General features: G+C 45.6%; 1 long non-coding RNA gene across 1 annotated transcript; it reads left to right on the top strand.

Moving 5' to 3' along the window:
• Positions 1 to 22,440: 22,440 nt before the first annotated feature.
• On the top strand, positions 22,441 to 41,268 carry LOC147000949 (uncharacterized). Its single transcript, XR_015045322.1, has 2 exons — positions 22,441 to 22,526; positions 40,931 to 41,268. It is a non-coding gene; the product is annotated as an uncharacterized LOC147000949 (long non-coding RNA).
• The last annotated feature ends 30,821 nt before the right edge of the window (positions 41,269 to 72,089 follow it).

Here is a 72,089-nt window from a genome sequence, read left to right as displayed (position 1 = left end):
GCTGTGTTCCACTCACCAGCAGTCCCAAAATCCTGCAGCGGGGGTCGTGGGTAGCTGGCGGGTGTCAGGCAACCCTGCGCTCCCGCTACCCCGGCGCTGATCCAGCCGGATGAGGCCTGTGGTCCTACTCAGGCCGGTTTCTGCTTCCCTAACTAATGCAGTCTCAGGTCCCGCGCAATTGGATTGGAGCAGAAGCTGTGCTCCACTCACCAGAAGTCTTAAGATCCTGTGGCGGGTGTTGTGGGTAGCTGGCGAGTGTCCTGATTCCGATTTATGAATGAAGTGAAATAACAGCACATAACCCTTTCTACCCAAGGAGGCAGTCATTCCAAAAAAGTAACTCCAGGGCTGTGTAAAGTACCTCTCTCCTGCTAATGCCATGTATAGTTTTTCCCTTTTGTTTTTAAAGATTTATTTGCTTTGCGTATGTGTGTGTGTGTGTGTGTGTGTGTGTGTGTGTGTATGCCACATATGTCCATAGCAGAGAGGAGACAGCATTGAATCCCATGTGGCCTCTAGAAGAGCAGGCAGCACTCTTTCTCTGCAGAGCCAGATCCCTAGTTCTCTGTTGTCTTTTGAGACAAGGTTTCACTATGTAGCCCCGGCTGCACATGAACTCATGATTCCTTCCCTACCCCTGTCTTAGCCTTTGGAGGTCTAGAATTACAGACGTCATGTAGCATCACCCTTAGGTGAGAGAGGACTTGTGTATGTGAGCATATGGGTGCATGTATGTGTACACATGTATACATGCGTGTACATGTATATACATACATGTAGACCTCAGATAACCACATTCAATGTCATCTTTAAATGCTACCTTGCCTACTTTTCTTTTTTAAATTGAGGCAAAGTGTCCCTCTAGCTAAGAACTCACCCAGCTAAAAACTACGAGGTCAGGCTGGTTGGCCAGAGAGAAGGTCTGCATGGTATGCCCCGCAAGGACTGGGATTACAAGACCACAACACCTCACCTGACATTTTTGTTTTTGCTTTTCTTTTATGTAGGCTCTGGGGTCAAATGCAGATCCTTAGGCTCTATCACTGAGTTCTACTTCAACCCTATGCTTTCTCCATTAAATCAGTCTCTCTTGCGTGTCACCTCAGAGGCCACTCCTAACCTTAGTTAGCACCAAGATCATCTACAAACCTTTTCAGGAGTGAAGGACAAGCCTGGGTCTTTGGAGAGTCTGACTGAATGGATCTCAGGAGCATCCCACAGATCGGTCCACCTACAGGGACCTAGAGGAGGTTTCAAAGCAAGTAAGCAAACAAGCTCCTGTGCAGACTTTAACTGTGACTGTTTCTCATTTCCCCCATCCTAAAATTCCCAGGAAATCCACAACTCTTCCAGGGCACTGAAGGGGAGACACCCTTCTTCCAGTCATCTGCTGCCCCCAGTGAGGAAAAAGAAAATGTGTTTTCTGAAGCAGCGAGCGACCAACCATCACAGACATCTGGCAGCTTCTTTCAGCCACTCTCATTTTCAGGCCAGCGTGTCGAGGCAGCTGTGCACAAGGTTGTGCGCTCTTCCAGGAGGCAGGAAGCTAGGAGTGTCCTCCCTTGGGGGCTGCAGTTTGCGTTTCACAGACGCAAATGCTCGCAGACTGGGACATAGTGACTGGAAGTGTGCACCGAGGGCCAAATTCCCAAATATTCCAGGGCTGTGGAGCAGAGGAAATGAGAACAGCATGTGCATCTAAGCCTGCTCCTCCTTCTCGGAGACAGAGATGGGCAAACCTTACAGATGGATTCTCAGGGAAATCGGCCCTCTGTCCATTCATACAGAGACACTGTGAGGTTCAAACAAGCAGCCAGGGCAGGGCCACTCACTGACAGGGAAACACAAGCTCTTGTCAATATTTCCTGCCTTCTTTCCAACTGTAAAAAATCCTGTGTGCTTATTTTTAAGCAGTTGGAAGGAAAGGGCGAGCAGAAGCTCCTTCTCAGGGACAATAGATATCAGTATTTTAGATTGTTACCTCCAGCTCCGTCTTCCCTAGTCAGCTTCGATGCTCAGGGACCTTCCGTGGTCCGCTGTTGGTCATCAGGTCCTCACTTGGTATGTCTTAAAACTTCCTCTGAGTTGTTAAATCTTTGAGCATTGGTGTTTTTAGCTTTTTTTTTGGTTTTAGCTGCAGTGGAAAGAGACTTGTGAAACATCTGACACTGAGTGTGTCTCCTTGTAGATAATTGCTGCTCTTCTAAGTCACTTTAACTAGAAATCCCCATTTAACCCCACTGTCCCAGCTTCATTTCTGCTTTTGTGATAAAATGTCCCAACAAAAAGCAGCTTGTGAGAGGGAGGAATTTCTTTCAGTTCACAGATGCAGGCTACAGTCCACCCTGGTGGGGAAATCACAAAGATGGGAGCCCGAGACACCTGGCCATGTGATATCCACAGCTGGGAGCATAGAAAATGCATCCATGCATGCTCTCTTGATTGTTCGCGTGTGCTCGGGGCAATTTCTCCACTCTTAGATAGTTCAGAATCTCTGCCTAGGGAATAGTGCTACCTGCAGTGGACTGGGCCTTCCTAAAGTCATTAAGTTAAGATAATCCAGCCTCCACCCCCAAAATGCCCACAGACCAACAACAATCTCTCGTTCATACTCTCCTCCGAGATGGCTAGGCTTGCCAATTAAAGGTAACTATCATTGCAGTGATTCATCCAACAGGCCTTAGTGTGAATTGCCAATTAGAACCTGGTACCTTAGCAGCCATGGCAGCCATAGCTGAGCTATACCTCAAGGGGGCCCTGCCCTTGGATTAGAAACCATCTCATGCTCACATGGATGCCCCAAGACCTAGTGAACTCCCTACAAGGGCTAAGGATTCGCTAACCCATGCCTGCCTCTGATTGTGGTTGCTTCTTGTGATGCATTTTAATAGCAGAAGCTGAGAATTCTGGGAATTGGAGAGTGTGGCTGGGAGCCCACAGCATTCCTTTTGAACATGTCTACATATTAACCCACTGTGGATCAAAATAATGAAAGAGGAGCATAGCTGTTGTATGAGGGCAGATGTTCAAATTTCATTCTTCTCTTGCGCACAGAGTACCTGGTAACCGCTGGGATGGCATTTGCACAACGCAGAACTCTGCATTATCTAGAGATCACTTAAAGTGTGTGCACATGTGTGTAGCATAGCCATAAATACTACGTACTTCCGATATAGGGACTCGAGGGTATGGGGATTGGGTATTCCCAAGGAAGGGTGAAGTGTCCTGGAATCAGTCTCCTGCAGGTCCTACAGGATAGGAATCTCTTGCTGCTTTGATCTATGCTCCTGTCCTGTCCTGTCAGCAGCAGCCCCTTCTACCTCTTCCTGCTTGGTGTGTGCTTGTGTTTATCCCCGCTACTGTCTCTCCACAGCAATCTTTTCTCCGCCAGGATCACTGTCCTTACTGATGTCCTGTCCCCACTTCTTCAGAGGAGTCTATTTGCTCTCTGGGTGTCAGCATAAGCAAGGGTAAAATAAAAACAATCGAATGTTTGTTAACTGAGCCTTGGACGGGCAGCAGAGAGACCAGGCCCTCACGGTGCAACAAACCCGTCGGACAGAAAAAGGAAACTGTTTCTCATTTATTAAGGCTATGAGCATTGGTCTGAGGTGTGAAGTAGAGATTAAATACTTCTGGGGAGCAGGCTGTCTCTTCTCTAGGGAAGTGTTCTCAGAAAGGGACACAGTAGATATACAAAGAATTGGTTCCAAGTGTCCTGCAGAGAAGTAGCTGGGATTGCTAACACTCTGTGAGGAGGAAGAGGACATTTCATGAAGGGAGAAGGGAAACTGTGGGCACTTATTTTATGATTGAGGCTCGGGTCTGCAAAGATGTGTACGCCTCACCTTTATTATGTGCTAGCTCAGAGCTTCCTTTGTTAGAGAGGAGAGACAAGAAACTGAGAGACTGTTGACTTTGGTTCTTCTTATTTTTAGAACATCAGCCCATGCATTGTAGACTGGCCTTGCACTCACTGTATGATAGGGACAACTGTGAACTTCTGATCCTGCTTCCACTTCCCAAACAGCTTGGGGCCAAACTGGGTTCTCTGCAAGAAGCAGAACTCATACTTCACTGACGGGCCTTCTCAGTACTCTCACTGATGGGCTATCTCAGTACTCACTCTCACTGATGGGTCATCTCAGTACTCAGTCTCACTGATGAGCCATCTCAGTACTCTCACTGATGGGCCATGTCAGTACTCACTCTCACTGATGGGCCATCTCACTACTCAGTCTCACTGATGGGCCATCTCAGTACTCAGTCTCACTGATGGGCCATCTCAGTACTCACTCTCACTGATAGGCCATCTCAGTACTCAGTCTCATTGATGGGCCATTTCAGTACTCTCATTGATGGGCCATCTCAGTACTCATTCTCACTAATGGGACATCTCAGTACTCACTCTCACTGAGGGCCATCTCAGTACTGGGCCATCTCAGTACTCTCACTGATGAGCCACCTCTCCAGCCCTTCTTTCATTTTTTGGTAATTGAACTTTTAATTTCCATTTTATGTCTTTTCTCAATGAAAAAAAAAGCCAATGACATGTGTAAATTTGATGGGATATTTAAAATACAGTTGATCTGAGCAGCAATGGGGATGACGGCCTTGACAGTAGACAGGAGAGAGGCCAGAGCAGAGACAGATGGCCCAGAGGCAGGACTCCTGGTTGAGGATGCACAGATGCTTAGAGGCTGGACAGACAGACACTGAAAGGTTGGACAGACAAACATTGAGAGGTTGGGCAGACAGACACTGAGAGGTGGACAGACAGACACTGAGTGGCTAGACAGACAGGCACTGAGAGGCTGTACAGACGTGGAGAGCCACTGTTCCAGCAGAGCAGAGATAGTGTGAAGAATAGTGATGTGTGTGTGTGTGTGTATGTGTGTGTGTGTGTGTGTGTGTGTGAATTTGACAAGGAAGACAGAAACAACAAAAGTAGATGTCCATCACACGCTTGCACATGGACACACACGTGGATGTATTCACACACACACACACACATGCATGCATGTATATCAGTGGCCATATTGAGAGACTAGTGATACATTAAATTAAAAGAAAACAGCATAACGGTGGCCCACTTCCTGATGAAGCTTCATGACATAGTTTGTCAGGATCAGGGAATCATTTTTAGCAGGCAATAAAATCTTTCTCTATAAATCAAATGGGTAGTAGGAAATATTTTCATTAAAATTTCCAGTAGTGATCTTGAAGATGGCTCTGCCATTAAGAGCGCTGACTGCCCTTGAGGAGACTTGGGTTCTACTCCCACATGACGCCTCACAGCTATCTGTAACTCCAGTTCCAGAAGACCTGAAACCCTCTTCTGGACTCCGAGGGCACCAGGCACACATGTGGTGTGCATACACACATGCAGGCAAGCACTCAGACACCACATGAAAATAAATCTTTAAGAGTGTCTACTATACAAATGCTTATTGTTGGGGACTTGAGAGAAATCGTTATTTGTACTTTTCTGTACCCCGGATAGCCCCCTGGCCAGCACATGAGCAATGCTCTTCTGGCTTTGAGAGTGTAAGAGTATGGTCTCAGCTGGGGGTCTGTGCCATGACAGAAAACAGTGCCTGTAGCCACACTGACATTGCCAGCACTTTCCCTCCACAGAGCAGGCCGTGAGTTACACCATTGGAAGCTCACTCCCTCCTGTTCCTGCCTCCGCCTCTCTGCCAGAGGCACTCCCGGCTTCTGCTGGCACGATGTCTGCCTGGTGCCTGGTCCAGCCTTCCTGGGGACATTTTACTACAATCCCCTATAGGAGTAGAGGTAGAGGTCTGAATGAGCACAGTTCTCAGGCTTGGCTGGTGACCCCAGTCCTGTGGACAGTTAAGAGCGGCACAGACGGAATCGCAGATGACTTCACAGTCCACAGGGATGCCCTGCATTCTAGCAACATGAGGCCTGGCTCTGAGCACCCTCTTCTATTTAGCTTACTTCCCATGACACTGGATACTGTCCCCACAGGCCTGGCCACTCACCCAGCTTCACATCCTGTTCCTTGTTGCTGTGACTTTGTGTATGTGTGAAAGGGAAGAGAGGGGCTTATGTGTTTGATGGGGGAAATGGGATCAGAGTCCTGTTGTCAATTATGGCTCCATATCTGGGGCTGGGGGCTCCTTTCCATCCAGGTCTTCTCTCTCCCTCCCTCCCTCCCTCCCTCCCTCTCCCCTCTCTCCCTCTCTGATAGCTAACTCCTTTACTTAACCATTTTTCAGTATGCATATCCAACAATACACCCGTAGTAACAAGAGACAACTCCCTGGTTCAGGTTAGCTCCGGAAACATGAAATGATAGCAGTCGGGAGCGTGTATATCAGATCTTCAGGTTACACAAAGGCCTCGGGTGTACTTAGCTTGTGTGGCCTTTGTTCGCAGTAAGATGCTGCCTCGTCTTTAATGTGCTCCGGGAGGTGGTGGCACGCCTTCCTCCTGTGGCTGGCATCTCCTATGAGCAGATGTATGGTCTGTTTTCCTAGAAGAGGTTGGGACCATCCCAGAGAAGGTTCTGATTTTACTAGCTAGGGCTACAGGTTTATTCCCTGACTACTGAGAGGGGTCAGAGAGGTGGCAGAGGTTGTCCCCAAAAGCTGCAGGCTTGAGCTATCTTAAGTGGCAGAGCGGCAGGCAGAGATGCTGCCAATGCCCACTCTACAATCTGAGCATACTCTCAACTCATGTCTCTTAGAAGGAACAGAGCCCCTGTGGTGTCAGAATCCTGGTTTGTCCATCTCCCCTCTTTAAACACATCTTGGAGAATCAGGGTGACCTAATCGCTAACATGCAACTTTGCTTAGCACAGTTTTAGCATAGGCGGAACACCCTATGAAAGAATGAGTGAGTGAGCACTGTATGAGGAAGCAGAGGCTCACTGTGGTGCAAGAATAAAATAAAATAAAATAAAATAAAATAAAAAAGTACTCACTCTCAGGTATGCTGTAGGGTCCAGCAGAGAGCAGAGCCCATGAGATTTATGCTTCTGGCCTGAAAGTCCCACCCCTCGCTGGGCAGTGATGGCTCATGACTTTAATCCCAGCACTTGGGAGGCAGAGGCAGGCGGATTTCTGAGTTCGAGGCCAGCCTGGTTTACAAAGTGAGTTCCAGGACAGCCAGGGCTACACAGGGAAACCCTGTCTTGAAAAACAAACAAACAAACAAACAAACAAACAAACAAAGTCCTACCTCTCTGCTGCTGAAAGTCCCACTCTGCTCTCTGCAATCCTACCTTCAGTGTTTTTTTCTAGAGCGTTCCTCTCTCACCTTGCAGAGTCTGGAACATTCTACTTTTCCAGAGAACACCAAAGGTTCCCCACATCATGAGTGGCTTAAATGAGAGAATATTTTCCACCAAAGCCTTCCTCCCCAAGCTACCCCACAGCGGCAAGGCTGTCAGAAATCACGTGCGTTTAACTGCTCTGCTTTGCAAATTAAAAATTAGGTGGACTGACTTCCTCCCCAGTCTTGTTTACTCTGCACTCTGCCCTTGGGGGAATATTTTGAATCTGAGCAAATTAAGCACTCTCTGAACGTGGTGTTTAAAATAATAAAGAACTCTCTGGAACATTTAAGCAGGACTGGAGTTCTTCCCTGGCTAACACCTGTGGCTCGCCAGCTGTTGCCATGGAATCTGGCTGCCAAGTTTGCTTGCTTTTTCTAATGTTCTCTGGGCAGATGTCATTCCATGAAGTCACATAAAGTCCCGGAGAGATCTACTGTTCTTGGGCTTATCATTTTTGGGGTGGGAAACTAAGCTGTTTCCGTGTCTCCTACGGACAAGTCTTAGCAGTCAACAAAACTCAGTGAGACCCCTTAAATTACAGGCCATCTGTTTGCTGGTGAAGCTCTGGGATTCAGAGATGTGGAAGAAGTAGCGCTGCAAGGAAAGCAGCACAGATTTCACAGGGTTTGGAATTTAGAAGGGTGGTATGGCTTGCTGTAGAGCCGCTTACTGAAAATGGGGCTGTTTTAGGAGCGTGAAGGTTTTCTGGGGCCCTGTGTCACATGGACTAGTCATGGAAACCCTGTTGCTCTCTGCTGGCCATGTGACTTAGTCCTGTGACAAAGAGTCGATTTAGATACAGGGGAGGCACATGTGGAGCACATGGAGGACATACCAAGGGCACACTGGGGGCACATGGGGGGCACACGGGGGCACACTGGGGCCTTACAGGAGTATACCGGGGCATGGGGGGCACATGGAGGACATATCAAGGGCACACTGGGGGCACACGGGGACACACGGGGGCACATGGGGGCACATGAGAGACACAGGCTCACAAGGACACACAGGCAGGACACTGGAGACACAGGGCAACAGTTAAGTTGCTTCTGTGAACTTTTCTAAGTACATATATATTAAATATAATGTACTCTTATTTTCTCTTAAAGAGTGAGAGATAGGGCTGGAGGGATGGCTCAGTGGTTAAGAGCACTGACTGCTCTTCCGGAGGTCCTGAGTTCAATTCCCAGCAACCACATGGTGGCTCACAACCATTTGTAATGGAATCCAATGCCCTCTTCTGGTGTGTCTGTAGACAGCTATGGTGTACTCATATACATAGAATAAATAAATAAATATTTTTTTAATGAGGGATACTTATTTGCAATCTCATCTTTAATGAACTTAAGGATTTATAATAGTAAAACTGTCAAATTCTGTTTCATGGTTTTATATTAAATACAGTTCCAAGAAAGGCTCCAGAGGTTTCATTCTTTTGAACTTGGAAAGTTAATAAAAATATTAACCCAGAGGACAAACCCATGGAAGCAGTTAAGACTGGCTTCAGGAATAAAGACAGCCAGAGATGCTGACTGGCCAGCTGTCCACAGCACATATTCACTCATAGTGGGTATTTACTTATGCATTCATATTATTTCGTTGGTGGTTTTGGTTTGGTTTTTAGAGAGCACCTCACCTCACCATGTAGGCTGGGCTGGCCTGGAACTCCCAGTCAGAAGATCTTGCCTCCTGAGTGCTGAGATTCAAGGCATGCACCTCTGAGCCAGGCTGACAAGACTGTCTTGACCCAGACACTCATCTAACCATGACTGAAGAAGCTGAAAGTTAGGGAGGCATGGAGCTTATTTTACCCCCAGGGTGGAGAAACATGGCTAAAGACTGAGAACAGACACAAGCCACTTCACACTATAAACAGACCTCTGCCCTAGTGTGTCAGAGATTGGGATATTAGAAAGAAAGATGCAGATGAGAGAAGCCAAGGACTCTGGGTTCCTGACCAGGGCACATATATGTGCCTAGAGAGAAGAGGAGGCCCACAAGTGGTTCCCATCATGGCCGCCATAGGATGGTGAAGATGATCTGCGGCTAGTAGACAGGTGTTGTGGCTTGCTGGCAGTCCTGTTGTGGAGACATGACACCTCCCTTTCTGGAATCACGTGTGCAGCTAACTCTTCCTGTAGTCACCACTTGTCATTTTGCTATGGCCCTCCACCCTTCAGCTGTGCCAGAGTCTCAGGTTTTGAATGAACAGCTGCCTCTTTTGTCTCAGTGCCCTGTCCACAGAATCCTTCTCCCCTGGGATGCTTTCTTTCCTCCTTCAGTTGACTATCACATGTCTTTCCTGGCTTTTTTGTTTGTTTTGTTTTTAACCTGGATCTCAAGTAGCCTAGGCTGGCCTGAAACTCACCATGTAGCCAAAGATGACCTTAAACTTTCTGATCCCCCTGCCTCTGCTTTCCAAGTGCCGGAATTACAAGTGTGTGTGCCACCATGCACTGTTTATGCTGTGCTTCGGATAAACCCAGGGCCACACATGGTAGGCAAGCACTCTGTCCACAGAGCCCCACACCAACACTCCTACATGCTGTTTTGGGGTGAGGGCCAGGGGCTCCTTTAGTTAGCCTGGGCAAGCGAAGGCTCACTTCTGTGAGAGGGCAGAATCCAGAACCAACCACTTTGTAACACTGACTTTCAAAAGCTGTGCTAAAGAGATAGTAAACGGTTCTCATGGGAGAAAAATGAAATAGGACAAAGGGCATGAAGTACTGGATAAAAATCCCCTTCTTCACTATCCCAGATATGTCATCTGTCAACAGCATCTGTGTCTCTTTTCAGAGATGACCCAGGGGCAGCTTGGATTCTCCCTTCTCACATTCTCTCCTTGTGAAGTCAGGATCATAGATTATTTACTGTCCAACATCTTGCTCTTTACGGTGTGTGTGTGTGTGTGTGTGTGTGTGTGTGTGTGCGTGCGTGTGTGCATGTGTGTGTGTGCATGTGTGTGTGTGTGATTGTGTGTGTGTATTGTGACTTGTTTGTTTCCCTAAGCTGTTACATTGATGACATTGTGTTGGGTAACATTATCTTCACACAGTGTGAAGGTGTGCCTCTGTACTTTTCAACTCTTAATTCTGTATCAGCAAAGAGCTAAGTTCTGGCAGAATTCTCCTATTGTCATTTCTACTGTCCATCATCGGGTTTTCTAGTTTGTAAATATCTGTCCTTCCTCACCTCTCTGGCTACTGACTGGTTGTAATAAAGATCCAATGACCAACAGACAGGCAGGAAATAGGAAACATAACTTCCGGGCAGAGAGGATGATGTGAGGGAAGAAATTGTGGGAGAATCAGGTGCTGACACGGGAGAATAGATGGACCAGAGCAGAGCAGAGAAAGGTATGCAGCTAGCCACATGGTGGGTCATGGGCAAGATAGTTGGGTTAACTTAGATGAGGTAGATTCATGACTGTTCTATCGAAAGGCTTAAGCTTTGAACGATATAGAAGACTCCACTCCGTGTCATTGTTTAATAGCTGGCTGGTCTGCAAAGTCCTTTCCTAACATTGCGTGAAAGACTATCTCAAAGTTGTTCAGCGGACACCTTGTGGAACCATTCCCAGAAATCCAAACATTGGTGTTGCCAGAGTGGGAGCCCCTTAAAGACAAAGGTGATGTTGACCTCTTGTTTCCTTGGCCTGGCTACTTGCTACAGTTCTTTGAGTGTGGGAATCACTGAGAGGTTTACGTGCAGATCATTGGGAGTCTCTAACTTTAACACTTTATATTCTCCGGGACACTCGCATCCATGGGTACCGCAACTCTTTAGTTTTGCAGCAGCGACACAGCTGTGGAGTATCCTGGAAGGGGGAGGCTTTATCGAGCCACACATCAAACTACAGTGATTATTAAAACTAGTCTTAGCTTCAGTGATATGCCTGGTCAGTTGGAAAGGCGGTGGGGGTAACTCAGATATTTCATCTGCATCATCTTCCCAGGGACAGCACAGATGCTCGGAGAAGGACCATGCTCCTCTAAGCCACGGATGCTACTGAGTTCTCAGTAATCTCATCCTGGGGCCTGATGCCCTGGGCTGTGCCCTGCACTGTGGGTTCTCTGTTGACAGTGAAATGACCAGTGCTGGTGCAGGCGCACACCTATACCCTGACAAGCCAGGGAAAGAGAGAATGCTTTTCTCTGTCCCAGCAAGGGTTTTGAAGGTCACCTTGACGTGTCTGTTGGGTGACACGCCCACCCTGAGCTGATGGCCATGGCCAGGAATCTAGATCATGGGGACAGGCATTTCTTGAGCCTTCATCACAGCAGAGACAACATGAGCTGGGGAGATGGTAGATGCTGTATGAAACAGCAGTGTCGGGGGTGAGAAGGAGGGAGGGATGACAGCAGGCAGCACTGGGCCTGCTTACTAAGCTTCCTGCTGTTTTTTTTTTTTTTTCTGTTTTCCTATAAGGCACAACCTGATGAAGCCTGTATCACTGTGACATAATACCTGAGATAGTTAACGAATGAGGGGTAAAAGATTACTCTGGCCTATGGTTTCATATTGCTTCAGTCCATGGCCACTTGGTCTCGTCACTGGAGGCCTGGAGCAGGACAGAGCATTAGGACAAGGAAGCATGTGATTGCAGAGAGGCAAGGCTTCTATAATCCCTTCTAGATCACGACACTAATGACTCAACTTCCTCTGGGCACTTGAAGGACCATCAACAGGTAAGGGAGGGGGGAGAAGGCTTCACTTAATTAGTCCTGCATCCTCAGGGACAGTGTCCTCCAGGCCCCTTCTCTGTCCAGTGGACACCATTACCAGAAGCCTTGTGACACAGGTTTAGAGCTGCACATAACACAGGCCTTCACAGTGCCCTTCATTCTGCAAGCCCTGCCCCTCCCAGATTAGCTCCTTCCTCTTCCGTGACTGGATATTGGGCAAAAAATATTCAGTGCCCCAGTTTTCTGGTGCTTGAAAAAATTTTTCAGGGGGGTGTATTCTTGAAACCTCCCATTAAAATGAGCATTGCACCACACATACCCCAGTTTTCCTCTGTTAATGACTAATCAGAAAAAAAAAAAGTACTAAATGGAAGTCTGAATGTTTGATTATCTAGGCAAGACGGTGGCATAAAGAGTCCCAACTTTTTGCTTTTTCTTCCTGTTGGCAGTGGTGCTGGATATTAAACCTAGGACCGTGGACCTCTTATTTAGTAATCTCCCCTTATCTCTTATTTGGTAATTCCCCAGCCCCCTTTGCTGCTGTGTTTCAGATTTTTGAGGCCTGTTCCTAAAACCTCCCTGCCTCTCTCTGTGCACGGGCTTTTCCACTGTGCCTTAAAGAGAGTTTCAGAGTTCAAATAAGGAAAAAAAAAATCACCGCGTCTACATGTCCAAATGCTTATCGCTGCTGCCAGCGGCACTTCTGTGTAACAATTCAGGCCAGTCCTCTGTTCCGACCTCGAACCATTTATAAAGGCAGGTCTCTCCCTGGCGACGCAGGAGAGAATGGGCTGCCAGCGTGGGTGGTCTGGGGCTTGGGAGCCCAAACTCAGGGGGAGGATGACATCATGGATTCACAGGCTGGCTGATGAAGCTGAGGCAGGGCCCTCCATGTGGCTGGAGCTGCCTGTACCATTCCTGCCTGAGTCTTCAATGTGGGCACAGTGGAGGGATTCTTGGAAATGATATTTTAGAGCTCCAGATTCAGAAAAGATTTCCGGGATTACAAGTGTTCATAGGATAGTTCTGAAATTCTGTACATCCTAAGGGGAGGTGGTATCTCCTTTAAACGGCCAGCCTGACCCCTCTGTGTAACTGAATTGACTGTTCTGGTTTGACACCCCCCACCTTGCCCCCAACAGCAGGTTGTTTTTTTTTTTTCTTTTTTAAATTTGTTTTGTTTTTTGCTTGTTTTTCTCAAGCGTCCCTTAGGCATTCTGGGTTGGCACAAAGGAACCAGGTTCCACTTCCAGTGGCCCTGCAGGAATTCCTGTCTAGATTGAGGCTTGTATAAGCTGTGAAAAGAGATGTATTTGGAATTTTCAACAGATTTCAAGGTGATGGCGGAATGCCTCGTTTTCATGGGGGAAAGTTCCAGAATGCTTGGCCTAAGACCTGGTGTGCCTTTTGCTTATGGTAAAGACAGCCCTAGGTTAGTTGTATCTGGCTGGGTCTCTGTCCCTGTCTGCAGACACTGGGTGCCATGTATTGATTCCTTCCCTCCCAGTTAGGATCTGACCTCGATAGCAGAAGAGCTGGACCTTCCCTCCCCAGCTGTGAAGTGTCACTATACAGGCCAATATACTAATTATTGATTATTTATTAATTATTTAGATATTGCCTCTGACTATATCTTGGACTCCCCTCCTAGATGCACCGGAATAATTATAGCTTTAAAAAATTATTTCCTTATGTTACATTTATTTTGTGTGCATGTGTGTGTGTGTGTTGGTGAGTGTGGTACATCCATGGCGAGGTCTGAGGATGGTGTAACTTTCTCCTCCACCCTAGGGGGCCTCAGGATAGAAGTCTAGTGGACTGGCTTGCCAAGCATCTCAGCATGCTAATGACGGCTTCATGGTTTAAGAATGCTCTAGCGTCTGAAGATATAGTGGCTCTAAGGATCCTGCCTCCCAAAGCCTGGAAGACATTTCAGATCGCATAACCTGCTGTTTCTCCGTTTCCACACCTGGAGAAACAGAATCACAGGAGTTAGTACACAAGTCAGGGTCATCTTCTGGCCTGGCGATACCATGAGGTACTTGTCGAGGAACTTGGTTGTGCACTCAGCTAATGTCGCCACGCCACATGGGTGCTTCTTCGTGGTCCCAACTCCCATCAGCCTTTACTTTCTTGCGACTCATTCCTCCCAAACCCACTTTCTCTCACCCAAAGCAACCCTTGCTCATCAATAAAGAAACCTGAGTACAAAAATCTGAAACTCAATACGACTTTCACCCCAACTGAAACGGTACACTGTCCCCAAATTCAGGGCGGGAGAGAGACTTCTAGGATTATGATGGTTTAAATGTGAGTGAGGAGAGGGTCACCAGAAAGAGAAATCTTGTGTTTTCTGTTTTGATGGACCCATCGCATCACTGAGGAAGCCATAATGGGGTGTGGCAGGGCAGTGCTGTTGCCAGGAGGCCACTCGAGGACATCCTGCAGACAGCCAAGCCGAGCCACAGATGTGTCTGAGCCACCTCCTCTGCAGTCACAAACACTCTGCGGCCCAATGGGAGGCATCTGCTTCACCCAGGCAAGTAGCCAGGAACAGTTGGTCGGTCGTTGGATTTTGCTTTCTCTAAACTTTGGCTCCTAGACTGTTCCTTCCGACAGCCTTTGAAATGGCTTTTTCACCGGAATCGAGAAGCAAAAGAAAACAGAACAGGGTAGAGTCTAGGAGAGAGGCTCAGCTCTGTGAACCCACGGACCCCACAGCCTAGCTTTCCACCCCAACCACCTGCCCGCACCTGGGGCTCCTTACCTCAACCTCAGTTCTATCAGCCAAGGAGGACGAGAAACATTTGCCTTGAGTTACAGCTCTGAGACATTAAATAAGACAATACAGGAGCGAGCGGAGGGTTGTAATTTTTTTGGGGGGGGGTTCCTTATTGCTTTGTATTTGGTTTTCACATGTTATAAGACAATAAGTAGTAAGAACGGAGACTACAAATGCTTCTTGACTTAAGATAGGAGAGCACACTGCTACACTTGATCTTAGCCAAAGGCCGAGAAGCGATGGGAGAGCACACTGCTAAACTCAGCTCAAGTTGCCGCCATCTTCCCAAAGCCAAGTATGCACTTTGCTGACTAGCCTAACTTAGCCCCGCCTCCTCAAACATTTTCATTAGCCGGGACAGAGCACCTGGACAGAGCCCAAACCCTAGTTTATAACTAAAGGTATCTCATGGAATTATTGAAATATTGGATATTTTTTTCCAGACTGCTGGGAAGACCAGACCTGTAGAGTGTGAGTTACTTCCTTGCACGGCTACACAGCTGTCTGAGGTCCTATGCTTTATGCTGCTACCCAGCATCTTCAGACAGCTCCTGAGCAGAAGAGTGAAGTCAAGATTAGCATTCAGTTCTGACGAGTGTGTTTCACTTTTACACCAGCATAAAGTCCTAATGTTAAGTGAGATCATTAAGAGTTGGAGACTGGGGGGAACCCTGGGCCTCTGAAGGACAGTGGGAAGAAATGGGATCAGGATGCAGAGAGGGTACCTGAGAACTTGTGCCTGAGAGCTGATGATGTGGAGGAGGGATTGGGGGAAACCTGTGGGGATCCAGCACCTGGCCATGTCTATGCCGTCCTTATTCTAGGTATGAGTGCCAAGGGGCAATCTCATGTTATACCAACAGTCTAACTTGTTGGCAGAGTGATACTCCAGTGGGCAAAAATGCCCAGCCAAGGTTAAAGAACAGATCTGCCCTAGCTAGGCATTGGGCTTTGTTTGAACTCCGAGGGGTGTATATATGTGATGGTTTGTATATGCTCAGCCCAGGGAGTGGCACTATTAGAAGATATGGCCTTGTTGGAGTAGGTGTGGCCTTGTTGGAGTGGGTGTGGCCTTGATGGAGTAGATGTGTTTCACTGTGGGTATGAGCTTAAGACCCACATCCTAGCAGCCTTCAGATGTAGAACTCTCAAGCTCCTCCTGCACCATGCCTGCCTGGATGCTGCCATGCTCCTGCCTTGACAATGGACTGAACCTCTGAACCTGTAAGCCAGCCCCAATTAAATGTTGTCCTTTATAAGTCTTGCCTTGATCATGGTGTCTGTTCACAGCAGTCAAACCCTAGGACATAATGGAGCAATGGAAGACCAGAGAAGGCCACAGCAATTGAAGCCAGTGCTGGTGGGGCCAAACTGCTAATAGGCTGAGTGTCTGTGTCTCCAAAGTTGTCTTTACTCAGCTGTTATGACTAGTGACAATGGTCAAGTTGAACAATCTAGAATCACCTGAGAGGTGGGTCTGAGTATGCCTGTCAGGGATTGTCTGGATCAGATTCATGGTGTGGAAAGAGACCATCCCCTGGTGTGGGAAAACTGAAGTGGAAGCAATGTGAGCAACTGCTTCAGGTTCCTGCCGTCCTCGAGTCCCTCAGTGGTCGCTCCCTCCACCCTCTGTGTGAGTCAGAAGAAGCCCTCTCTCCCTTAAGTCACTCTAGTCACAGATACTGGAAGAGAACCTACGACACTCTAACCTGCAAGTGACCACGTTAGGAGCTGTAGCCTTCAAAGGTCCTTGGGTGGGCATGGGGGTGGTCAGGAGAACTCACATAGGGGATAAATTCTCTTAGGAGAGGAGACCCCACAGATCTGCCCTGACTTTACCTTCAACACCTTGTAGGAACCAAGTGTCTTCAACAGATACCAAGTCAGCCAGCAGCCAGCTTGGTGACGTGGGAAATGGCTGTCTTCTGTTTACCTGCTCTCTGAGTCATGGGGTGCAGGACAGCAGCTTACATGGGCTGAGACACAGCTGAATCCTGTCTTCCCAATGCTGTCTGCCTGCTGACACCCGGGACCCCTATACCTCTGAAATGAAGAACCCCCACTGTCAATGTGCTTTCCTCAGCAGGGACAAGCCAAAGGTCACTCCAGAAACCACCCACGCTGGCAGGTAGAGCCAAGGAAAGGGCAGGAGGAGGGTTTTTAAAGAAAATGGAGTCAGAATGTTGCATACGAAGTGAAACAAGCAGGTTGCATTAAGTTGTTTCCTGTGGTATAGCCCCGAGCACTTGGCATTGTGAGAGATGGCTGAGGGCTAAATGTGTAGAGAGACAATTGTCTGTGTGTCTGATTCTAAGCCTTAAAAAAATGTCATTTAGCCCCCAAATCTTTCAAAAACGAGAGACAGTTGGAGAAAATGGCCTCATATTATGGAGGTGTGGGAACTTCAAGGGACACCACACATTCCTCTCCCTTGCATGAAGCAGTTTGGATGACCCTGCAGACAGTATCTCTCCCTTTGTTTTGTCTGCAGCCCCTTTTTACAGGCATCCTTGTCAGATGGTCATTTTAGCAGAAAGGGTGTCCTCTGAGAGCTGGCTGTGTGCAGTTTCACATGGGAGCTATAGATCATACCATCCACATGATCACGCCATCCATATGATCTTGCCATCTACATGATCACACCATCCACATGGTCACACCATCCACATGGTCACACCATCCACATGATCACACCATCCACATGATCACACCATCCACATGGTCACACCATCCACATGATCACACCATCCACATGATCACACCATCCACATGATCAGGACATTCATATGATCACAACATCTACATGATCAGGCCATCCACATGATCACGCCATCCACATGATCATGCCATCCACATGGTCACACCATCCACATGATCACACCATCCACATGGTCACGCCATCCACATGATCACACCATCCACATGATCACGCCATCCACATGATCATGCCATCCACATGGTCACACTATCCACATGATCACACCATCCACATGGTCACATCATCCACATGGTCACACCATCCACATGGTCACGCCATCCACATGATCACAACATCCACATGATCATGCCATCCACATGATCATGCCATCCACATGGTCATACCATTCACATGATCAGGACATCCACATGATCACAACATCCACATGATCATGCCATCCACATGATCATGCCATCCACATGATCACACCATCCACATGATCACGCCATCCACATGGTCACACCATCCACATGGTCACACCATCCACATGATCATGCCATCCACATGGTCACACCATCCACATGATCACACCATCCATATGGTCATATCATCCACATGATCACACCATCCACATGATCATGCCATCCACATGGTCACACCATCCACATGGTCACACCATCCACATGATCACAACATCCACATGATCACGCCATCCACATGATCATGCCATCCACATGATCATGCCATCCACATGATCACACCATCCACATGATCATGCCATCCACATGGTCACACCATCCACATGATCACACCATCCACATGGTCACATCATCCACATGATCATACCATCCACATGATCATGCCATCCACATGGTCACACCATCCACATGATCACACCATCCACATGGTCACATCATCCACATGGTCACACCATCCACATGATCACAACATCCACATGATCACGCCATCCACATGATCATGCCATCCACATGATCATGCCATCCACATGATCACACCATCCACATGATCATGCCATCCACATGGTCACACCATCCACATGATCACACCATCCACATGGTCACATCATCCACAGGTCACATCATCCACATGATCACACCATCCACATGGTCACACCATCCACATGATCATACCATCCACATGGTCACATCATCCACATGATCATACCATCCACATGGTCACACCATCCACATGATCACACCATCCACATGGTCACACCATCCACAGGGTTACACCATTCACATGATCATGCCATCCACATGAGCCAGGGAGCACACCGCATCCACACAAGCTGTCTCACTGTTAGTTGCTGCCCTGATTTTCTGCTTACAACACTGTATTGTCTTCGGCTAAATAAAAGAACAGTTCCTGCTAAGAGTTGGATGTCAGCATTGGAAAGATCCAAGAAACCAATGTTTGTGAACACGGAAATCCAAAGGTAGGCACACATGAAAGTGCTGAAGTCTTGGGAACGCAGGGACCACCTGGTGGATTCTGGCTGACTGGTAAGATGAACATGGCTGTGCCTGTTTATGAGTCCATTCCCTCTGTTCCTAATCTTGGGAGACTAAATGTAACTAAATGTAGTCATCAGAAGCCAGGAAAGACTGAGGATGGTTCCCAGTTCACAATGCTCCAGCCTACACCTGCACAGCCTCACCACGGAGTTCATTGGAAAGTATGCTTTGGCTTTGTGCCTCTTCTGGGGTCAGTGCTGTATGGTCCAGCCTTATTGCATGGTGCTGTGCTGGCCAGTTAGCAAGGAGTTGCAGCACCCAGTCAGCTATGAGAGAGCATAGCTCTCAGACCCTTAGCTGAGCAGGTGCTCAGAACGTGTTTCGCATTCTCGGTCCCACAGTGTTTGCAACCTTCAGTGCCTTTTCCTGAGCAGAGGGACAGGTGAAATTGAGGTACCCTTCAGCAGCAACAGCACTACCTAACCTCCAATGCTCGGTGCCTGGGCATGCTGCCCTAAGCACTACTGTCTGTCTCTGAAGCTTTGTGATGAAGGTTTTATTGCTGAACATGGGTACGGAGTTGGAAACAGAAGCTTTGCAACACTGCAAACCTGCTCAGGGTCATATACTTAGGACATGACTGGGGCTCGCACTCAGCACCTGCAGTTTTGTTTGTTTGTTTGTTTGTTTTTGAGACAGGGTTTCTCTGTGTAGCCCAGACTGTCCTGGAACTCACTCTGTAGACCAGGCTGGCCTCGAACTCAGAAATCCGCCTGCCTCTGCCTCCCGAGTGCTGGGATTAAAGGTGTGCACTACTAACGCCTGGCAGCATCTGTATTCTTAAGACTCTATAGAAGCTTAAACACTGTAGGTTTTAACTACTCACATTCTGAATTTTCACCTAGTGACTTGCACTTGTATGACATTTTAATGTACTAATTTTTGTTTGTGTGTGTGTGTGTGTGTGTCCAATACAGAATACATATGGTGATTTGGATATGCTTGGCCCAGGGAGTGGCACTATAAGGAGATATGGCCTTGTTAGAGGAAGTGTGTCACTATGGGGGTGGGACTTAGACACCCTCCTCCTTGCTTCCTGGAAGTCAATTTTCTCCTGGTGGCCTTCAGATCAAGATGCAGAAGTCTCAGCTCCTTCTCCAGCATTGTGTCTGCCTGGACACTGCCATTCTCTTGCTGTGATGATAATGGACTGAACCTCTGAACCTGTAAGCTAGTCCCAATTAAATATTGTCTCTTATAAGAGTTGCCTTGGTCATGGTGTCTCTTTACAGCAATGGAAACCCTATCTAAAACAGAAGTTAGTACCAGGGACTGGAATATTGCTGTGATAGGCCTGACCATGCTTTTGCTTGGAGTAATGTAGATTTGGGGACTTTGGATTTGGAAAGCAGTGGAATGCTTTAAGTGGTGCTTAGTGGGCCATCCTAGAAGGATTAGAAGGCAGTGGGGCTGAGGGTGTTTGAACTGTGGAAGCCTGGCTGTAGAGGTTTCAGCACAGAAGATGCTGTACATAGTACATAGCCTAGAGGTTGTCCTTGTAATATTTTGGTGAAAATGTGGCTGCTTTTTCTTTTCTCTTCTCTTCTCTTCTCTTCTCTTCTCTTCTCTTCTCTTCTCTTCTCTTCTCTTCTCTTCTCTTTTCTTTCTTTCTTTCTTTTTTTTTTTCCCCTTGTCTGAGATTTCAATTAATTGCATTGACAAAGGAAGTCTCAGAAAAGCCCAGTGTAGACTTTGTCCTCTGGTTTACTCTTATGAAGAGCGTTCTGATCAAGTGTAACAAGCTTAAAAAGGATAACATACAAACTGTATGGTTCAAGTAGTAAAAGGGGCACCGGGAAGTGAAATGGAGCTGAATCCTGTGTTCAAGGAGATGAACAAATTAAGGGAGTGGTGTCGTGGGGAAAGATCCCACCCAGCTAAGCGTATTGTTATGTGCCTGCCACTAAACAAGGGTTAGTTATGTCACGTTAGGGATTATTATTACTCGGCCATTGTTTTCACTTGGACTTTTACTCTGGAGTGAACTGCAATCCAGAAATGGAAGACACTCACTTTTGATCCAAATCTTGAGGAATAGTGGTCATGAAAGGCTTAGGCCCAGGCAAGGTGGTACAAGCTTTTAATTCCAGACAAGCAGTTCCTTGAGTTCAAGGCCAGCCAAGTACAGAGCAAGTTCCAAGTAGAGAAAAGCTTAGGTCCAGGCCTGGCGATAGGCACCTTTAATCCCAAAGGCAAGCTGCTAACAGGGAGTGGAACCAGCCCAGGAGAAAGAAGTTTGTTGCAGTCAACAAAGATGAAAGGAGTTGGAGATATGAAGAGCCCTTTTACATCAGACATGGAGATGTAGAGTTTGGAGTTTGCCCAGCTGGTTTTTGCTCTTGCTTTGGTCCAGTATTTCCCCATTATGACATTTTGGAATGGTAATGTATATCCTGTGATGTCGGAGATATGTGATTTGCCTTTTGATTTTGATTTTTATAGGGGATTACAGTTAAGTGACTGGATGAATCTCAGAAAAGACTTTGAACTTTGGACTTTTAATGTTGAGACTTCTGTAGACTTTTGAAGTTGGACTAATGTATTTTGCATTATGGCTAGGTATGGCTCCATAGACACATATGTTTGAATAAGCTTATGGGAGCCAGGGAGTAGAATGTAGTAGTGTGACTAGGCTTGGCCTAGGAAGTGGCATTATTAGAAGGCTTTGTTGGAGTGGGTGTGGCCTTGTTGGAATGGGTGTGGCTTTGTTGGAGTGGGTGTGGCCTTGTTGGAATGGGTGTGGCCTTGTTGGAGTGGGTGTGGCCTTGTTGGAGTGGGTGTGGCCTTGTTGGAGTGGGTGTGGCCTTGTTGGAGGAAGTGTATCACTGTAGGGGTGGGCTTGGAGACCCTTCTCCTAGCTGTCTTCCCCTAGTGGCCTTCACATCAAGATGCAGAACTTTCAGCTTCTCCTCCAGCACAGTGTCTGCCTGGATGCTGCCTTGCTTCCTACCATGTTGTTAATGGACTGAACCTCTGAACCTGTAAGCCAGCCTCAATTAAACATTGTCCTTTGTAAGAGTTGCCTTGGTCATGGTGTCTGTTAACAGCATTGAAAACCCCAACTAAGACAAAGGGGAGAGCACCATCATGCAATTTTAGGGTGTATTCCAACCATGCCTGTTCTCGAGAGCTGTGGACTGCTCTCCACCACCACAAAAGTATAAAATTCTGCACAGATGGAATCACAGTGGACATGCTGTTTGTGGTCTGGGTCTTTCCCTCATTGTTGTGTGGGTGTGATTTGCTCCTGTGGGCTGCTGAGTAGAATCCTAACCATTGCTCCAACCTCCCTGGTTTGTGCATCAACTTCCTGTGAACTGGTGCCTCCCCTCCTGGAGAGAGGTGACCCAGGAAGTAAACAGAAGTCACAGGTACGGCTGAATGGAACAGGCCTCACGGAACCCCTGCCAAGGTCACCGAAGAGGGCTGCTGTACAGAGCTCCAGGGAGCAATGTCCATGTGTCACTCATGCTGAGCTGAGCTTTTGGGGATCTGGCTGTCCTTGAGTTTCCCTGCTCCTGTAAGTAATTCTTGTAGGTGACTCTGGTAAGCACATTGCTTTGATTTGTCGAATCATTGCTTGATCTGCCTTCGGTTTTCTTTGGGGGTGAATAGATGTCTGTTTGCTTCCCTGGAGAAGCCTCACACAGCATCCTGACGGATTCTCTTGGCTGTGGGTGGTCATTTAGGCTGATTTTAGTTTCTGGCTAGTCTGAGGAAAGTTTTAATCAATGATCTGGACAAGTCTTTGTATAGAAGTGTCTTCGTGGTCCTGGAATAAATATTTAGGAACAGGGTAGCTAGATCACACAGCGAGTGTGTACTGAGCACATAATTCTTTCTAAGATTAGCTACAAAGGGTGCTAGTGCCCACTGCAGTGTGGGGTTCTCAGTTTCTCTGCTCTGTGCCAGCATACACATTCACCCTAGCCATTTCCTGTGAGGTGCTTTCCCAAGTCTTAAAAAATATGATCTAGGATCTTTTAAAATTAGTCAGAAGGCAACATGCAAGGATAGGTTTTCTCTTTTCACCATGCTGGTTTCAAGATTGAACCCAGGTCATCAGGCTTGGCAGTGGGTGCCTTTGCTTGCTGGTCAATCTTGCTGGTCCAGCATTTTTATTTTTATTTTTAACAATGACCTATAAAAAGCAGAGATTTTGAAGATTTTGATGAAATTTGCCTAGCACATTTATTAATGGGTTCCTGGTCTTTCTGTCACTCCTGTAAGGTTGAAACGCTACATCCTTATGCTTACATCTGGGAACTTCATGACTTTCTGTTTCTCAGGCATCGATTCTGAAGTTAGTTCTCATATTTGACAGAAGGGGTGCTGGGTGCTCAGTTCCGTCGCACATGGAATGTTCTGTTGCCATTTGCTGAAGATAGGAAGTGCATCTCTATACTGAGTGACCTTGGCACCCTTTCATGAGCCTGCCTGTGGGCCCTCTTCCCAGGTTCATCCACTTGTCTGACTGGATTGCCAAGTGTGATTACCATGAACCAATCATTCTGTTGCTCACAAAATGCCTTTTGCAGGTAGCGGGGAGCAACTCAGCTTTTCAGTGTTTCAAAGCATAGTCATGTTAAGTGTTACAGGCCACATAAATAGATGATGGTGGAGCCAGAAACGGTGGCTGAGGTCTGTACCCTCCACAGATCTTCAGTGGTAGGACCAGAGGTGAAGAATCCCATAGCAAGCCTGCAGGGCTCCTGTAAACTCCTGCAGCCTAAAGTCTGGCGTTCTGGTTATCAATGTCTCTAGAACTCTAGTTAGCACTAAAGTGGAGATCGGGCACCAACTGGAGTTCAGTAATGTGGATGACATGGGATGGAGTCGCTGCTGGGAAGCTCCCCAGAACCCAGGCTCTCCCTCACCAGTTCAGCACTAGCAGCCCAGCTCAGCACAGACAAGGACAGAAGTGGAACAACACATTTTGTGCCTACACACGATTCTCCATCTTTAAGCTGAGATTGAAAATTCCAGACCACTGCAGAATGAATCCTGAGCAGTCTTAGTTGTCACTAAACCATGACTTCTTCTCTGGAGAAGGGGACAGAAGCCACCACTAATCAGTATCCAGAATGCACGGGCAGCATTGGTAAGAAAGGATATGCCATCGCTCTGCCCCTTCCCATGGGCTCACGAGTTAACAAGGTGAGCTTGTTTTGATGTTGACACTGCTTCATAAACAATACGAGCAACTGAGGCAGAGCCCATGTTTCTTCCGGTGTTTGAGGTGACTCATTCCTGAAGTGGTAGAGATAGACTGACACCACTCTGGGAAAAAAATGTCTTCACATCGCAGTTCCAGAGGAGGATTTTATGTGTGCAGCTGTTAGCTTCCAGATCTCGCTATTAGTCTTGCCTTCAGGTAAGTAATCCTTTTTCACCTGTCAATGCAAATATATGAAAAATTGTTCAATCCTTTTTTTTTCCCCTACACGTAAAATACATGAGCCCGTGAGAGACATTTCTCATTCATAATACCCACTGCTCATATCCCATGGGCTCCACTGGTCTCAGGCAGGGCTCTCTTCTTGTCCTCCACAAAAGAGGAATCATAAACCCTCAGTATAATTCATTTTCCCTATTTTCCAGTTATGTTCGATTGATTCATATCAGAGGCAGTGAGTTCTAGGAAATCACAATGAACTGAATGACTGCAGAAAAGGAGTCACCGTGATAATATCACAAGCTAGTGTGCAGCTACGCAGGGACAGTGTCCAGGCTGGGTCTGGAGAGCAAGGAACTTAGCTGAAGACGTGTTTGTGTCATATGGTGCAATCAGGGGCACAAACCCACCGAGAGGCCTAGCCTACTAGATGGCTTTTAGATCAGCGCGAAGGGGATTAGGGAGATACACTCTCTCCCTCTTTTCGTTTTCTCCTCTCCTAGCCACAGGTGAGCTGTTGCTCTCCACCACACTTACCCTGCTATGACATACACCTCAGCTCAGGCCCAGAAGCAGTGGAGACAACAAACTGTAACTGCAAACCCACCCCTAACTCGTTGCCTGCAGTCTTCAGTGCTGTGAAGACCACAGCACAGCACAGCACAGCACAGCACAGCACAGCACAGCAGAGAACACATTTTTAGTTTTATTTATTGTATTGGTGTTCATAAAGGGAATGACGTAGTTAAGTTTTGGGAAGTTCTCCCTTAACCATTTCAGGGGTAAAATTGCTCATTTACAAGACCTCTCCCTGCCGGGAAGCCACATACATAACCAGGGCTTAATGAAAGAAGTGTGAGTATTCAATCAGCAAGGAGGGCCGAATGTGGAAGCCGTAAGTCACTCCTTGGTCGTCATCCCACAGGGGTGATTGCTTCCATGCATTTAGGTCAGGGGTTGGCATAGCACACTTTTCCTGTACAGAGAAGAGAGAGACTGAGATTTTAGGCCTTGCTGCTGTGTAGACTATACTTCAACCGCTTGACTCCTGAGGCCAGAAGGAACTGTCGCTTCATTATAAACAACAGGGCATGGTGGTGTGCCAGGACACTGGTGCTCACCAGACCAAATGGCAGCCAGTGTGGCCCATGTCTACATTTTGTCACTCCCCTGGTTTAGATAATAGACACAAGAGGTCTTCTGGCATGACATTTGGCTCCATTTTAAAAAATGGTTTCTTAGGATTTAATGTTTGTTGATGTGTTTGTGCATGTGTATGTATGAATGTATAACTACGTGTGTGCCCATCTAGGTCAGGACAGAGGGTCAGATGCCGTGGACCTGGAGTAATGGATGTGGTCACTGAACCACCGACCTTTGATGCTGGGCATCAAATCTGGATCCTTTCGCTCTTTAAGTTTAGAAGAATGGGGGCTCTTAACCTCTGAGTCATCTCTTCAGCCATTTTAAAAAAGGTTTTTGTTCTTTCATTTTTCAAAGCGCTCAACATCTTTCTGAGCCAGCATTCTAAAGACTGAGTTTGTGGAACACTTTGGAGTTTAATGTCCTTTATGGCTGGAATGTAAAATGTCCCTTGCAGGCTCATGTGTTGAACACATGTTCCCCAATTAGTGGTGCTATTTAGGGCAGGTGTGGGCCTTTGGGGTAGGCGTGGCTGGTCAGAATGAGTCACTGGGGGCAACCTTTGAGAGTCATAGCACAGCCCACTCCTGCTCTAAACTCTGTTCCCTGTCTGCTGCCTCAGTGTGACCCAGAGTGTCACACAGTCTCAGGCAGGCATAGCGGTGCACGTCTATAATCCTGTCACTCCAGAGGCTGAATGAAGTAGGAGGATCTCAAAATTCAGGCCTGTCACTGCCAGAATACATGCTGAGATCCTATTTTAATAATAACAATAACAACAACAAAAACAACAGAAACAACAACAACAGAAACAACCAAACACCCTGTAGCATTTGAGAATAGCTGCCTGGATGTAAGTCATCTGTCTTATACTTGGCTTGTCTACATCAATCAAAACATCTACACTTCCAGTTTCCCAGCTGTAGCATGGGAATGTCTACGTCACAACCATGAATTTAATGAATTTTGTTGGATGTGCTCAGGACAGTTCTGAGGGGCATTGCTGCCTGCACTACACTCTAGTGTCAGTTTCATGCCGTGGTATCTCAGAGCTTACCAAATCATCTCCATTCAACGGAACTAAGGTCACGACAAAATGCCTTTCCTTTCTGCATTGACCAGATAATGGCATATGACTCTCTAAAGTGATGGTACTGACAACTTGGTTCATTTTGGTGACCATGAAATAGAATGTTGAGAATTTAGTTGGCATTCCTCTTACTGAATATCTTTTTATTATTATTATTGGTTATTTTATTTATTTTCATTTCAAATGTTGTCCCCCTCCCTGGTTTCCACTCTGCAAACCACCTATCCCATCTCCTTCTCCTTTGCCTCTATGAGGGTGCTCCTCCGCTCACCTACCCACTCCGACCTCACCTCCCTAACATGCTCCTATGCTGGGGCATCAAGCCTCCACAGGACCAAGGGCCTCCTTTTCTATTGATGCCAGATAAGGCCATCCTCTGCTACATATGCAGCTGAAGCCATGGGTCCCTTCATGTGTACTCTTTGACCCTGAATATCTATTTTAAAAAGACTTGTTTACTTACCTGATGTGTTTTGCCAGCCTTGTGTATGTATATACCACATGCATGCAGTACCCATATACACCAGAAGGGGGTGTGGGATCTCCCGGAATTGGAGTCACAGATGGGTGTGAGCCGCCATGTGGGTGCTGGGAATTGATCTGGATCTGCTAGAGGAGCATCCGTGATCTCAGCTATCTCTTGTAGCCCCCTCTTGTAGCCAGTTAAACTTGGGTTGTCTCTGGAAGCATCCCATCTCCTCCCCACGCTGGCTAGAGACCTACTGGAGCTAGTAAATTAAGACTTCTACTTTTGACGTTTGGGCCGGGAGAGAGAGCGAAAACCGATCTAATAATAATTAGTTATGGTTTAACATGCGAGATCGGAATGTTCTCGTTTTTCACTCTGGGGCCTGGTGAGAAGGAGTTGAGGGAGAGAGGCAAGATTGATGGCAAACAGAGACTTTCACTGTTCCCATGCCAAGAGAAGCAAATGATCCTCAGGCGCCTCCTTATATCATGTTAAGAGCCCGTGACAGCCCTAAAAGAAATGGAGAAAACCGGCAAAGGTGGGGGATAAAAGAGATTCCCTTTATTGTTCTCTGAGGCCAGGCACCTTGGCACACGCATCACTGCTTGCTCACTTTGTAAAGACCACAGTTTCCTCACCCCCCCCCCAACTCTGACAGCCTCCTCCAGGCCCCCGCTCCCCCCCCCCCCCGACAGCCTACCTCTCCAGGCTCCAAGAAGGAGGGTCTGGGCTCAGATAACCGGCTCTGTTAAAGAACAGCTTGTTTTTGTAACTCTGGCAATACAGTTCCTTTCCACTTAATGAAGTGGGGTGATGTTGTGGACAAGACATGACCCGACACAAACTCTAAATACCGAGTCCAAACGTTATGGGATCAACCCTTCCCAGAAATGTCCAATGTCCAATGTAAAAATCTGTGTCCCTGGGGCTAGCCGCTATGGGAGAATTTCATTAACATTTCCAAGGGAAAATACTGGGGAAGGAGAGCCTGTGTGTGTGTGTGTATGTGTGTACCTGTCACATAGCTGTTACAGGACACAATGTAGGGAGATCTGCTCATTTCCTTCTGGTGAGAAATTTGGAGGGAGAAATCTGAGCTGGTCAAGAAGAAAAGTATAAAACAACTCACGAGTGTCACTCTGTTCAAGAAGGTACTGGAGTAGAGCAACAGATGGTGTCTTTCAAAGAGTGGCCCCGCGGTTTTAATTTACCTTCTAATATGGCTGCAGAGATGAGTCTGAGCACTGATCCAAGAACACACCGAGGGCAGGCCACTGAGGGCCAGATGATCTGGGCCTCCTCAAATCCAAGTCTGAAGCCCAGTGGTGCCCTGGGGGAAGATTCAACAGTTATGGCCCAGATGGGGACATGTGACAGGTGCCAGCAGGCACAAGGAGCCAAGTGTCTGGCTTCACTCATCGTGGGGGAGATTGTGTGAATCCATGGATGAGAATTTGGGCAGAGTGCTATCTGCAAAGAACAGGGATGTGGTAGCCCAGGGTAAATGGGGCTTCGCAGGGTGTGAAGGAACAGTACAGATGAAAGATCTTACAAGGCCTTCAGCTTTCTCCTCGCTTAGCAGTCAGATCCCTATTTAATTTATCACTGTGCCCCTTCAAAATTTCTGCCTGCTCTTCCCAGTCCCTCATCAGCCCACACAGATGACTGAAACTGGGGACCAGGCCAGGAAAGGAAAGCTTCATCAGGCCCTTTAGTGCACTCCGCCTTCTTCAAGGAGTTGCCGTAGATTTGAGGGTCATTTTGCATGCAATCCAAGTTTTCTGATGATAGCATTGAAAACAGAGGGAGAAGAGATTAGATCATGACATCCAAAAGGAGTAATGTTTCCCTACCGGCCGACTTTGGCAGGTAACCACCAAGGGCAGGTGAAGGGCTGCTGCTAAGGGAGGACGCCGAAACTGCAGAGTGAGTGTCCCTTGAGAGGGTCTTGGGTTGGGGGAGTGTATGTTCATAGGAATTGGCAGAAGCGTATACTTTGAAACTGAGTCAGGCATGAGCATCATTTAGGAGCCTAGCTCCACCCTTAGAATGTCTGACTTAGAAGAGCTAATTGTCTTCTAGCAAACTCCTAGGTGCTAGGGCTGGTCTAGGCTGCACTTTTGTAAAGAAATTTGCATGGAACATATTGATTTATACCCACATCTGCACCTGTGATCTGGAAGGAACTGTAACAGGCTGCAGTAAAGCCAGTGCTCACTGACTGGGCTCTTCTCCGGTTCGCTGCTAGAGGGTTCAGGATGATCCTAGATGAACAGATGCAGTTGCTACAGTGAGGATCCAAAGGCTCTGACCCTGCCATGCCACTGCTAAAGTGAACTTGGGAGTGTGGGAAATGATTGGAAGAAGCCTGGTGGCCTTAGTATACACATGTGGGAGAAATGAGTTAAGAGGGGGAAGAGAGGAGGGGAGAGTGTCTAGGAGAAGTTAGAAGGCTTTAGTATAAAGGGGGGGGGGAGGGAAGGTAAGGGAGGAAAGAGGACTGAGAGAGGAAGAGAGAAAGGAGAAGCAAAAGGAGAGGGGGGAGGGAAGGTAAGGGAGGAAAGAGGACTGAGAGAGGAAGAGAGAAAGGAGAAGCAAAAGGAGAGGGGGGAGGGGAGGGGAGGGGAGGGGACAGAGAAAAGAGGGGCTAGGAAAAGTCTGATGGCTTCAGTATACAAATGGGGGAGGACTGGTGAGAGAGGAGAAAGGAAAGAGGACAGAGAGAGAGAGAGAGAGAGAGACAGACAGACAGACAGACACACACACAGACACACAGAGACACCTACAGACACACACACATACACACACACACACACACACACATACACACACACAATTTCAATTTCATCTCCAGCTGTGACACTAGACTAGAAAGTCCACATATTTCTTAACCCTTTTGAACTTCAATTTCCTCCTTTGTGAAACTGAGGCCGGGGGGTCCATCTTTCTGTCTGCCAAATGAAGTCCATCCTGGCTTGTTTTAGCAGAAAAGAGATTTATGGCAAGGATATTGGGGAAAATGGAAAAAATGAACTGTTTCAGCAACAAATCAGCGGAATGAAAAAAAAAAAGAGAGGGTATGTATGGTTGTTGAATAAAAAAACTGTAAGAGACCTAACACCAGGGCAGCCAGTGGGTTTCGCATGGACCATGATTTTAGAGGAAAACAATGGAGGCTGTAAGCACTGCTGAGTGCTACTCATTGTAGAATGACCAGGGATGCTGTGTGGGGTAGCTGACATGGGGGCCATGTCCTTGTATTGCATGCTAACATTCTAAGGTGAAATAACACAATATCTGTGATTTGTACTGAAAAAGAAAAGCTCCAGAGAAAGAAACAAGAGGGAAAGTAGAGAGAGGAAGGAGCAGAGAACCATCAAAGGCAGCCATGACAGAATGCCGCTTGCTGGTACATCCTGGTTGAGAAGCCATGGGAGTTTGTTTTCTGTTTGAGTACACATGCATGCTGGAATTGGGTTGGAATTCTTCATGGCAAAATGTTCCAGTGAAGCAGAAATCACCCTTTCTAAGAGCCTGGAGAGAAAGGCTCAGATATCCGTCACAGAGGAGGCCAGACCTGTCCTTGCCACCAAGCTAGCAAAAGTAGATGGAAAGGGACTCTACATTTCCAGATTCTAAGGTAGGTAGTATCTCTGCCATCAAGTGTCTTCAAGGAGTAGGAGTTTCCCAGGTGACAGGAAGAAGTCACAACCATCCCTAGAGGCCATAGTGATTCCGAACCCATATAAGGGCATCTCTTTTTCCTGTCCCTAAGATGAATATACCCCACATCCCCATCACATGTCTGATTGTTTTACTCAACCCTCTTGAATATCAATAATTTGCCAGTCTCTTGTGGGGGACTTTGAGCCAGCCTGCTCTGACAGAAGCAGACTTTGTGTGTAGAAGAGGAACCCAGTAGGTAATATTATGTTGTATATCTGTATCCCGTCTCTTATTCTATTTCTTCCCCAAGCCCACAGGAGCCCTCACGACCAGTACTATTTATTCTATGTAAACAGTTGTGTTATGGTTTATATATGCTCAGCCCAGGGAGTGGTACTATTAGAAGGTGTGGCCCTGTTGGAGTAGGTGTGGCCGTCACTGTGGGTCTGGGCTTTAAGACCCTTACCCTAGCTGCCTGGAAGTCAGTATTCTGCTAGCAGCCTTCAGATGAAGATGCAAAACTCTTAGCTCCTCCTGCACCATGCCTGCCTGAATGCTGCCATGTTCCCACCTTGATGATACTGGACTGAACCTCTGAACCTGTAAGCCAGCTCCAATTAAATGTTGTCCTTATAAGAGTTGTCTTGGTCATGGTGTCTGCTCACAGCAATCAAACCCTTACCAAGACAAGTAGTTGAACATCCAGTGTTGCCTTTCATGGCGTCCTCTGTCAGGTCCCTTGGTTCTTTTGCTATATGGGCTTCAGTTGCCTAGTTATTCTAGACTGACAGTCTTGCTGGTTCTTCATCCACAACCCTGTGCACATGTGCAGTAGTTTACCTGTTCTCGCTGCTCTGAGTCTCCTCTGAGGCTTCTGCTGGTGTAACACGACATACTGCTACTTGAACCAACATGTATTTTCATGAGCAGAGGGGGCATACTATAAAGCAACCATAAAACACACAGGGCACTAACAGTTGCTTGTTGTCATCATTTGGGTTCTGGGCGGTGCTCAATGGTAGATCCTTTCCTTTTCTTCAACTGCAGGTCTGGTAGGCTTTCTTATGCCTGTGTCACTAAGGACCTGCGAGAATGCATTGTGCTCTAATCAAATAGGGTAGATGCCACTAGATAAGGAGAACTTTATATTTCATAATATTCCTAATGATGTGATTGCTGCTTAAAAATATCTAGGTACAGTGCATGACTGCAGCCTCACCAAGTTGTGTCCCTTTACGAATGTGACAAGTGTGGCTGGACAGATTGCCTGATATAGGCCACCATACCCAGAGTTTTCTGTGTGTTAGGCAAGAACTCTACAAATGAGCCACATCTTTGGCCCTCAATGACTTCTTGTTGAAAGGCAGAGCCTAACTTTTTTTTTTTTAATGTTAGGCTTCCCAGGTGGAAGCTAAAGCAAGAATTCCATGCAGGTGGTTTATTTGGGCAGTGATTCCAGGAAAGGGGTAGGGATGAAGAGGGCAGGGAGGAGTCTCCATGAGCTCTATGCTAACCCTTCCGCTACTGAGGGCAACTGAGACTCAGTCGCCCTTGTACTGGGCATAGGTATCTGTTCAGAGTTGCCCATCTGTGATATTTAAGCCTGTGTCACTGGAGGTTGGCTGCCATGAGTCCACACACTCCCTGTTGCATGGTCAGAGCATGCCCATGGTCTGTGTAGACTTCTTACAGGGTTCTAGAGGGATATAGAGAGAAGCCATTCGGTTAAATTAAAAATGTATCTGATATGGACATTTTAAAAAACCAAGATTCTGGGCAAAATAATGAAATATCCAGAAACATCCTACCAAGAAAAACAATAACAGATGTTTAATGATTTCTATTATATTTATACCCTTTGAACTGTCATATGCCCTTTACTCATCAAAGCAAAGTCCCTAGTGGTTAGAAGGGGAAGGTTTTCCTTGGGCATCACGGTCCTAGTGGCTTGTGTGTTCTGATGACCACAGGACCTGACAGAAACAGCTGGAGAAAAGTCGTGGCTTTCAGGGGTCCAGCTCCTGTGAGAAGGCGTGGCAGCCAAGCTCCATTCACTGCCAAGGGGCTTGTGTGACTGAGCTTCCTCACAGCCTGGAGGAGAAAGCCACCGAAGGAATGGCAGCGATGGGGGCTGGACCTTCCGAGGCCAATTCCCGGTGGCCTACTTCTGCCCTGTAAGCCCCACTTCCTGAAGGTTCCGCATCCTCCCACAAGCACAGCACCGGACGAGGGCCAAGCATTCAAAGCATGAGCCTGTGAGGCACATTTCAGATTCAAGACAAGCACTGGCAGAAACCCGGGCCGGGGCTGCCAGTGAAACTCTGGCACCAGGCTTCTCTGCACTCAGAATTTTCTCTCTTTTTGTATTTAACCAAAAAAATCTCATTAGAGTCTTTCCAGTCTTGTGGGGGGTGCTATGAATCACCATGCGTATATAGAAAGAGAAACTTGAGCAAAATGAGATAAATTATCCTAAACTTTTTCAAATTTAGATTTTCAATTAGTTTTTTACTTAAGTCGTTAGCATTTCCTCAGTAACGCCAGCTATGTTAACAAGAACATTGGTAATACAGTACTTTCAAGAGACTTTTAAAAGAAAAAAAAACAACAAAGAAACTAAAACTCACTGGTGTGGGCCCTGAAGCTGACTGCAGATTGCATAGCGTGGTTTGTAACGTTAGCCGCTATTAGATGCCATTCTGAGAACCTTACAAACCCATTCAGCTCTGCCCCAGCCTCCGTCTCCTCTGCACAAACGCCTTTTCCTTAAGTTGGAAGAGAAGTCTGTTATCACCTCCCAGATGTTCTGTCAAGAGCTGAATAATCATCTTCAAGTTTTGCCGCTGAAATTTCAGACTTGTTAGTCTAGGCAGAGGAGTAACAGAGCTGACTCCCATAAAACAGGCATGAGATTCTGTTGGTGAACCGGAGACTCCATCTGTGTGGTGTCAAGGTATAACTAGACTTCAAATGTATAGATTTGTGTCTTAGAATGGTGTGCCTCTGAGTGTCTCAGTGGGATGTGCTACAAGCTCTTTGATTTCCTGTCACAGGTGGGAAAGCTGCAGCTTTCAGATCCGGAATGCTCTCTGTTAAGTTGTGTGACACTCAATGGCTGCCTGAGAATCACCCATGTGTCTGTGTGCTAAGAATCACCCACGTGTCTGTGTGCTGTCTGAGAATCACCCATGTGTCTGTGTGCTGTCTGAGAATCACCCACGTGTCTGTGTGCACAGAGATGTCTCTTTACAGCATTCCCATCAACTTAAGATAGATTATACTCCGTGAAAAGAACTGGAATCCGAGTCATACTGTCCTGGGGAAAGTAGGTTTGGGGTACAGACATTATGAATGAACATTAGCAAGCTTTATGTTCAGGTTCTCAACTGTTAATATGTCTGATAATAATTTTTGCTTTAATTGCAAATAAAATGCCTATAAGAGAGCTTTCTCTCTTTCTCTCTCTCTCTTTCTTTCTTTCTTCCTCCCTCTCTTCTTTCTTTCTTTCTTTCTTTCTTTCTTTCTTTCTTTCTTTCTTTCTTTCTTTCTTTCTTTCTTTCTTTCTGTGTTAACTCATCTGATTTCACACTCAGGGTTGTGGAAGCTGATACCCCTTTGGACTATTATTCTATGTGTTAGAAATGTAAAATGGAGGCTGTGCCTAGTCCTTTAGGAACTTGATATGTATGTAGGGTTATGTGTGTGTGTGTGTGTGTGTGTGTGTGTGTGTGTGTGTATGGGGGAGTGATGCCTAGAGGAGGGATCCCCCTTCTCAAAAGAGAAGGGGAGGGTGAAATGGGGGAGGATCTGTGTAAGGGGGTACTGGGAAGATGGGAGGGGGCTGATATTGGGATGTAAAGTGAATAAATAAATACATTTAATAAAAATATATAAAATGATTTGGACATTATGATTTTAAAGACATTCTGTGATGTACTCAAATGAGGACAATACATTCTTTTCATCGTGTTTAATTAAGGCAGAGAAATAAATAGACTACGAGGGAAAGGTATTGGCCATCTTTTAAAATTATGCAGTTCCTTCACAGGTAACTTTCACCCACTCGTCGTGTCCTCTTGTGTGCAAGTCACAGAGCTCAGTAGAGATGGCTCCTAGTCTCTGCTATTATTACTGGTGCATATAAGTTCTCCAGCAAGTACCAGTGGCATCACTGTGGTAATTACCACGTGTAACCTGAGCAGGCTGCCATTCGGACCTATTTCTTCCCTCCCTCGACCAACTGGAGGTGTTTGTACTGGTTGGTCCTTTGCTTAACTCTTTTTCACAAGCTCCATCCATTCCACTGACAAGCACTGATCAGTCCTCCAGGAGTAGCAGCTGTGGAGGGAGAACACTTCATGTTTGTCTCTCGTTGGGACACTCCACAGAGACTACAAGAGTGTGGTAGGGTTTGAGGAGGAGGATTTTTAGGAAGAAGCAAAAGTCCCTGAGGTGAAGACATCTTTACATAAAATACTTTAATAACCACTCAAGAAGGTAAAACATCATAGCACAGGACTTCAGAGCAGACTTCTTCAGTGTGTGATTGGAAACAACTTCCTAGGGGAAGAGCTGGACCCAAGAGGGTAGGGGCTTTTTAAAATGAGGCTACAGTTTAAGAAGATGATCAGGGATCAGTTAACACAGTGGGATATTCTGTTGCAGATGTTGATCTCATTTCTCTCAAGGCAACCATTGTGAAATTCAGGCAAATTTTCTTTATGATGACAATTACATTTTGCAGGAGAGGGACAAGCACAAAGCATGCTGGGAAGATGAAAAGCTGGTCTTCCAGTCAGGGTGAGAGGTCTGTTCTGCCCCCAATGCATGCTGGGATGATGAAGAGCCAGCCTTGCAGCCAGGGTGGTGAGCAGAGTCTGTTCTGCCCCCTGATGCTCAGGGATATGTGCACATGTTTCAGTGCCCTTGGGATGAATGAAACTTCAGTTAATCATTGAATACTACTGGTACTATGATTTTTTTCCTATTCATGCAAATGTAGAGCAAGCTTTCGACCTTTGTTTACAGGAGGCTACTTACAGCTTCTCTTTGGCATACTCAAATGCCACCGTCATCATTCTTGGTTTTGGGGTCATGATTAATTAAAATAGAGTTACTTGATGACTATAGGAGCTGATCCTATAACCAAGATGACTAAGTGACTGATGGGTAGCCTATACACTGGACAAAGGAACAGCTCAGGTCCGGAAGGTTGCAGATTCATCACACGATTTAGGACTTACCAATTGCTTATGGAATTCTTCAACTGAACAGTGTAGGCTGTGGTTGCTGGTAACTAAAACAAGGAGAATGAAATTGCAGGTTGAGGGGAATCTACAAGACCGTTTGTAACTGCAGCATAACTCAGCCTGTTCCCAACTATGTTGAAGAGGAAAGAGATTGCTTGAGGATGTATGCTTTGAGCTAAGTGGGTAGCAGATATGTTTATGTGGTCTTCTGGGCTCACCCAATCCAACTGGTTCAGGCATTGAGTCTCTTACCATAGTCTATGCAGCGATGGCCCCGTTCCTCTCTCCTTAGTCCCTACTAGGTTGAGTGTTGCGTTTCCCAGCCCCGACTGTCCAATGCTATCCCCATCCTGGCAATCATGGCCTTTAGTCAGGTTCCCTCATCAACCCTGGGGAGACTTCAGATGACCCAGCTTTGGTCTTGAAGGACTGCTTGGAACATCTGTTCCTCAGAGTGTTCCTTCTTTAGGGGATCCCTAAATCACCCCAATTGGCCAGAATTCTAGAGGCTGATTCCAAAACCAACAAACAAAAAACTGGTGTTTTCCTCTACGTTAGCCCTGGAAGCTCTATCATTGCCAGAGACAACCAGGCAGAGAACCATGCTTATTTGAATGGAGGACAACTGACATTTGATTAACATTTCAAAACTACATAACTATATAAGAAACGTCTTGTTTTCAAGTTGCTACATGGTTTTCAGTAACCTTAACTATGACATCCCTTGTTCCTTGACTGAGTTTTCTCAATAAGTTTACCAAATACTGATTTTTTTTTTCTGGACCAATTCTAGGAAAGAAAAAAACATGTTCATAGAGAAAATATAATCCAACCATTTTTTAAAAATGGGTCACCAGTGGCCAAGTCACAGTTCCTGGATACCATTTAATTAAAAAGGAGATTGTATTTTGTAACAATACAATTTGTCTCAAGGAGTTTTGTTAGTGCAGGAACACAGAGAGAAAAATAACACCAAATGTATACACACACACACACACACACACACACACACACACACATCCATGTGCCAAATGAGGATCTGGGACTGCATACATTCCAGGGCAGGACAGAAGAGAATGGAACTGCAGGCTGTGACCTACCACTGCAGGTCTTTATAGGGGCAGTCGCCTGGTCTGTGCTCATAGACATGGTGAGAGAATAAGGATTTCTAAGTGAAAAACCATTCAAAGTTGACTCATCTTTTTTTCCCTGTTTGATCAGTTTATTAAACATTGGTTGTCACACTCCTCTGATTTATTTTGCTTGTTTCTGAGCTTGGTGGGAGCTCATTTCTGTCACACCCTCTGTCATATGGATGATTCTGCGTAAATTTTGTTTTTTCAAGCGTTCCCTTTCCATCCTGCCTGATGGCTGCATTTATTCTGTACTTCAGACCTTCTGGCTGAGGACCATTTTGGAAAGTTCCTTGTATAATAAATAAATGATACAATAGTAAATACAATAAACAAATAAAACAAGAATGTGCTTCTTCAGATAAATCATGTGTGTATAACTTTCGTCAAACAGACCTTCCTTTGAAGAAATTTGAGAATGTATTAGGGCTATAATGACCACAACCCACGATCACAAGGACAATTGAGAAGCTAGCTGTTTCAGAAACATTTGATTGTAAATCCTGTCTGTAGTAGCTAGCCAAGTGAACATTAGCTATATATGTGTGTGTGTGCCTACATATATAGCATTAGTCAAGCTAATATCCCTTTTTGTCCAGAGCATTTCAAGAACCGCATGACTATCAGATTTTTCTGAGCCATGTTTTTGAACACTTTATTTAAAACCATACGTCAGGAAAGTTGTACCAGGCTGCAGGATTGGCTGCAGGATTCTGTCAACCTTTGAGCAGCACTCAGGAGCTGCCTCTGCACCTGTAGCATGCATTGGTCATGTGACTCTACGGGTAAACTTCCAGATAGCAGTTTAGTTGTTGTCTCTTCCAGCTGAGACAATGGGTGTGCCTAAAATTAGCTAGGAAAAGGCTGCGTGGTCTCTCCAGGTTTCTCTGAGGAACAGGCCAGCTCAGCCTTGCTTAGTGTGGTCCTTCCCTCTCCATTTCCCCGGCTCTCCCCTCAGGTGTGTTCATGGAAAGCTGCCTCGAAGTTCTCGGAATTACTCAGGATTCTTTCCCAGTCCTTCATGGGGCCTCTAATGAAGTCTGAGCTGTAGCCTGGGGTTGATGCCAGCCTGGAATGCAAGGAGACTGAAAGCTGACACCCGTTCAACGGAGCAAAGGGCCTTGCACTGAGGTTGTTGCCATGACAACCTGGGTACGGTCCTGGTGACGCATTTACACAACGGGGTTAAAGTTCTTTGAAACCAGTGGCTGCTGTAAAAACAGCATATTAAATATGCTTCGGACTGTGGGCTGTGCATTCTTCTCTCTCTGGAGACACTCCCCCCTGCCGTATGTGTGTGTGTGTGTGTGTGTGTGTGTGTGTGTGTGTGAGTGTGTGAGTGTGTGTGTTTCATTGGGGGAAATTTCTCAAAGTGCAAAGTGAATTGACAGCAGAATCAATCAACTAGTGGGCTAGCTCTGCACAAATTTTCTCTTTTTTGAAAGGATGGGAGAATAATTTGGGTTATCATTCCCCTGTACAGTATTTGATTGTTTGTCTTGTTATCTCTGCACACCAAAACATTTGTTGTTCTCTCACCTTGCCTCCTTGGTGTGGAGCAATATGTTTGAAGCTAGTCACTTGGCAAACCATTTGGAGAAAAGGATAGCTTCAATGAGCCCATGGTTCAAAAATCTTTTGCCTCTTAAATTTGATTTTAATTGTTTTCTATTCACCTTGTAGTTTTGTGTTAACTTATTATTCAGACAGACATTTGAGGGGGGACAATTAAGTAATCCAAAAATATAATGATTGTTCTGCTAGGAAACCTCTTGTTTGCTGGCTGTATGCGGGTTCTACAGACCAGATAGGTAAGCCATACAGCTTTGCCAAGGGAAGGCTAGTCCAGCCCAGCTTGTCACTGTCTTTAAAGCAACTGACTGTCCCAGTTTGTCCTGAGCGTGGGCTTTCCTGAGATTTGAGAGATTTACTATTAAAGTTGAGAAATGTCAGGCACACAAGGACTAGCTGGTCACTGTGTATTGAACAACCACCACTTAATGTCTGCCCAAATCCCAAGGCTCTACAGAGGCATCGACACCAAGTCTACTTGTCTTTGGGCAGCCCCATCTCCTTTGGTAATTTAGTGGGATTGGCAGCAGACCTGTTTGTCTGTCTACTCAAATGTATTCAGGTCTAATGAGAGACCATAAAAGGTATTATGTCCATTCCGGAGATGCTATGAGCTCAGACTCAACTGGGTGGGACCCCTGTTGGCTTCTGGCTACCATCTTGGTTGGAATGAAGGGTCATCTGTCACTGGCTTCCTGTCTCCTTTGCCTTCACATCAGTAGAATCCAGCACTGACTAAGGAAGCTCATTCATGTAGCTTCCTTATTGTGGTATCTAAGAGAAGGTGAGGCAGGAGTCTCCAACTATTCAAATTGAGATGGATACGACACGGTCGATCAACCTCATCAGATTTTACCTGGCCTAAGTCTCCATCCTATGGATGAACAGAAGGGGCTTCAGAAAGACCTGTGGGCTGATTTTCTGGCCTCTGGGATATCTGCCTGGGATTTTTTTTTTTTTTTAATCAACTGAATCAAGATGTCTTGGTCACCTACCTAGTCTGTTATCCAAAGTCGTCACTGGGGCAGTCAAAGGACCAAGACATGCTTCCATTTCTATAAAGAAAGTACCATAAAAATGTTGTTGTTTCACCATTTAAGTCCAAAAGGGAAGAGACTAGTTTAGCTTTGAGAAACACGACCCAGACATGAAAAGGCACTAAAGGATATACCCTGGAGTGACCACTGTGGTTTTACCCAAAACCCTCTAGGCTACCTGAGCAACCCAGCAGTGCTTCACCTTGGAAGAGAGTCACCTAGTTAATCACACAGTACAAAAAAATTCTCAGATTCGTTCATTCATTCATTCATTCATTCACCGGGTGTTTATACCGCTCAGAATACTTAACCCTGCTCCAGATTCCCAGAGAAAAGCTGTGTTAATCAAACTGTTGTAATCAAGGTCTCCCTCCCTCTCAGGAGGCTTACAGACCAGGGGAGGAAAGCCAATGAGAAAGTCCTTCAGCACACACATTCATAGACACCCTTTTGGAAAGCTCTTCAGGGTGTGTTCACTGTGGCTGCCTAAGGTCCAAGTACTAGTTCAAACAAGTTCACACGAAAGAATTTCTCCTCAAATTCTAAATTATGGCATCTGAGACTCTAGCTACATGAGGTTCTTTGTTTGTTTCTTCTTCCTGGAACGTCAGAACATATATAATGTTTTTTTTTTTTTTTAATGCTGGTGAGCAGGTAACAAGAACTTGTTGTTTTAAATGTCTGAATTCAGTTGGTATGCATACAAACTCTATCCTGCCTCCTACAGCAAGAACTGGGGGGTGGGGGGTGGGGGTGGGGTTAAAACTCATTGGCTGTCTTGGCTAAATGAACTCAGGGGAGGTTAAACTCTTTAGCTCTATTGGCTAAATGAACTTATGTCCATGAGTTGTTATGTTGCTGAAAGGGAGGGTAGGATTTTGCAGGCAAAAATCCAATCTGGTCTTCCTGACCTGATCGTGAAGGTGGCTGAGGTGGATCCTTTTATTGGAAAATCATTCCTGTCCTCTAGTCTATAGCTGGAGTGGCCATATATCAGCCAAGCCTCAGAGAGCTAAGTGGTTATGAAGTCTGCACTTCTTTGTGAACCATAGTCCCAGTGCATAAGGGTTCTCCTGGGTTGAACCCTTCTCATGGTTTTGCTAAGAACAAGCTTCTCTTGGGAGAACTGTTTTTCTTAGGTCTCTCATGTCTTTATTTTGGATCTTACAGGGCACAACAATGGCTGCTTTGTTGATCAAATGATTTGGTCAACTATACTGGTCGTTTTCCAGAAGGTTGGGCAGAAACTGGAGCCCTTGAAAGGTGTGAACGTCTGTGAAGGGATGGTGACCTTGAGGATGGATGGCTGCATTTGAGATCAGATCCTCCAGCTTTGATATCAGACTGTGCCCGTGCTTTGCTGATGACACTGCTGTCTCTTGGGATGCAGTTTGGAACTAAGTACTGCATTCCACACTCCACGCTGCTGTTTTTAATCTCTTCCATTTTTTTGGCACGGGTAGATGGTATGCATTTTCTGACTTTAAAACAAAGTTCTGTTTTTACAAGGTGGTTTCTATTTTGAGGGTTTTTTTTTCCTAGAAAGGAAAGAGAGGTTAAATTATGTTCTATATGAATTCAAAGAAGGCTGCTTTGAGAATAGATAGCTGCCTTTCTGTATGACTGTTGAGGTGTAGCATGACACTTGATTCTGTGTATAAGTGAGATTGCCTTCAGAGGATAACTGAGAAACTAAACTCAATATATACTTGCCAAAATATCTTCTCCTGGGCCATCTCCTCTCAAGTACAATGTGTATTCAGGCATCTGCAACCTCAGTTGTTTGCCTGGACAGCTAAGAGATCTATAGGGGAGAAATGGAGATCTTAATCTGTGGCTTTTAGAGACATTTGGTTTGGGTGTTCAATCCTGTCTTAGATGATGGAAATATGTCTTAAGGAAAACAATCAAACAGAAAAACCTCAAAAGAAACAAAAAATACTTTCTGGGACAGGAGAGATGGCTTTAAGCCTGCTCAGGACCTGCATTCAATCTCCAGCTTCCATACAAAATGCTGAGCATGGTGGGTTGTTCCTATCATCCCAGCATGGAGGGACAGGGAGATGGGAGGTGAACCCCTGGCATTCACCGCCTCACCACCCTACCTTAATCAATGAGTATCAGATCCCATGCCATCTTGGACTGGCAGAACTGTGTCCTAAAACTATCCTGTCAAATTCTGCCTGGACCAGTGGAGGACAATTGTATCAATACACACCCTGGAGACTGATTAACAGATCTGTCAGCATCACAGACTCAAGATGGTGAGGATGCCAGAAACTGAAGGATAGAGTTTCTGGAACACTTTCCCATTAGGTGGTGGGCCATGCTTATCTTACCTGGTGCCTTCATTTGGGTTCATCGCTGTGAAGAAGACAACATGACCAAGACCACTCTTATAAAGGCATACGTTTAATTGTGGCTGGACTGCAATTCGAAAGGTTTGGTCCACTGTCATCATGGCAGGAAGCAAGGCAGCATGCAGGCAAACACGATGCAGGAGAAGCTGGAAGTTCTATGTCTTGATCCAAAGGCAACTAGAAGAGGACTATCTTCTGAAGGTGGCCATGAGGAGACTCTCTTCAGAGCTGGATGGAGCTTGACCACTAGGAGACCTCGAAGCCCACCCCCACAATGACATACTTCCTGTAACAAGGCCACACCCACTCCAACAAGACCACACCTCCTAATAGTGCCATTTTCCATAGGCCAAGCTTATTCGAACCATCACACTCAAGAAGCCATTTTGCCTGTTCTGAGAAAGAGAGAGAGAGAGAGAGAGAGAGAGAGAGAGAGAGAGAGAGAGAGAGAGGTCACTATCTGCAGAAACCAGGAGAGGGTTTCAGATACCCTGGAACTGGAGTTTGCACATGGTCGTGAGCTGCCTGATATGGATTCTAGGAACTGAACATGGGTCCTCTGCAAAAGCAGTATATACTCTGAACCACTGAACCATCTCTCTTTGGGGCAGGGCCTACTGCTCCAGGGGCTGCAGGTATACATGGAAAGGACTTTGCCATAGTGTAACAGATCCACCTCTAGTCCAGGCGAGTCTCTCCCAAATGGTGACACCTTTGGGGACAGATTTAAAAGAATCCAGGAAAACTTACAAAGGACCAAGGACATGGAGCCCAAGATCCTACTTCTCCTAAACATCTGAGCCATCTTCAGGCTTGCCTTTCCCTGGGTAGCAGCTTGTTACTTTGAAACAATCGGCTCTTTAACATCTAATTTGCTCAAGAATTTTTGGATGTAAGTTCCCCTACATTTCCATAACGCTACCTTGTAGTATAGCCTGTTTCCCAGAACCTGAAACAAATTAGATTAATCATACTAGACACAAAATAAAAAGTGCCTTGTGAAGCTTGTCTGGGCAAGCCCTGAGATTCCCTCAGGTTGGCCAAAGAGAGAGCTTTGGAGTCCTCAGCTGCCACCCACCCTGTGTGAGAACAGAGACCAGAGTCTGAGCTTTGGGGAGTACTGCTGTGTTAGGGTCCAGTCAACTCCTAGAATCCTCGCCAATGAAAGAACAGGCAAGCAACAGTCACCCACTTTGGGATAGCTTTGGGAAAAGCGATTTTTTTCTTTGTATACTCCAGCTTAAAATGCAAACATTTTGTATTTCGTTATGACCATCCACCAAGCTATCTGCACTCCTCTTCTTGATTTGACACCTATCATGCCCCACTTATACAACCCCCTCCTGTCTCTGTGTGTCTACATGCTGGGGAATGTACCTCACACTGTACATTTCTTCCTCAAAGTTCCATGTGCCCTTCCTGAATGTCAATGAGTCACAGGGGATTTCAGCCCCTGACTAAGTTGATCACAGACTCAAGGAAGGCATAAGCCCCTGGATTAACGCTCAGCTGATCTCCCCTGCTCTCCCTTGTTTACTCTGTGTTGATCAGAGCAGAGGAAGGGGCAGAAGATTCCAGCAGCCTGGTCTCTGCTTACACAGAGGGGATGCAGAGGTGGTAGACTCTAGGTTTCTTCAGGCTCTGAAGCCAAGACTTTAGAACCAAATAGAAGTATGTCTGGCCATCTACTTTCATCACTAAACATTTCGAGGGTCATGAAAGGAAAAGCCTCCCTAATCATGCCTATGTCCCCACTAGAGGAAGCAGAATGAAGCATCATTAGCTTTGTTGGGAATTGTGGTGACTTCAAGCACACGGCCAAAGGGTCACCCCTCTCTGTTCTAAGGAATGCTTCTCTAGGTTTCTATGGAATTCCAGATTTAGAATCTGCCATCAGTGATCTACAACTTTCCAAAAGAATTTGTGACTAAAGTCTGTCTGGTGTCATGGGAGTTGGCTATGGTAGAGTTAGAATCTCTGGACCTGTCTGGGTGTTCTGCTCCTGGCCTCTCTCTCTTCCTGTGTCCTTAGACAAGTGACTTCCTTCTTGAGTCTGGGCCTCCTTCACTGTTAAATGGCCATGCTAATACCACCTTCTTAGTTAAGGCTATAGGGGAGATCATTATTTGAAAGAAAAAGATTCATGGTATTTTTTTCTTTAGTAAAAATAAATAATTTTTACTCAGAATGGATATTTCATAAGGCATGCCGATATCATAGAAAACTTACTAACAATGACAAGGTTATTTCTGGGGGGAAATGACTGGTCCATAAAAAAATAATAAAAGGTTTTTTTGTGGCAGATTAATGAGGGAAGACTGAATAAATATATATAAATATTTATATATTAAAATGAATTACTGTGTCACAACTCAAAAAAAAATGCCCAAGTGAGTCAACTTAGATTGTCTTACAATTAGCAGAAATACATTTTCAAATATTATAAATCCTTCATTTACAACTACAGTCATTGCTAATAGTACTTAGCTATGTACAATGGAATGAGACCATTTCTTTATGTAGTGTTTGCTGTTTCCTTTTAAGTTTAAAAAAAACTTTACATTTACAAGCATACACACACACACACACACACACACACACACAGAGCACACTATGTGTGTGTGTGTCTTTTGAGCATCTGTTAAGTGCTTGTGGATGCCACAGAGGCCAGAAGTCACTCGGTCCCTCAGAGCTGGAGTAACAGGGTGACAAGTGGTGATGAACTTGCCAGTACAGATGCTGAGAACTGAATTCAGTTCTCTAAGAGAGCAGAAAGAGCTCTTAGCTGCTGAGCCATCTTGCCAGCCCCTTGCTATTTAAAAAAGAAAAAGTGATTTTAAAAAAAATGATATTTTAAATTTTATTTTTGTTAATCTGGATAACCAAAGAACTAAACTTCCACAAAATTAGCATAGACAAAACAAAGTCCTAAAAATCTAACAGTTCTATGCTTTAGTCCGAACACCTAACTCAACTTTGGACAAAAGGATTTCTTTTTTTATGGGCCAAGAGAGCTATCCGCTTATGGAAAAACTGAAGATGTGCAAGCTTCCTGGATGCACTGTTAGGAAAAGTGGGGGTGCAGCTTCCGTGAAATTTGAGCAGCAGTAAGGGTACTCATGAAGCCCCAAGTCTCACCAGGGCAAGCCAGTTTGTGTGCTGGGCAAGAGAAGAATTGGTAAAGCTCCCCACCCTGTAGAATGGCCTGCGCTTACCTGATTTTATCATTATGAATGTGCCCACAGCCACATTTGTAGTTACCTATCTAAAACTGTATAAGTGCACCATAGCAAGGTTCTTAGAACCTTTGGTGCTGACCCATGACAACAGGCTGATTTTCAATGCTTTATAGCACAATAGGCTAAGTTCCTCCTTTAAGGAGGAAATAAATAAACATCTTATAGAAATATAGGAAAATACAATCAAATGGGTGAAGGAAATGAATAAAGGTGTTCAAGATCTGAAAAGGAAAATAGAAGCAAAAAAGAAAACACAGTCTAGGGCAACCCCAGTGATGGAAAACCTAGGAAAGAGATCAGGAGCTGCAGACGCAAGCATCACCAACAGAATACAAGAGATAGAAGAGAATCTCAGGCATACAAGATATAATAAAAGAAACTGATTCATCAGTCAAAGAAAATGCCAAATCTAAAATATTTTTTAACACAAAACATTCAGGAAATTTGGAACACTATGAAAAGGCCAAACTTAAGAATAATAGGAATAGAAGAGGGAAATGATTCCCAGATCAAAGGACCAGAAAATATCTTCAACAAAATCATAGAAGAAAAGTTCCTTAATCTAAAGAAAGAGATGGCTATAAATGTACAAGAAGCTTAAAAAACACCAAGTAGATTGGAGCAGAAAAGAAAATCCTCCTACCACATAATGATTAAAACACTAAATGCACAAAACAAAGAAAGAATATTAAAAGCTGCATAGGAAAAAGGCCAAAAACAAACAAACAAACAAACAAACAAACAAAAAACCCAAAGCAGACCTATCAGAATTTTACCTGACTTCTCAATAGAGACTCTAAAAGCCAGAAGATCCTGGACAGATAGCCTGCAGACCCTAGGAGACCACAGATGTCAGCCCAGAGTATTATACCTAGCAAAATTTCAATTACCATAGGTGGAGAAACCAAGATATTTTGTTACAAAACCAAATTTAAACAATACTAGTCCAGCCCTACAGAGGAAAACTCCAATACAAGGAGGGTAACTACACCCAGTAAAACAGAAGAAATTGATTATTTGCTAGCAAAACCAAAAGAACACACACACACACACACACACACACACACACACACACACACTACCACCACCACCACCACCACCAGCAACAACAAAATAACAGGAACTAAAAATCTTTGGTTATTAATATCTCTCAATATCAATGAACTGAATTCACCAATAAAAAAGCCACATCCTTATAGAATGGATGCATAAACAGGATCCAACATTTGGCTGCATACAAGAAACACATTTCAACAACAATGACAGCCACTACTTCAGAGTTAAGGGCTGGAAAAAGGTTTTCCAATCAAATGGACCCAAGAGACAATCTGGAGTAGTCGTTCTAATATATAATAAAATAGACTTTCAACCAAGAGTAATCAAAAGAGATGGGGAAGGACACTTCACATTCATCAAAGGAAAAGTCCACCATGATGAACTCTCAGTTCTGAACATCTGTGCCCCAAATGCAAGGGCACCCACTGAAAAATTCATAAAAAATTACTGAAGCTTAAATCACATACATATTGAACCCCACACATTAATAGTGGGGAACTTCAATCCTCTACTCTCACCAATGAACAGGTCATCAAAACAGAAACTAAGCAGGGAAACAATGAAGCTAATGGATGTTATGAACCAAATGGACCTAACAGATATCTACATAACCTTTCATTCAAATACAAAAGAATACCTTCTTCTCAGTACCTCACAGAACTTTCTCTAAGATTGACTCTATAATCTGTCACAAAGCAAGTCTCAACAGATACAAGAAGATTGAAATTATCTGATCACCATGGATCAGATAATTAAAATAAAATAAATAAATTAAAATAAAGCTGGACTCAAGAACTCAAGAAGTTAGATAGGCATCAACAAACCATATAACCCAATTAAAAAAAAAAAACAGGGTGCAGAGCTCAACCGAATTCTCAACAGAGAAATCTCGAAAGGTTGAGAAGCACTTAAAGAAACGTTCAATATCCTTAGTCATCCGGGAAATGCAAATCAAGATGACTCTGAGATTCCATTTTATACCCATCAGAATGGCTAAGATCAGAAAGTGACGGTTCATGCCGGTGAGGATGTGGAGCAAGGGGAACACTCCTCCTTTGCTGGTGGGAGTGCAAACTCCTACAACCACTCTGGAAATCAATCTGGCAGTTTCTCAGAAAATTGGAAATAGTTCTACCTGAAGACACAGCTTTACCACTTCTGAGCATGTACCCAAAAGTTGCCCCACCATACTACAAAGACACATGTTCCACTATGTTCATAGCAGCTTGATTCGTAATAGCCAGAAACCGAAAACGACACAGATATCCCTCAACCGAAGAATGGATACAGAAACTGTGGTTCATTTACACTGTGAAATACTATTCAGCTATTAAAAACAAGGACATCATGAATTTTGCAGGCAAATGGACTGAACTAGAAAATATCATCCTTGAGCGAGGTAACCCAGACTCAAAAGGACATGCATTGTATGTACTCACTGATAAGTAGATATTAGCCATAAACTACAGGATATTCGTGATATACTCTACAGACCCAAAGAAGCTAAAAAAGAAGGAAGGCCCAAGCCAGGCTGCTTGAATCTCACTTAGAAGGGTGAATAAAATAATCACAGGAAGCAGATGGAGGGAGGAAACTGAGTAGGAGAGGGGATGAGGAAGGGAATTGGGGGAGGGTTCAGAATTAGGTATAGGGAAAGCTAGGAGAGAGCGCCAGAGGGCCAGGAGAATGGATGGAAATCTGCAGCTGGCAAGGATGTAAGTGGGGGAGCATCTCTAGGAGGTGCCAGAGACCTGTGTTGGAGGAGACTCCCAGGAGTCTATAGAGGTGACCTTTGCTGAGACTCATAGCAGTGGGGTTATGGAACCTGAAGAGGCCACCTCCTATAGCCCTGCAGGACCCTAGTGGATGGATAAGGACACCAACCAACCCACTCACAAAACTTTTGACCCAAAATTTGTACTGTCTGCAAGAAATGCAGAGACAAAGATGGAGCAGAGACTGAGGGAATAGCCTATCAACTAACCAGCTCAACTTGCGACTTTTCCCATGGGCAAGTACCAATTCCTGACACTATCAATGATACTCTGCTATACTGGCAGACAGGAGCCTAGCGTAACTTCTATCCAGCAGCTGATAGAAACAGATGCAGAGACCACAGCCAAACATTGGATAGAGCGCAGAGACTCTTATGGAAGATCGGGGGTTTGGGGGTGGAATTGAGGGCCCTAGAGCAAATAGGAACTCCATGGGAAAACCAACAGAGTCAACTAACTTGGACCCTCGAGGCTCTCAGAGACTGAACTATCAACCAAAGAGCATCCACAGGCTGGGCACAGTCCCCTGCACATAGGCTGGGCACAGTCCCCTGCACATATGTAGGAGATGCAGCTCAGTCTTCATGTGGGTTTCCAACAACTGAAGCAGGGACTGTCCCTAAATCTGTAGCCTGTCTGTGGACTTCATTCCCCTAACTGGATGCCTTGTCTGGCCTCAGAGATAATGTACCTAGCCCTGCAGAGACTTGGTATGCCAGGGTGGGAGGGGGTACTCAGAGGAAAAGGGGAGGAGAGGTGGAGGGAGGGACTGCGTGAGGAGGGAGGGGAACCTTGATCAGATATAAAGTGAATAAATAATAAATGGGAAAAAAAGTAAAAAGAAAACCAAACAAACAAATATATCCAAACAAAACTTCCGTGGTACCCATGGGCACAAGCGTCATATACACTAGGAATAATGGAGATCTGTTTTCATGGATGGCAATTTCCTGTTTCCACACAGAGTGGTCTGTGTTTGAGGTATCATTGTAAGACATGCCAATATGGCACATTAGTGAATCAACCCAGGAGCGACCCTTGTAACCCTGGCCAGCGCAGAATCTTCCTGCCAGACTTTGTAGTATAAGCTAAGTGGTTCTCTTTTAAAAAGGAACAAATATTTTAACTCCTTACAAAAACATCCCAAAAGTTCTAGAAACACATATTACAAAAAAAACCAAAAACCAAAACCAAAAACAAAAACAACCCAAAACCCAATGAGACTTTATAGATGCTTTGATTATTAGCTCCCTGTAGATCCCATTCTCTAAAAAGTTACTTAAGTAAAACACTTTGGTCTTCAATGATTTTTTTCCAAGCCTGGAGATTTAAGAGAAACAGTGAAGACCTTCCCTTTCTTTATCCATTATGCATCCCTCCCACAGACTCAGCTTCACCCCTAGAATGTGGGCAGGACTGGGTAGCTCCTGTGTAGATTACTTGTTTGACTGTGGAAAAGCGATGCTATGGTTAACTTCTCAAGCGACACAAGCCAAGCTTGCAGAAACACAAATACCAAGAACGGTGTGCTCTGCGTGTGTAAAAATGTCTGTACCTGAGACATGGCTTCCCAGTAGCAAGACAGATGAATACAGATGGCCAGAGGGAGGAGAAGGGTCCCAACACGTGAAGAGGCTCAAGTATATAGCAATTCCAAGGAAAGATAAAAATCTTTTAAAAATAGATTTCCCAAGGTAGGACGAAGACTCCTTTACTTTGGGGCGGGGGGAATTCGGGTAGTTAGGGGAACAATGTTTTCCCCTTTTTCCTCCCCCACACCCTTGCCTTTGTGACATTTTCCTTTTTTAATTTTCGTTTTTCTTTCTTTCTGGTACTTTTCTTTCTTCTTTTCTGAAGTGTTCTCTGCAGTGGAGCTGGAGAACCGAGAACCTCATTTTCTTTTTCTACTTTGCAATTTAGTTTTCTCCTTGTTTCTGCCCTCTTGTTCATTTTCCCTGCAGTCTTCTCAGCGCCTCAGCTCCTCACTGCTCCCTCGTGCTGTTCACATCCCGCACAATGTCCCTTTTGGGGACTGATACTCAAAAGTCAGATGACCAAGGTTGCCAATTTTTTTTCAGCCTCCTCCAGTTGTCCTTGTTGCGACCTGGGGCTGCCACGAGGCTGGTGTACAGGGGGTTGCTGGAGCCCTGGGCTTTTTAGGTTGCGAAGACCTCTCCCACCCAGGCCCCAGCAACTTCCACCGCGGCAAAGGAAGGCTGGACAATCTTCCTGGCATATTCCTAAACTCTGAATGGGAGCTGTTCTGTCTCATTAAGTGAATAGGTTGTATCACGTTTTAATCGCATGCAAATGAGGTCTTGAGGTTTAATTACCCAAGTGGTGGCTTCTGATCTAAGCTCTTCTCATTATGTCAATTGATCTTGAAAAAACAGAGTGGTGTGCGGGAGAGAGGCGAGCCAAATGCTCTGACCGCTCTCAGGGGGAGACCCCCAGTTAGAAAGGAGGCTGCTGACTCTCAAGGCAAAGCTGGCCAGGAAAGTGAGGGGATGTGGTCATCTGGGGTCAGCTCAGCCAAGAAGCCACTTGCTCCGCAGTTTTGTTTCAGGGTCCCGAGACTCTTCGCCAGCATGATCACGCCCCCTGTGATTTCAACAGGGGCACTACCGAGAGGATCCCTGGGACTGCCTGTGCCATATGTCACCCCGAGAACCTCATTTTCAAGGGCTCGTAGGTTTCAGCCTACTCTGTGCAGGAGTCACTCTGGTCCCTTCTGTCCACCAGTCAGTCACTCCTACCGGCCTGTGTGTCTTCATATAAGGCTCATATCCACAGTCAGACCATATCTCAGAGCAGCCGCTCTTCAGTCTTTCTCCACTCAGCCACCAGGAAATGGTACAGGTCCAGGTGACAGTCTTGTCCTCCAGACTTGAAAACATCATACAGACTATTGCATGCTACGTCAATCTAGAATGGCCCTGCTGAGAGGAAGGGGAGCCGTCTGGCAGTCTGACCCTTCATCCAGAGAGGAAGGAGGAAGCCAGCATAAGGGCCATTTGTCTTTGTTATTAGGGAGTAAATCAACCTTTGTTTTGCTGGCTCAACTCAAGGAATGCCATTATTACCAAATAAATTGTGTCGTCACAAATCAATCCAGCCAGCTTTCATTTAAATGTGAATTGTGATAATTGTCTGGGCTTCAAACCTGCTTCCACTCAGAGGACACAATGGTTAGGCATGTTGATCGGGTCAAATTTAACACTTAAATATATATACATAAATATATATACATACTATGTATATATACATATATATACACATAAAATATGTATATATACATATATACATAAAAGCAAGTTTTATTTTTGTTATTAATCACTGTATCATTTTCTTCTCTTTGAGAAACAAACTGTTTCTTGTGTGTGTAGGACAGTTTGGCAAAATATTAAAAACATGCCAGCCATCAACAGAATGTAGTGCAAATGACCTCTGTGAGACAGCACACCTGCAGAAAGTTTTCTGTCCCTCCTGAATATTTTAAAGTCTACCTTCCAATGCGACTGGGACACTAACACTGCTTCCGGTGGTGCTGTGGGCTTTCTGGAGGGCTTGCTGGTGTTTACGTCCAAGCCTTCCTCTGGCTGCTAGTGTGAAGGGCTTTATCCTTGCATCTGTCCTTTGCTTTTGGTCTTGGGGTTTCCCTGTGGCCATTCCTTTCCTTTGTGCCACAGCTGAAGGCTGGGAATGAACAGTGCGCCCCAGCCCTAGATGCCTTACCTCATCTCTGGTTTTCACCCTTGCTTTCTCACACTGTCCTTTCTCTGTGGCCTCTCTGCCACCTCTGACCTCCTCCCCAGTTTTTACCCTTCCTTTAACAGTTGATTTACGATAGGCTCATGGAAGGGTCAAGCCTACTTTTATGGTTTGCTTAAAATATTTCTTTTAGAATGAGCATCAGAAGTGGTCTTCAGTCCTTGCTAAACGGTTCCACCAAGACCTCAAAAGACCTTTTACTGGCTACCCCTGTGTCTCGGTTTATATCTTTTGTGATTGTAAAGTGTAACTCATTAAATAAGGCGATTTTGAAACTTTCTGCTAAAATCAATAACTTAATAAAATATGGGATTTTGCTTTTTTTTCTTCTCCTCCTGAGGAGAAGGTCTGTGACCACAGCTATAATTCGGAGGTACGAAGATGCAAGGAAGACAGAAGAAAAAGCTGCAGGAATAATTCTAAGCCTTGGATTATTCCTTTTACAGGATTGTTTTCTTTGGGCTTGACAGTTTGATCCTGGAACAGAAGCCACAGACCTCTTGGCATATTATTCTTACATCCATGCACTAAACAGACAGTTTTAGCCTTTGTTTAATTTGACTTCCTGTTGTCTCCGAGTATTAAATAGTTGCCAAATTTAAGGATGGTTTTTAGAAAAAACTCTGACTAATAAAACTGATGAAATTTCCAGTTTTTTTTAAAAACTGAAGTCTGAAGATGCAAAAAAAAAAAAAGTTGGAAAAAAAACTTGCTCATTTTTTAAATGAATTGCAACTTCAAAGACCAATCATTGCCTAGAATTAGAAACCTTTACCCCAATACTCCCAGCCTAAAAGTTAATCCAACCTTCTTGTTCTGATGTGGATCTTCACACTGATCTCTGTCTTGCTGGGAGATGTCAGCCACCTTCATGATCTTGTGCTAAATAATACCATATGACTCCTCTATAGATGGCTTCTCCAAACTTATTGATCTCCTCCCTCCTCGGTCATTAAAGTTGTGATTTATGACTCTGACATTTTTAATGGGGCAAAGCTCAGAGGTTTATTGCAATGGCTTTTTAGCTTCCATGTTGCCTTTGGCTGCCAAAGCCCAGAGTGGTCAAGGTAGCTGTACTGTGGTTTAACAAGAAGACAGCTTTTTCTTTTCTTTTCCGCTCTTTCCTTTTTTCTTTTCTTCCCTATTTTGTCAAATGACAACCTCCACATAGCTGAAGTGTTTTACACCTATTACATAGTCATGAATTAAATTTTTTTCATTTCCCTCATTTCTTTCATGTAAAGCAAGCCCCCCGCGCCCCCTCAAGCCCCCAATTAAATGCCATCATTTTCTTGGTGTGAGGCTTGGCAGGCTTCCAGCAGCCAGCTAGCCCAAACTGAAGGGTCTGTTGCCAGGAATCTGTGACCTCAGACAAAGACCCACTGCCTTCTTCAGCAATGCGGGGGACCCTGCCTCAAACGAGAAGGATCTGAAGCATGAAATTGCAAACCCAGCTGTGGCAGTCTCACCAAACTGGTGCTCAGAAATGTCCACGGGAAGAAGCCAGGGCTCCGGCTTCTTCTAACTTCTGAATCCACGGACAGGCAATCTTAGGGAAGGGAACAAGAACGCAGGCTCACCATCACACACCTCTGAGCTCATATCTCTGAGTTCTGGCTAGCGCCCAGCAGAAATGTAGGAGGCAGGGTGTGGGCAGGATATCCACAGCAGAGACTATTCAAATGAAGGACCTCTGGGGGTCTGCCCTGAATTTGAACCTTCTGCCCTGCTAAAATTATTAGTGTCTTTTCCTCTGGTTTCTTCCAGTAAGGCATGTCTAATTTGCATGCAATTTCAGTAATTGTATCTCAATAAGAGAGGGCGGAGGAAGAACATGGTTTTGAGAGAGCGTGCTTGCTTGCTAAGTAGCCGTGCTAGGATAGAGCCTGAGAAGTCTGACTCCTTCTCATCACATTAGCATGCGCACAACACACCCCTGGGGTAGGAGCGATGTCTGGTCCAGGTTTGTAAATAGAAGCTCTCCTGTTGGAGATCTGTCCTGGGACACATTCTCTTGCAGAACTGATTTAGCAGATACTTTTTAAAAAACAAGTGGGACTGCCTGCCGCGCTCACTTTCAAAGGAGGTTGAAGCGCCACGCGCGATTCTTACCTCTCCTTCTCTTCACGTTTATTTCACTTCCGTCCGGCCGCATTCATGGCGCAGGTGGCCAAGAAGGAGGTATCCATTGCCACCACGGACAGCATGGTTGGCTCAGGAAAAGCACCCACCCTCCACTGCTATGTCATCCCCCACCTCGGAGAGCTTCCTGGTTGCTGGTGCCCTAGCATATAGCAGGCCCCAGAGTCATGGAGTTTAGACCCCCATCAGCCCTGCGGTCCCAGCAGACTGATGCACTTAGGGCTTTGCGCTCGGAACCACACCTTCATTTGGCCCGTGGCCTCCCACACAGGAGCACTTCATGAGCGTGGAAGGAGAACGGAGTTTCAACAAGTTGTACCCTCGAGGAGGAATTGTGTCCACGGGTTTAGAGAAATGCAAACCTGAATTTCATTTTTCAACAGAGGGAATCTGAGTGAGCCTCTAATTTCAAAGCAGCTCAATATGAGCTGAGATCACTATGAACAGAGATCACTGTTTATAATGAAGAGTACCCAGTGCTGAAACTCCACGTCAGAAATCAAGATAACTAACAGTTGATCTTTTTCTTTCCCTCACTCCCACTTTCTTTACCCCAGCCTCCTACTACCCCTCCTATAATCTCTATGTAGACCAGGCTGGCCTCAAACTCTCAGACTTGAGTCATGGGCGTGAATTCATCATTCTCTCTCTCTCTCTCTCTCTCTCTCTCTCTCTCTCTCTCTCTCTCTCTCTCTCTCTCTCTCTCTCTCTCTCTCTCTCTCTCCCCTCCCTCCCTCCTTCCCTCCCTCAGTCCCTCCGTCACTCCTTCCCTCCCCTCACATCAGTCTACATTACAATTAAGACCTTATTATTACAACCTTACTATTTGTCTCTTAGTTGCAGAGTGCCAGGTTTGCAAGTACAAGCACATGTACCTGGTACACAGTGCACAGCTCCCCACAGCTTCCCACAGCCCCTCCTGCCAGGGGATGCTGATGGAGCTATGGAAACACTGCAGGAAGCACACACTTTCTAGAACGTGCTACCTTCAGCTCATCGCTGAGTAATGAGGGCCTGAGTGGAAAGAGCTCTGGTTCACTCCTTTCACTCCTTTCCCATTTCCCCCCTGGTGTCATTTTTGGGGTCACAGGTTGCTTGCTGGGACAGGATGATAGTTTGTCTAAGGAATGACAGGAGAGGGTTTGTGCTTGCTCACAGTTTCTTAGATCAACAGCGTCAGCCTTCTGCACTCAAAGAAAGTTCTGGTTTATCCGAAAGTATGGCAACTGGGGGTTCCATGTGGGCCTGCTCCTCAGTTATGAGTGAGACGTGCTGGGTTGCATCTTGCTGAAGTCCAGTTCATTCATGACCACTAGAGTTGCATGGTCGCAGGGGTGTCATGAATGGGGAAGGAATGGCTGTCCACCCATCAAGCTTCCTCTTTGCTATGTGCATGTAGCAAAGTTCAAGTTGGGGGGCAACTTATAAGGTACACCAGAACACTAAACCAAGACCAGGACCACAGAGGCACAACAATGTGCCAGTGCACAGTGACCTGCATTAAACCAGCCCTGGTTTCCAGACCAAAGGTTCCTTGAGGGACAGAATTACCCACAGTGGAGAGTCATCCAGGGGCTACACACAGTAGGCTGTACTTAGTGGCTTGGTGGAAAACAAGAGAATCAAGGCAGCTTTGAGATGTACTGCTCACACTGTGGGGAATGAAGAGGGCTTGACTAGGCGATTGGAAGAGGCAGCTATGGATTATTGATGAGGGTGGCTGTAGATGATTGGATGAGGCAGCTCTGGGTTATTAATGAGGGTGGTTGTAGGTGATTGGATAAGGCAGCTCTGGGTGATTGATGAGGGTAGTTCTGGATGATTAATGACGGTAATTCTGGGTTATTGATGAGGGTGGCTCTGAGTTATTGGATGAGGCAGCTCTGGGTTATTGATGAGGGTGTCTTTAAGTGATTGGATGAGGCAGCTCTGGGTTATTGATGAAGGTAGCTCTGGGTTATTGATGAGGGTGTCTCTAAGTGATTGGATGAGGCAGCTCTGGGTTATTGATGAAGGTAGCTCTGGGTTATTGATGATGGTTCTAGGTGATTGGATGAGACAGCTCTGGGTTATTGATGAAGGTAGCTCTGGGTTATTGATGATGGTTCTAGGTGATTGGATGAGACAGCTCTGGGTTATTGATGAGAGTAGTTCTGGGTGATTGGATGAGAGTGGTTCTTGGTGATTGGATGGGGTAGTTCTTGGTTATTGATGAGGGTGGTTCTAGGTGATTGGATGAGGGTAGTTCTGGGTTATTGATGAGAGTGGTTCTTGGTGATTGGCTGATGGAGGCACTCTAGGAGGTAATACTGGAAATGCCCCAGCATCTCCATATCTCCTTTCATTTTTTTCTGTAATGTTTATCTCTAGTGTCTGATGATAGTGAACATTTTAATATTTTCCATAATAAAAGAGATTTTTGTTCATGTGTATAACACAAACTGAGAAAGAAACTAACAAAATGAGACTAATGTTATTTAAATTTATGCAGTAATTTTATTTTATCTTCTTAGGGAAAATTCTGAGTAGTTCCATGACAAATCGGGACATATATTATATTCTAAGAATCCAAATCTCTAAGTGCCTGACCTTTGGGGTAGATGTTGCATAAACTCATTTTTTTATGGAAGTCTAATAAATAATAATTCACATTAGCCTAAGAATGAAGACTGCTCATGGACACCAAATAAATATTAAATCCAAATATAAACTGCAAGAAAGTCATCAAGATAACTAAGTCCTCCTTAGCTCCTGGGGCACATCTCTGCCAAGCGCAGTCAGAAAGGAAGGCAATGCAGCCTAGGTGGGGACCCCACGCACCTACATGTGTGATTTCGCCCTTCTCTGTTCTGTACCAAGGAGAAGACCCCTCCCCCAGCAGGTTTTGTTGAAAGCATTCAGCAACACAGCACAGGACAAAGCTTTGTTTATTCAAAGTGCACGGTTTCTCGGGGATCTGTAGTTTTAATTAATCCCATTAGAATATGAGGCACCTACAAGCGCAAACAGGTTTTCCCAGACCTGCTCTAAAACGGAAACGTTCTGTTCACTGAAATGACACATTGCCTTTGACTCCCCCTGACTTCATGTGTTCCATAAGGCACTTTTCCCATTTGCCTCGGGCTGATGCAGTAAGATGCATGACTCCCCACCAAAATGCAACTCAGGGACCCAGGCTCTTCTCGCTCTCAGTATGCAAGCTCCACATATGTAGCATGAAAGAGGACACGGGGGACAGTCCTGTCAGGGATTTATGTGGTCCTCTCTGCAGAATCTGTCCATGATATCTGTTTAGACTCCAGGCTCAGAACACAGTCAGATGGCTCTCCAATTACTGCCAGAGACCGAAGCATGAAGAAAGAATCTGGAAAGAATGCATCTAGTCTCTTCCACAATTCAGAAAGAAAATGGCAGAATACTAGAAACCATCTTCCTTTTACTTCCACATAAACCAGATCTGGCTGAAGAAAGCCCATAGAGCCAATGCCCCTTTAAGTGGTGCCATGATACCCCTGCACTGAGTCAACGTTTTACCCAGCTGGTAAAAACCCACAGGGTTTCAATATATTGATTAAATGATTAAATTTAGTAGTGTCTGTGATATATGTTTAGGAGGATGCTGGGACCCGAGTTGAGGCCAGGAGAAGAACAAGACTGATAGAATCAAGGAGAGAGAAGAGGAGCAAGCGGGGTGGGGGGTGATGAGGGTGGAAGGGGGGGTGAGGGAGAAGGAGGGTGTCTTAGTCAGGGTTTGTATTCCTGCAAAAACACCATCATGACCAAGAAGCAAGTTGGGGAGGAAAGGGTTTATTCAGCTTAAACTTACGCATTGCTGTTCACCACCAAAGGAAGTCAGGACAGGAACTCACACAGGGCAGGAACTTGGAGGCAGGAGCCGATGCAGAGGCCATGGAGGAATGCTGCTTACTGGCTTGCTTCCCCAGGCTTGCTCAGCCTGCTTTCTTATAGAACCCAGGACTACCAACCCATGGAAGGCACCACCCACAATTGGCTGGGCCCTCCCCCCTTGATCACTAATTGAGAAAATGTCTTACAGCTGGATCTCTGGAGGCATTTCCTCAACTAAGGCTCTTTTCTCCATAATAACTCCAGCTTGTGTCAAGTTGACAGACAAAACCAGCCAGTGCAGAGGGAGAGAAAGAGATGGGGGGGAGGGGAGAGGGAGAGAGGCTGGGAGGGAGGGGAAGGGAGAAGAGGTAAAAAGAGGAAAGGGAGAAAAGGGGGAAGAGAAAGGGGTAGAGGGAGAGAGAAGGGGAGGGGAGGGAGGGGGAAGGGAGAGGGAAGAGAGAGGAGACAGATTTGTCAAGTCCTGACCCTTTATCCCAACCTCCAGCTTCAAAAACTATAAAAAGCTGAGGAAGTTAATATTAGCCAACATAAAGCCTTGGGAATATATTTAAGTGCAGAACTGTGAGGTTTTGACCACAGTACCGAGGGTACAAGATTTCAGTCCATCAGCCGAATTGATCCTATTTTCTTTGGACCACACTGTGGTTTGTGTTAAAAATCTTAAACCAACATGCAAGATTTCTGGAGAATTTTTTCCCTAAGCTTCTTTTGGGCAAAATCTGGGAACAAGACTCCCAATTCACTGCATCATAGTGACCACTGAAGCCAATCCCTCTAGGTTGCCACGGACCCCACAGCTGCCCACTGAGGCTCCATGTGGGAAATTTGCTATTGATTTCTGGTTACCAGGCAACCACATCACTATTTTTCTTTTCCAACTCATGAAATATTTCTCTACAGTGTATCCTTATTAAAATTAAGAAATGAAAACTAGAACTAACAAATCTCATGCCTAACAAAATATAGAAGGTGGCTATAGCCCTGTAGGGTTGAAGGACACCCTTAAATATTTACTGGGTATAGGGGTGCCAAACGTGTGCTTGCATTAAAAAAACCCCGCATAACTTGTGATGGCCTTCTATTATTATCTTGGTCTGGTAGGACTGTTTTTTAAAACTGAGTTATAATGTACAGGTAAATTTTATACACAATAACCTTATAAGTACTGCGTTGTGCAGCCGTTGTCACAACACTGCTTTTATGATATTTCCATCCCTTCCAGGAACTTCCTCGCATCTGTGTTCTAGTTATCCCTCATCTCTCCACCCTGTCAGCCCCCAGTATCCACTGGTTCCTGATCCTTTTCTACTCACTGCTCACCAGTTCTCAGATTCTGCTGTGAGAGCCACAAAGTGTTCAGAGAATAACAGCATGCAGCCCAGTGTAGCAGGAGTGGACCGGAAGTCCTTTGGCAGCGCGTGGATACAAAAGCTGATGCCAGAGAGAAGCTGACTGCGGGCTACCCCGCAGCCCGTGGGGCCGTGGGGGTGCGAGCCTCCCTCTTCCACCGGGTATAATTCCTCTTGTTAGACTGCAGCTCTGCTCCTCACTCATAGTCGCTCACAATCCGACTGATTTCTCCTTGTGCTCAGCTTTTTGCTTTGATCTGCTTATTAGACCAGAGCGTCTACTCCTTCACTGTCTGAGTCTTAGACTCTAAGAGTCATTAAGGCCAATGGGTAATGGCTTAGTGGGAAAAGGTGCTCACTGCTGACCATCTGAGTCCCTCCCAAGAAGTCTCATGAAGGAAGAGTAAACACGCTGCCCTCCAGCACCTGGGAGGCAGAGGCAGGTTAAGTTCAAGGCCAGCCTGGTCTACATAAAGAGTTCCAAGCCAACCAGGGATACTTAGAGACTGTCTCCAAAGCAGGGAAGAATTTAAAAAGAGCTACCAAGATTTACCCCTGGATTCTTTGTTAAAAAAAACAAAGCAAAACAAAACAAACTTAATCCTCTGTCTTTTTACGGTATTCAGCAAAACTTGCAGAAGAATGAACATCACTTGTGAATTGGGTTTAAGGATTGTAATTTGGCGATTCTTTAGCTTAATATGCAATACCAATAAAATGAGTTTGGCAGTCAGTGTGGAGAGGACTTAGAAGGGATTTTGTTTGTTTGTTTTTATAATCATTGGAGCTAAAGCCATTGAACCAGCTCGACACAAGAGGCTTAGAGTGCTTGCTTAGTATTTTAACATTGAATGAGCTCAACTATTTAATTTATTACTTAAACAAGGACATCAGGGACAAACTAGGAGCAGTATTGTTTGCTGGTTTTCTATTACTTTGGGGTTTTGTGTGTCCCCCCCCAATCCTGTGGCTTTGTGTGTTTTACCCATTCCTCCAAGGAGTCTCCCCTCCCTCTCTCTCTCCCTCCTTTCCTCCCTCCCTGTTTCCTAGCCCTCTCTCCCTCCCTCTTCCCGTCCCTCTTTCCCTCTTCCCATCCCTCCCTCCCTCTCTCCTTCCTTCCCTCTCTCCCTCCCTCTTTCTTTCCCTCTCTCTATCTCCATCTTCCTTCCCTCTCTCCTTCCTTTCCCCCTCCCTCCCTCTCTCTCCCTTCCTTTCCTCTCTCCCCCTTCCTTTCTCCCCCCTCTCTTTCCCTCCCTTCCTCCCTCCCTTCCTCCCTGTCTCCCTTCATCTCCTTCCTCTTTCCCCTTCATCTCTCCCTCACTGCCTTCCCCTCCCCGCCCCCCCATCCCTGTCCAGCTTCTCTGCTGTGGTCTGTTTGGTCCTTGGTCTCAGGTTAGCTCTTACAGAACAGCATCTTCAAAACTCAGGGATGCTTTTCAAAGTGCTAGCCTCCACAGCTTCCCTCACAGAGCAGGATCAAGAAAGAGCTGAGGGTTCACAGTAGGCTGGATGCTTGGCCTATGTGAGCAATCTCTCCATTACTAAACAAATACATATGCTGATTTTTAAAAAGTGCCTTAAAAATATTATATTCTCCAAACAGAGATGAGAGCATTTTAGAACACACAGAAAAGCCATACCACACGGTGGAATTTGCTTATCAGTGGTTATATACCAGGAAAGCAGAAATGCACTCTAATGCTCTGTGAATCCACCCAGAGGATATAATTCACCCTCTTTCAAACCATTGGGGTTTTCCAACTCCAAATGCAAGGATAACACCTTGGAAAACCCACAGACTCCTTCTTTGGGGACCCAGTTAGAGAAACCACCACTTTAAAGAGCAGTTTTTCGCTCTTTAAATGTTTGTGTATGCTTAATCTCATCAGATATTTTCCCTTCAAGCCACTGTGATTGAGATCTTGAAAAATGTTTTCAAAATAAGTAAGCACTCTTCCTGGGGAAAAAAAAAAAGTATTATCTAACCATTGATTGCGTCCTTGCCCCGCAAAGAGACTGCCCCCCAGCCCCTGGCTTTTCTGCTGCCAGATATTCATTAATTAGTCTGAGGTTTCCTCCGTGTTTCGTTTACAAAGCCACTTAAGCCCACGCACCCATTTAACATATTTATGACCCCAGTTTTCTTTCTGTCCTCTGAGACTGTACTGTGATTGTTCTCTAGACCCGGGACTGCAGAGAGCTTCCCTGCTGAAAAGAGCCAGCATAAAGAAGGAAGTGAATGTGTGCAGGGTTGAATACCTTCAACAAAACGACTGGGTGCAGTTTGGCCCCTGCACCCCCCCTCCCGGGGTCACGTTAATTGAGTGGAGCCTCAACCTCTATGGAGTGTGTGGGAGACTATTAACTCTTAACAGCGCTCCATCTCGGGTTATTTATGTATTACTTAAATGATTAGTTATTGCTACTTGAATTTAATATTCCCTCTGGGGTCCAAGATGGCAGCATCAGGTTACAGAAAATCTACAAGTTATTTTTTAAAACTATAATTGACATTTTATGGGAGTCATAAAATCTTTCTGAACAAATAACTTACCATTAGTCAGAACCTTGAACAGGAGATCCATACAATTAAGGGCATGGCGAAACAGTGATGTGCCCGTGTGCATTCGCTGTCTGTGCATGCTCAGGAGGGGTGGGTAGGAAGCAGAGGCAGCCCAATAGAGGGGTCTTCTGTCTGCAAGGGCCCCTATATAAATCGCATTTGAGTCAGAAGGACTTGAGGAAATGAGGGGGACCTGTATCCAATAGATACATGAGTGGCAGCCACCTTCAGTTCCTTGTCTTTTGTTTTTTATTCCTCTCTAGTTATCTGGTGTGTGGAAGTCATCCACCCAAGCCTAGCTGACCCAACAGAGCACCCAGTTCAATGCTATACCTTGGGCTACTATTCCCAATCACAGGCGCTTTGGGCATGTACCATCAACAGGTGTGGACCAGTTCACTCTCCCATCCAGCATGGCTTAATGTTCCTGACAGTGCACCACTCTAGCAGCAAAACCCCATGATTCCCAAGCCATGTCTGATGATGTTCTGTTTCCTAAGATGCCACAGCAGATGTCACCGAACCTCCCCAAAATGGAGGTACTTTTCACGTCCATCGTTCTGGATGTTCCCTGTATCTGAATGAACTACTTTTTGGCCCCATGTCAAATGTTAGATTTACATCTCTGTCAAAGTCATCCACACTCTCTGCAGAGGCAAAAAAGTCCAGCTTCCCTGCCTTGACACTGGACAATGCTGCGTGGGCTGCTCACTGTCCCCCATCTTATCACTCTGTCAATTAAAGGTACTCTCAATCAGCCTCCTGTGTGCCCACAGTGTATCTTTAGGGGAATCTAAGACAAGACAAGTGCTTCCTTTGCCTGCATTGTTCTTCTTGGCCACGCTGACCCTTAGGACTCATCCGCCAGCCAATAGAGTACCATGGTGGTCTCAAAACCTTGACTTTTCCCAGGCGGCTTTGACTTCAAGTCCCCATCGGGTAGCTAGGAGGTGTTTTTTTTAATTGTTATTAAAAATCTATACAGTATATTCTGATCATGGTACCTCTCCCCAGATCTTCTCCAGCTCCCCACCCATCCAACTCAGTGCCCTCTCACCCCACCTCTGTCTTCAGATAACAAGCAGGCAAAATAAACAACAACAATAATAACATTGAAAAGGCACAAGAAACACACGGAAACACAAAAACAAAACCTGCAGAAACACAAAATTGGAAACCATAATATACAAGCAAAAGACCAGTAAGATTAAAACAAACAAACAAAGACCTAACAAAGCAATGAGACAAAAATCTACAAAACCACCACTGAGTTCATTTTGTGTTGGCCTTCTATTTCTGGGCATGGGGCCTCCTCTCAAGTGTAGTCTGTGAAACTCCATTGGGGAATAATAACTTTTCTTTAGCAATTGGAGATAGCTTCTTGGTTAGGGATGGGAGGCAGTGTCCACCTCTTTTTCTCGGCTCTGGGACCTCATCTGGCTTGAACCTGTTGCAGGCTCTGTGCACACTGCCACAGTTTCTGTGAGTTCATAGACGTGCCAGTCTTGCTGTGTTTGGAAGACACTTGTTCCTTGTTGTCTTTCACCTCCACTGGCTCTTACACTCTCTCTGCCTTCTCTTTAGCGGAGCTTCCTGAACTCTGAGGGGAGGAAATTGATGGAATTCCTCATTCAGGACTGAGTGCTCCAATGTCTCTCTTCCCGCTGCCCCCAGTTCTGGTTTTTCGGTATTAGTTCCCATCTACTGAAGGAAGAGACTTCTCTGATAATGGCAGTCATTTTATTGCCATGTTCCTTCAGCAGAGCAACAGTATTTGTTTTGATCCTAGGTGCATGGCCTATATAGTCTCAGGTTCTTGGCCACTTGAGAAATGCCAGGCATGATTTCCGACTTGCGAAGTGAGCCTTAAATTCAACTAGATAGTGGTTGGTTACTCCTGAATTTATGTCACAACAACAATGTAGGCAGGTCATCGCTGTAGATTGCTGGGTTTAGAGCTGGGTTGGTGGTTACCTTTGTAGGAGGTGTTTATAGGAAAGTCACAGTGGCTACAGGTGAGAGAGGAATGCAAACCCTGACCTTGCTAATTTTAGAGATAATTCTGCCACCTCCCCCATGGAGCCCTTTACCCAACTCGCCATGGCCATTGGGAGGCAAGAAAGTCATACAAAAGAGCTTTCAGGAAACGTGTACATCAGGAAAGACGTATGTTGTATGTTTTTCAGTGAAAAGGAAGCATGAGAGTTTAGAATTTTTCTGGTTGGACCTTTCCAAAATAATAGCAGTTAAGTGGACACCACAGAGAGTTGAGCACACAGAACCAAGCATAGGTGTATTGGCCCGGAAATAAGGACCATGGTGGGGTTACACTACACGAGCCTGATGACAGGCTTACAGGGGAAGCCTAAAAGTCACCCCAGACGCCAACTTCTTTCTTCAGCACACACAACAGATGTCTGCTATCATCTCCTGTAAAAAGAAAAGGGTTATTTTGGTTCACAGTCTCACCACGGCAGGGGTCTATGACAGAATAAAACTGCTCACTTTGTGGTTGGGAGGCAGAAGAGAAGAAGCAGAGAAAAGGGTCTCCATTACCATCTTCTATAAAGGCTTGTCCTGACTCCCTTAACATTTCCCACCTGGGACCATGCCTTGAATACTTGGGTTTTTTAGGGGGCTTCAAGACCCACACTATAGTTGTATGTCATGAAGAAAAGGGGAGGAGGAGGAGGTAACAGGTCTGTTTCACCTCTATTAAATGCCTTTAGACCTGGGGCAATGGCCCCATGAAAAACACACAAACATGAGGATTTTTGTTCGAATCACCAAAGCCCAAGCAAAACCAGGAATTGTAGTGTACAGTTGTCATCCCTGAGGCTCCTATAAGAGACAGGAGCCTGTCCTAGATTCACTTTTGCTGCAGTGATAAAACACTCCAACTGAAGTAGCTTAGGGGAGAAAAATGTGTCTTTTAGCTCATCATCCCAGATTCTAATTCTAGCTCATTGTTTTGGTGGGGTGTAAAGGTGGGAGGAACTTGAAGCCACGTATCATATCACATCCATACTCAGAAGCAGAAAGAACTGCATTAATGTATTCATCCTTACAACTCAGCCCACCTTCACCACTCTTAAAACAGTCTAGGACCCAAACCTAGGATAGGTGCCGCCCACAGTGGGCTGGCTCGTCTTCCCTCATCAAATAACATGATCAAGGCAATCCCCACAGATAGGCTCAACCTGATGAAACACTGCCACACTGACATTCTCGTCCCAACCGATTTAGGTTGTGTCAAGTTGACAACTGAAACTGTCACAAAGATGGAGACAGAAGAATCTCCAGAAACTCAAGCGCCACCTGACTTAGTGTATAACAAGGAAAGGGAGAGTCCGTTTCAAACAAAGTAGATAACAAGGACTGTCTCAGTCAGGGTTCCTATTGCTATAATAAAGCACCATGACCAAAGCAGCTTGGGGAGGAAAGGGTTCATTTAGCTTACATGTCCACATCGCTGCCCATCATCAAAGGGAGTCAGGGCAGGAACTCCTAATCAATAATGCACTTGGCAATCTGAGACCCTTACCTGTATGTACTATGTACACAGTCCTCTCTTAATAAGAAAACAACTTTCTCCTCTTCTCAACAACCACAACATATAGACAGTTTGCATTCATACCTATTCCTAAACATATCTGGGTATGGTATATGGGGCACCAATCTGGCCCAGACTGTTTTTGGGTACATATGCAGTTAGGTGAAGCACATCCTCAAATTGAGCTTTTAGGAAGACTTCCTATTTATCATCTTATGCTTATTCATAATTAGACCTGCATATGATTAAAACAGGTGCATCATGGAAAGGAGACTTTGTAGTGAACAAAGGTCTATAAAGTCTAAATCTATGGGTCAAAATTGAGATCCATCCCAAAACTATGGCTCTAGGAACCAGACTCCTCCTCCTGAACCTATGAAAGGAAGCCCCAACCCTGCTGGAGCTCTTGAGTGCCTGACTCCAGTCACTCTGGACAGCGAACCTGATCTGGACCATTTCTTTGCTTTGGAATCAAGTTCCTTTGCTATTCTGCAATTGCATTGCTACTGAAGAGCCATGAACCTAGAGACACCTAACCCTAATCCTGACCCCCTGCAACAAGAGGTCTCTTCAGAGAGGTTCCTTCAGTGCCTTGATCGTGTGTGTGTGTGTGTGTGTGTGTGTGTGTGTATGTGTGTGTGTGTGTGTGTGTGTGTGTGTGTGTGTGTGAGAGAGAGAGAGAGAGAGAGAGAGAGAGAGAGAGAGAGAGAGAGAGATTGTGCGTTTGGGGACCAGAGAGCAAAGGAAAAGGATGCCACTTCCCAAATCAGCCCACATTGTTTCTTCCTAGGTTTTCACCACAGCCAGGAGTGTTCAAAGTCCAGCTGACCAGAGCAGTGGCCTACCACAGGCTCAGAACTTCATGTTCTACCTGTGATCCTGTTCTGGTTGTAAACAGATGAGTTTCTGTCTACTTACATACACCAGAGAGCTTTTGCCAAGGGAAGGTTTATGGCCAGTCAGCATCATATTAAGATTTTCATACCTGCAGGTGTGAAAGCTAGAGGTTAAACTAGGGAAGACCAGCCTCTAAGACTGATGCCTGGATAGTAACAACCACTGGTTTCTTTGATGAAGGAAATCTGCTAGACAAACAATGAAGAATGAACTTGAAACTTGGGCAGGCAGCATAGGCAGTATGTCCCTGCCCTGCAAGTGTGAGTTTGATCCCCAGAGCACATATAGAGAAAGATAGTGGGGTGTGGGGTGTGTGTGTGTGTGCTCATGATCCTAGCGGTGAGGAGACAAAGATAGACATATCCTTGGGACTCAATGACCTTATTGGCAAGTTCCAGGCCTGTGGGAGCCTCAACAAACAAACAACTAGAGGATCCTGAGGCATGGAGCCTAAAGTTATTCTCTGGACTCCCAAAAGCATATAAACACACACACATGCACACGCACACACACACACATGTGCACACAAACACACACACATGCACTTGTGCACACTCACACATGCATGCATGCATGCATGCACACACTTGCGCACAAGTCAACTCAAAATACAGTGGAGAGGAAATCCCCTGAAAATATTTTCTGTACATTATTGTGTGTAACTACTGTTCTCTTGGCAAACAAAAAACTAGGACACAGCTGCTACTTAGTTTCAAATGTCAGCTTGCCACAATTTAGAACCACTAAGCAGGAGTCCCAATAGAGACAAGGTCTTGAGCCCCTCAACTGAAGTGGATAGCTACAACCTAAAGGTGGGTGGGGACCTGCAGCAGCTGAAGTGGATAGCTACAGCCTAAAGGTGGGTGGGAACCTGCAGTAGCAGCCCAGGTAACAAAAGAACACAGAGGAAGGAGGGCAGCTTGCCTTTCCCTCACCTGGCCTCCTTGCCTGGTGATTTGCCCTGCTGCTGCCTTCACTGACACTGGGGCTTGCATTTCCAGGCTTCCAGGGTTGGTGGCACAAAGGCATGGAGGTGAGAGCTCATGTCGATCTGATCTCACATAGGAGGTGAGAGAGTTAACCTGGGATGGTAGAAGTCCTTTTAAATCTCAAAGCCCACCCCAGGTGACAAACCTCCTTAAACAAGGCAGACTCCTAACTCTCCCCAGAGGGCCACCAACTGGGGACTGAGTGTTCAAACATATGAGCCTACAGGGACCATCCTCCTTCAAACCACTGTGGACTCTGTAGCAAGGCACATAGTTCCTGTGGAGGATTCGGGAGGATCTGAGGCTCACTGACAGCAATCTGTTCCTTGGGAACCAAATCCAGTCTGATTTGACCTACCATCAGATGGCACCGCCCCATCGATGAGGATGGCTCTGGTGTCCCAGTGTCTTCCCTGGAGTCCCTAGCTAGCTCTTATAGGTTCTTACACTTCACCACTACCATATTGCTTCCAGAAAACTTTATTGTTGTGGTCTAGAAAGTTTATACTTACCGGTGTGGATTGACTGAGTGGGACCCCTAACACAAATGCCCAACTCTTACCTTCATGGCAAGCCTCAGGAGACAGTGAGCTCTTGTGTAGGAACTCGCTGCTATCAGCTCTTCCACAAGGAACTTACTCTCTAGACACCAGGACCTAATTCAGCACACGTCACTGAAGAGAGCTGGAGTTTAGTTTTCCTTTATTGCTATGCAGAAGCGCTCCACCAACATAGTGGTTTATAACGGCAGTCACTGATGTTCACGTCAAGTGAGTGGGGATCTTATGAGTCAGTGTGAGAAACAGGCTACGTTATTTTTTCTAGTTGTATGTTGAACATATTCCGCTTTGCCATCATCCCTTTGTGTCCCCTTCCTCTCTGCTTAGTCTCCTCCTTGCAAGGCATGTACACATACACAAAGCTATATTGCTACATAGAATCTAAGGATCACAAATGAGAAGAAACATGGTGTCTTAGTCAGGGTTTCTATTCCCGGACAAAACATCATGACCAAGAAGCAAGTTGGGGAGGAAAGGGTTTATTCAGCTTACACCTCCAAACTGCTGTTCATCACTAAAGGAAGTCAGGACTGAGACTCAAGCAGGTCAGAAAGCAGGAGCTGATGCAGAGGCCATGGAGTTACTTACTGGCTTGCTTCCCCTGGCTTGCTCAGCTTGCTTTCTTATAGAACCCAAGACTACCAGCCCAGGGATGGCACCACCCACAGTGGGCCCTCCCCACCTTGATCACCAATTAAGAAAATGCCTTATAGCTGGATCTCATGGAGGTACTTCCCCACCTGAAGCTTTTTTCTCTGTGATAACTTCAGCCTGTGTCAAGTTGACACACAAAACCAGCCAGTACACATGGTATCTGTCTTCAGAGACTGGCTGACTTCTCTCAATCTGATGATTTCTAGTTACATCTATTTTTCTCCAAATAACATAACTTAATTCTTCTTAATGTTTGAAAAAATACGTCATGGAGGCTGTAGAGATAACTCAGTAGTCAGAAGCACTGGCTGCTCTTGCAGAGGACCGGGGTTCAGTTCCCAGGACACACATTGTGGCTCACGATCATCCTAAACTCTTGTTCTAGAGGATCTGATGCCCTCTCCTCACTTCTCAACATGTTCCCAGCTGGCCTCCTCTCTCTCCCCCACCCCTCCCCTTCTCTGTCTCCTCTCTTTCTCTGACTCAACTCTCTTCTCAACCCCCCTTCCCATGCCCCCAGATAAACTCTATCCTATACTAGATTCTTTGTATGGCTGGTACCTCGTGTCGGGGGAGGGCTATGCCTTAGCACGGGCCTGCTGAATCACCCTGTCCCATGCACCATACTGTGCTCTACAAAACATAGCATTTGTGGTGCACACATAATTCATGGAGACAGCACACACACACACACACACACACACACACACACACACTAAAATGAAAAAAATTTAAAGCTTTTAGAAATCTATTGCATGTATTAATCACATTTTCTCTATCCATTCTTTTGTGGTGGACATGTAGGTTGATCCCTCAGGGTGTATATATTCTCTCTCTCTCTCTCTCCCCCCCCTCTATCTGTGTGTGTGTACATATGAGCATATGAGTTGTTTATTTATTTTATGAGTATACTGTAACCAGGAAAGGGCATCAGATCCCACTACAGATGGTTGTGAGCCACCATGTGGTTTTGGGAATTGAACTTAGTATCTCTGGAAGAGTAGTCAATGCTCTTAACCCCTGAACCATCTTTCTAGTCCAAGACTATATTCTTAATAGAAAATGATAACCATTGCCCCCTTTAAAGGTAATGACAGGGCTATAGGGTGTCTTGGGTTGCATAGTGTAGTGATGGAGCTACTCCTTTGCAACGTCAGAGTCAGGGACAGGGAATCTCTATCTGCAGTCCTGCTAAGGCTGGTCAGCTTACTGGATTAGGTTTACTAAAGTCCTTCCCTTTCTTCTGGCCAGCTTTGCTCTGTGATGCAATTGACACTTGGGAGTGCTATTTCTTTGCAGTCACAGGTCTCTGCATTGTGGCTTGAGTGTCCCTAAATGCTTACCATGGAAGCTTTTGTCTCTAGTGTGGTGGATCCAGAACCTTGAAGGGCTGGGACCAGATGGGAGGAAATTCAGTCTTCAGGAATGAGATGGGTATGGTCCTTGCTAAACCTTCTTAAATAATGAAAGAGCTAATTACTGTAAAAGAGCAAACCTGGCCCCTGAGTCCCTTGCTTCCTGGCCTGCCATGTGTGGCCATACCTGAATAACAAAAATCTACGTTTTAAAAAAAAAGTTTCCAGATGTGCTGGGGTGAGGGTGGCATTTCCTGGTCTGCTTTTGTGGATGTCATGGCCAACTGCAAAGTCCCCACAAATGGTGCGGGGAGGGGCACAGCAGGAGGGGGTGGGCTCCTGCTGTTCTCACAGTGGCTACTTCTCTGAGCTGGAGATCTGAAACAGATAGTGGATTATGGAGTGACCACTGATCTCAGAAGGGGTCTAACCTCCAACTGTCCTCTAGGAAATGTGGTGCCTGAGCTCTGAAAACTGCCTTGGGAGAAGTTTAGGACAGGAAGGCCAACAAGTGACCCAGGAGTCCTTCCCCGGGTCACTTTCTGTCGGCTTCCTTTGCCTTGCTTTGCTAGCACTTTCAAAACTGTGTTCATGATAGTGCATGCTCCAAGGAAAACCTTGCTGTGCCGTGAGTGTGTAACGGTGCATGTGATAATGTGTGTTCTAGTGAGGAAGACCTGGCTATGCTGTGAGTCTTTCCCTCTACGTTCAGGAGTAATGAGTGAAGTCATTGTAAGAGGCTGTGTCTTGAGGAGGGATGGACTGAGGAAGGGGTCAGGCCTGGGCTCTAAGGAGGGACCTTCACAGAGGGACTCTGCCTTTGAGCTCTTCTGCAACATGTGGGCATAGGACTCTAGCACTCTGAACTGGACCATGGACCTGTGCATTCCCAACACTGTGGAGAGTCAACTGTGCTCTTTATAAACTACTCAGTGTATGGTACTGCATGATAGCACCACCAACAGATTGCCATAGGCCACTAAAAAAGCTTTTTCATTGTTTACCTTCAATAAACATTATCTGAAGTGAAGTGTTCCATTTTATATAAGTATATATTATTATCAGTTATAAAGTTAATTTCTAAAACAAATATTTAATATTGATAGCTTATAAAGATGAGTTCTGCTTTATTTTTCTTCTAAAATCGATATGATTCATGTGCTCAGTAGATTATAAATGAACTGTGAAAGGAAAAATGTTATTTATTGATGGTCTTATCAGCCGAGATGATACCATTAGCTACTAAAGATATGAGAACCAATAGAACCCGGGCCGGGCCATCACCATTATAATCCAGTGCTCTAAACAAGCTGTGGCTCTGAAGGAGAGAAATCAGGAGCTGGAAGAAGCCCACTGCAGAAGGGCCAAAGGCTGAAGAGGGAGCCCACATGGGAGTGCAGAGCATGACCGAGTCAGGGGTCAGTGTCACGTACCTGACCTCTGGATCCAGGGAATCTGTGAAAGCTCCACGCTTCGACACCTGAGGTCTCCATGGTAAGTCTAGAAACTCTGGCTGAAGCAGATAGACTTGACATGCTCTGACTGGCTTCGTCCTCATACCCGATGAGACACACTGCAGTACAAGCAGCTCCCCAGGAAACTGAGCACAACCCAGCAGTCACTGTCCAAGGTGTCAGGATAAACACTTAAAGTACAAACGCTCTGTAGCCTTCTAGCTCATCGAAATAGTATCCTGACCAAAATGGAATGGTAACCAACTCATGGCTCCCACTGGTCCCTAAGTACATCAAGCGTTGCGTGGTGCGAGTCGGGAAACCTGGTATAGGAAGTGCATACAGGTTAAAGGTGACTTCGTGATTTCTTTTATGTAAGATTGGTGTGACATTTAGCCTGCTTGTTCAGTGGCACAGGTCCTGGGGCACCCCCTTGATTGGTGACATGATTTCTGATGCTGATCATCTGTGACCTCACCTTCCCCCAACCCCCTATCATTGAAATCTTATGTATAAATGACTCTGTGGTCTCCCAAGTTCGTTGGTGGACTTAAGGATGCTATAAAATGGTTCCAATGTCATCATGCTAGGAAAACCTCCTTTCTGGGGTGGAGGGCTGCAGCCTGTGACCCTACTGGAATGTGGTAGATAAATGGAAACATATTGAGTCTCCTTTGTGGCCAGTAGGTTCTCCTGGCATAGGTTATCTACTGAGAACCTGCCCCTTTGCCTTTTCATTCTG

The sequence above is a fragment of the Mus caroli genome, unplaced genomic scaffold (genome assembly GCF_978045245.1).
Source record: "Mus caroli unplaced genomic scaffold, Mus_caroli_1 scaffold_15, whole genome shotgun sequence".
In the NCBI taxonomy this organism is placed as follows: domain Eukaryota; kingdom Metazoa; phylum Chordata; class Mammalia; order Rodentia; family Muridae; genus Mus; species Mus caroli.
Note: the sequence above shows the minus strand (reverse complement) of the source record. Positions and strands in the feature narration are given on the sequence as shown.